At 46.7% G+C, this 72,089-nt stretch overlaps 2 protein-coding genes and 1 pseudogene across 2 annotated transcripts; all 3 read right to left on the bottom strand.

The window, feature by feature from the left end:
* Positions 1-33,973: 33,973 nt before the first annotated feature.
* Positions 33,974-35,841, bottom strand: LOC136503859 (cytochrome P450 CYP94D108-like). The gene has a single exon (XM_066498805.1). It carries the CDS (start codon positions 35,720-35,722, stop codon positions 34,166-34,168), a length of 1,557 nt encoding a protein of 518 aa, XP_066354902.1. The 5' UTR covers positions 35,723-35,841; the 3' UTR covers positions 33,974-34,165.
* A 4,017-nt stretch (positions 35,842-39,858) lies between these two features.
* LOC136549787 (glutamine synthetase root isozyme 5) lies at positions 39,859-43,376 on the bottom strand. Its single transcript, XM_066541197.1, has 11 exons — positions 42,883-43,376; positions 42,676-42,715; positions 42,434-42,537; positions 42,280-42,328; positions 41,835-41,941; positions 41,406-41,493; positions 41,015-41,143; positions 40,862-40,936; positions 40,692-40,745; positions 40,401-40,598; positions 39,859-40,299 (listed from the first exon to the last, which is right to left on the bottom strand). Exons 1-11 carry the CDS (start codon positions 42,954-42,956, stop codon positions 40,144-40,146), a joined length of 1,074 nt encoding a protein of 357 aa, XP_066397294.1. The 5' UTR covers positions 42,957-43,376; the 3' UTR covers positions 39,859-40,143.
* A 3,168-nt stretch (positions 43,377-46,544) lies between these two features.
* Positions 46,545-54,764, bottom strand: LOC136549776 (protein VAC14 homolog; annotated as a pseudogene).
* Between the last annotated feature and the right edge of the window lie 17,325 nt (positions 54,765-72,089).

The following is a 72,089-nucleotide window of genomic DNA, read 5'->3' as shown; positions in this document are numbered from 1 at the left end:
GAACGACTGATAGTTACCTCAAATTTGCTATAAGAATGTTTACGTACAATGAAGGCACTCGCACATATCTACAGCTGCAGTAAGTAGTGCTGGATCAAGGGGCGGAAGACCATAGTTGACAACACGTACAGGCTCAAGGAAGCCGGCACGCCGTATGTACGGCGCGTAACGCTCGTCCCACTGGTGCGCACTGGTGTGCGTGCGGGGCCTCAAAGGAGGTAAGGGCACCTCTGCGTCGGTGTCAGTCAAGAAGTGTGCTCGATGCGGGTCATCGTACTCCACCTTAAGAAGGGGGTACAACGGGTGTTGTGTGGGAGGGGTCATCCTGTTATAAATTGATAAACAAAGGGTTAGAGTATTCAAATTAACAAAATTCAAATTAACATTATGTAGCATTGCAAATTTTGAACTACTTGTTATGCAGTACGAACACAATATGAAAGCACATGCATATATTCAAAGTAACATTAACAGACATATTAAATAACTTTACTACGAAAATAAACAACTTCTATGTATAGCTGTTCAGACACAAGACAACTAGAAGATGCCATAACAGCATTTGTTATATAGTTTTTCTTTCTTTTTTATTGCACTGTTGATTTACAATATATAATTTACACAATCTATAATTGGGGAGATGCCATAACTGCATTTGCTATATACCTTTCCTTTCTTTCCTCTCATGATAGCCCGTTTCCATCCACCCGAAGCGACGGCCTTTCCCCACTCGCTCCCCATATTTAACCATTTACGCCCAACTTGAAAAGACAAATTAAAGCCACGACTTCGCACTAGCGAGTATGCTAAAAGCTTCTTTGCCAACTTTAGAATGAAAATGAATACGGATAATACGGGAAGCTATTCACGGCACCGCGCTAATGAGTATGCTAGAGGTTTCGTTACTAACTGCTATACGAAAATGAATGAATATATCTATGGGCGGGTGAACGTATCTATGGACAATTTAGGAAAACAAAACCATAGTTTCGTGCCGCTGAGTATGTTAAAAACTTCTTTGCTAATTTTAAAATAAAAATAGATACATATAATACAGAAAGATAACCATAGCTCCACGATAATAATATATATACTAGAAGCTTCTTTGTCAACTCTAAACAAAAGGTGATGAATATATTTTACAAAATAAATTTAACAAAACATACACGTAGAATTCATTGCACTACCTATATGAATTTTACAAAAGCTAGCTGAATTTTACAAATACCTATGTGCGTGGCTGGAGACGCAGCTGGCGGGCGCTGCCGGCGGGCGGGCGTGCGGCCATGGTCGGGGGCAGGCGTGGCAGGCGCATGCGGGCGGGCAGGCGCGGCGACGGGCAGGCAGACAGAGGGAGGGCGGCTCGTTGACGATATTTATTTGGAACTGCCGCACCAAGATCGGTGACGCGGCAGGACCTGCTACGTCACTGGTCAGCGCCCCGGTCATCGCTACATCATCCCATCGCCGCGCCACCATACATGACGCGACACAGGCGTTTCACCGCGCCAGGAAAATAGACACGGCCAAAAGTATTAGCTTTGAAAAAAAAATAAAACAATATTAGATTTAAAATTAGTTTAAAAAAATGTTAAAAAAAATTTCTCGGCTGGCCGGTGTCGCGGCATGACCCAGGCTTACAGCCTGAAAGCTCTGCGTTTTGGCCGTAGCCCACCACCAACTGGATGCTCATGCTCATGACTCGTCAGATCCCCGTGTCCTGGAACTGGAATTAGAGTAGTTAATTGGAATATCAACTTGTGGTTGTCCCATTGCTGCTATTCGCTTCTCAACGTGTTAAGTGTAACCAAGTCTCCTCCATGATTATAGTGCTAATATATTACATGCAGCATTTTGTGTGGAGGATCCACCTAGAGAATAGTAGTAGTGGCACTGCTTACTCTTTCTGATTTTTTTCTGCTCTACTAGTATTTACAAAGAGCTACTGTATTTTCGTTCTTCAGCACTATTTCAGCGGTATTTTTCAGTGAACGAACACTGTTTTCCTCTCAAAATAAATCAATATAAGCATCAACATAAACCAAATTTTAGCAAAATGAACAGGGCCTTTTGTATTTGAAGGAGTACCGTCTTCATTTCTGTGTCGTTTGCAAGAAGGTCATAACTGTCTGCTCTGAGATTGGAGTGCACATTGGACCTGTGCTTGCTGGCTGTCCGGAACTGCTCACCTAATGTTGACCTTCACCTCTGATAATGGCATTGGGTGAGGGAAAAGGTCCCATTATTTGCTTTCCTTGCTGCTGCTGTGTACCAACACGCCGAATTCCTCTAGCTCCCTTCATTCCATGGCAGTCGGCTGCTTGGCTCTGTTACTTGCTGCTAGACTATCACTAGGCAGGAGTACAAGGGATGTGACCTGGACATGATCTTTGTGCACCAGGTTCGAGTGAGCTGTGAAACTCTTGTTCGCTTCCAATGATGGGCCGGGCGTAGTAGAGTATGCGATCGGTTAGCTAGGATTTCGATTAGATATATTGCTACAGGTCAAGGAGTAGGGTGGAAGTGATCTGGCTACCATTAAGTATTTTATTCTTCACTTAATAATGCTTGCAAATTGCAGGTAGTCGTTGGATTGGCTTCTATTTTTATTTAGCATGGATGCATGTTTGGAACAGGAGGAGCGTGATTTCGGACGCATCATACTTTATGATGGGGAATTGGTATCGAAGAAAAACCTGGAAAATATGCATGCGAAGACGAGTTGACTGTTGACATCAAACAGTTGCATGCCTGCTTGCGGTGGGCTATCCTATCCAGCTTGTGGAACATGGAGGTTCTTAATTCTTCATCACTGTCTAGTGTTAGCAACGTTACATTACATGACTCGTGAAAATTGACACTTGCTTGAGAGAGGTTCAGACTGCAATTCGGACATTAAAAAAAAAAATCTCTAGTGCAAACTGACCCCTCCCAAGTCCCGAGTCCCAAATAGGCTCTGTAAACGACTCCATTAAATAGTGAACGTTCACCAGATTCAAATCTGGTGAACGATCAGACAGCCCCCATGACTTTCTATTTTTGGTAAAAAATAATTTTCGCAACTTTCCTTTTTTTTTTTGGAAAGTTTTCTATTTTTGGCAAAAATAAATTCTGCACCTTTCCTTTTCTGAAAAGTTACAAAGTTATACATATAACTTTTACATTTAACTTGTGGAACAAACTTCGTATATCTTATACACAAGACTTCGACGTGACAAAGTTTTGCACATAACTTATACATATAACTTACTACGTGATATTTTGCGAAACAAACTTATCAACATAATTTCTTAGAAAACTACAAAAATTATGCACAAAACTTTTAGGTATAGCTTAGATATTAACTTGAAGAATGACTTAGATGTAAAGTTGGACGTATAAGTTATATTCAAGAACTTAGACCTACAAATTAATATCATAACATATTACTAGAAATATGAAAACTATGTATAAAAATAACTATGTAGTATAACTTGTTTGCCTATTAAAAATTACGTAAAAACTGTATCAAAAAAATGCAGAATAAAAATTATGGTGATAAGTTTTGTTGTGCAAAATGTTATATTGTCAAAGTTATCAGTATAAATTGTAGAAATAAGTTATGTCCTATAACTTAGTTACTTTCTAAAAACAGAAAGTTACGAATATTACTTTTTTCCAAATAAGGAAAGTCACGGGAGCAGCTGATCGTTCACTGGAATTGGGCTCTGTAAATGATGATAAAAACAGGGCCCTGTCTATGTCTTACTTTAGATAGATGAACTGTAAATCTTCAAAAAAAAATGCAAGAACGTCTGTAAGTAAATAACAAGTCCCGTATATTCTGTTACTCTAACTCAATTGTTGGTCTTCTCCTTAGCAAAAAGAGGGAAAATAAAGTACCATCAGTACTTCATGTGGCCAAATGTCGCAACTCTTCACAGTTGACTATTATGGTGATGGGTGTCAGCCCAGTACTAGATCTCTGTACCACTAACTGAAGTGTGCTTGTCAGGCCGATAAGCGTCGTGAAGTACAGGCATCTGCCTGCATTACTTGATCGATCAGTGAAGGAAAGGAGAGCATCGCCTAATAACGAAAGCGAAGCATGTCCAAACTCCAAACACTAGTGATCCGTGTAGTAATTTGAACTCGAGGTTACCACTCACAACAACAACCAATTGGTCCCGTATCTTTTTTTGGTTGCCCCTAGCTTCCATGATCAGCAGAGACATTATTCCATGACTCAGCTCTGACAGATACCACGTTCGCTATAATCCTGAAAGATAACATAACAATTAACAAAGCAGTGGGCCAGGAGAAATAACTAATATAGACTTTTGAGACAGAATGGTGATTACTATAACTAATTTTTTAAAACCGAAATCTGCGCGGTAGTTAGGCCTGGTTTAGTTCCCAAAAATTTTCACCCCAAACTATCACATCGAATCTTACGGTATATGCATGGAGTATTAAATATAGACGAAAAAAAACTAATTGCACAGTTTGGTTGAAAATCGCGAGACGAATGTTTTAAGACTAATTAGTCCATGATTAGCCATAAGTGCTACAGTAACTACATGCGCTAATGATGGATTAATTAGGCTTAATAAATTTGTCTCGCAGTTTCTAGGCGAGCTATGTAATTAGTTTTTTTTATTAGTATCCAAAAACTCCTTCCGACATCCCCGAAACATCCCATATAATATCCAAAAATTTTCATTTCTCGAACTAAACACAACTTTTTTCTAGTGCCCGTGATAAACTTCCTGTCAGACCTGTGTCTGTCTGTCATCCGTGTGTTGCTGCATAGTGTCACTGCAGCACCAGTGCGCGCGCGCGTGTGCGTGAGAGCTGAGAAGTATAGTGGAAACGCAAAGCAGTAGCAAGGTGCAGTAATTAGGTCGTTATCTTCTTCTGTCTTCTCCAGCAGATCAACATCGCTCACGGTTTACCTGCGTTTCGACAGAGGCCTACAGCTTTGTCTCCTTGTCCTTGGACGAGACCAAAAATCGACCGGAGGCTTGCAGACAACGCAAAGCGAGCTGGGTGCTGCGGTTCGTTTCGATTGGCACGGGTCGAGGTCGAGCAAAGCGAGCGGGCACTGCGCGTTTTTTTCCTTTGTGTGGAAAGAAGAGAAAGCTAGACGCAGGGGCATGAGTAGGCCAGAAAGACACCGGTAGCTAAGACTTACTAATCATATGGTAATCACGGTTTACTTCAGTCAAGCGCACACGAAACAGTAGGCAATTGGAGGCCGTTCGTTCGTCAGATAGAAGAGCCCTGCTGTCAATGTACTAGCTAGTATGTGAGGGGTTTGTGATTTGATTTCAGAGGTCAGAGGCTATGCGCTAGGCCAGATTCTGCTCCTAGAGTAGTTAAGATTTGACATCTGTTATGAGCGAGCGGGGTCAGGCTCCATGTTTTTCTCTTGAAATTCAGGTTGAAGAACTGGTATCCCACATGCTCCCTTGCTTAGAAGCAAGTTAGCGTAGATTTATCTATGCTTCTCCATTCACCTCCTCTCTAAGAAAAAGAAAAAAAACTACTCAAGCAAAGCAAAATGATCGCTCCTGGTGTTTCTCTTCAGTTGATAGTGACCGTCAAGGTTGTTCAGTTGGCGGTCGGACTGCATCTTCCTTCAGAAGTCCTACCACGCACGGTACTAATGGAACGCTGCAGTGAAGCGGAGCTTCAAGTGTGCGGGTCTGTGGCTCTGTGCCAGCACAAGAACATGATGATGCTAGTGAGCCTGTGCCCATGATGATCGATGTGATGTCAGGACATGACGACGCTGATGGCAATCATCAGAAACAAAATGTTGCCATTGCGTGCGAGCGCAAGGTCACAAGAGCAGGCATAACACGGCCATTGCAGGCCCAATATCTGGCCCACGTATTTGTGGCTTCAAGTTATTCGGCCTGTTCTTGTTCTTTTGGTCCACGGTCCACACAAGCGTGAAGCATCGTTTCGCACGGCCCATCATCTCTCTCTTTCATTTTCTTTTCTTTCTTTTTTTTGTTTCACTTGCGTTTGATTCAGAACTTGCCGCAGAATCTGTGTCGAGGCGTCGATTTGGAAGAATCGAAATGACATTCGCTTTGGAGGACTGCAGTACGAATACGTTGTTCAGTCATGTCAACTTTTCCCGAGTTTGAGACTGCAGCGAACACCCGCAGAGTTGCCTGACGTCTGACGGCAGAAGCAGTTGGAACTTCGAGTTCGAGGGAAGGTTTTCAGAATCTTCAGTTCGGATCCAGCGTTGTTCGGGTTCTGAAGGTGCCTCATATGGTTTTCAGTTCATTTTGGTCATCTATTTCATGTTCTAGATTGAATGGACTAGCTCTACATTAAAAAAACTACCAATATGGGCCCTCGCTCGCGCAAGTAGCAATGATGCTTATATTTGTTGTAGCCATAAGCCATTGCTACCTTAAGCAGACACGGGTCAGCTCCATCATGGTGCGACCATCCACCTACACTACAAGCCTTCTAAACAAAACTGTGAAACGATCGATCACCGATGCCAGTGAACTACTGATTTTATGCATGCTACCAATATCATTCTGCTGCACACTGACAGCAATGTTTTGACCATGTTTGTTTCCACTTATGATCAACTTCGCACAAAGAATAGCATAAAGATGTCCTTTGCTTCTGCCCACACGAGCTTGCCACACATGCGCATCAAGGAATCAATGGACTAACTGCATATGAGATATCAAAAGTTGATATGTTTTTTCATGTTCTCACCATAATCCTGGCCATCTTTGGTCATTTCATTCGCGTAGAACTTGGAACAGCCGTATTTTCCAGCGATACTTTCACCAATCGGTCCACAAGCACAACTGAACCTGAACGTGGACGAGGCAAGGTTCTAGAACCTGTCACGTACTCCTCTTCCTAAACGAAAAACTTTTATTCTCCTTTAGGTTATTTATGCAGCTACTCATCGACCTCGTTCTCTGGGATATTCTCTAGCTGTTGGATATGCGACCTCGTCCTCTGGGATATTCTCTAGCTGTTGGATATGCTGTGTATAGTTGTAGTGGTCTCGCAACAGTTGGAGTTGGTGGCGAAGGTCTTTTTTTCCCTGTCGTTTGAGTGGCAGTCTAATCTACGGATGGACTGTCATTAGTTTTGCTTTTTCGTTTTCCTTTATGTTGTGTCTCTAAGCCAGGCAGAGGCAGAGAGTGTTCCAAAGTCTACGTATCAACTGGATGTACTGCTCTTTGGTTCAAAAAAAAAACTTCCATTTCAAAAAAACTGTACTCTTCCACCGGTCATGGTTCGCTTGATTTTTTTCGCTAATGCTCACGCTTGGGCGCTTGCCCGTCCGAACCAAAAAAAAAAAATCAAATCTTCCCACGCTGCGTCGGACCTGAAAAAAAAAATCAAAACTCACCACGCCGCACTTGTCTCCCAACTCCGTGCTCGTTCGTCGTGTGGCCGTCCGCCCGACCTACTCCACTGTGCTGCCGCCATCCCCCGTGGCGCGTCAATCCCGCAGCACAACCCACTCTGGCAAGCTGCCGACGCCATCACTATGGCGCCCCCATCCCTCGTAGCGCCTCCATCCCCCGTTGCGCCAATGTCTTGCTCCGTCCTTCCGCCATGCCTAGACCGGGCGGCCAGGAGAGGGGGTGTCGCTGGCCAGGCCCAGGCTAGGTGCAAGCGCAGCCGGCCGCTGCCAGGCCACTCCACCATCCTCGACCGCCGGCTAGCTGGAACTAGCCGTCCCTCGCTCTCCGCTGCGTCCATTAGTAGAGAATAGATCTTCGGTTTAGCACGTTAGTCTCAGCTAGAATTGAGCCCGGGACTAATGTGAGTATTAGTCCCGGGTTCAAGTTTTTTTTGGCATCGGAGGACCTTTAGTTCCGGTTGGTAACACAAACCCAGACTAATGGGTCTATTTTAGTTCCGGTTGGTGTTACGAACACGAACTAAAGAGGCTTGACCCTTTAGTCCCGGTTAATAATATCAACCCAGACTAATGTAGACCTTTTAGTCCTGGTTGGTGTTGCCAACCCAGGCTAAAGGTCCTCCGATGGGTTAGTTTAAAAGAAAAGCATCTCATCCAGAGTGACATGTGTTGTGTAGATAGGATGGAAAGATACGTGAGAAGCAATACATTAGGTCTTGGATTTGAATCCCACGAGGCACAAAAGGTGGGAGGTATTATTTTTTAGTCTCGGATGACCTTTAATCCGAGTTTAAAGTAACCAGTATTAAAGAGCCCAGATTCCTAGTCCCGGTTGGACAACCGGAAATAATGGCCCTTGCCAACCGGGAGTGAAGCCACCTTTTCTACTAGTGGTCGGAAGAAGGGTAAAAAATGCATATCACAAGGCTTATGTTTCAAGTGTTTTAAATATTTCATAGGTATATTGCAAGTGTTTCATATGGATATTGTAAAAGTAGATCGGGATGTTGCATATGTTGCAATGATTGTACACGTATGTTGCAAGTTTCTGTTCCCAATGTTTTATCTATTTTTCTAGACGTATGTTGCAAGTGTTTTTATCTGGATGTTGCATATGTTTTGCAATGGCTTCTCAAGTGTTTTAGATGTTTTTTGTAAGTGTTTCAGATGCATGTTTCCAAGTATTTCATCTATCCGCAGATACATGTTAAAAATATTTTATCTGGATGTTTCAAAAGTAGATCGAGTGTTGTACTACCACAACAGCCTGATGCAGCTGCTGGGGCGCCGTGCATGCATGTGGGAGGCGGATGGAGCATTGCGCGGCTGCGGGCGCAGAAAGCGGAGGGGAGGCGCGGGTAGTCCCCGCCTCACACGGGCGTGCAGCAGCCATGGACGTCCCTAGTACTGCCCCCCCACCCACCCACCCACCCCCCCTTTTTGCTTTTGTAGTTGTTCTCCTTTGTCGTACGTGCAACATGTTGTACATGGTCATTCTATTCAAACTTATCTTCCTCGGTAATGGAAAGCATACACATCACCATCTCTAGAAAAAATTTCAGTCACCAAAAACCTATTCCTAGATCATTGTTGGAATAGATACGCTTGGTTTTAATGTTTCCTCTATCAATATCAATGGTGATGCCAAAACTTTTTGACTAGGACTAGCCGAAAGAACAACCCGTCGAGATTAGGGATATGGTGAGAGGAGAGGTTGATATGGCAAGGCGTAGAGTACCCAAGAGGAGTGCTCTGGGGACAATCGAAAGTGGATCAATCATTTTTCATGGGTGTGCTGGGACATCGGTGTTCAATTTGGATAGCTCTTATGCATGCGTGTAGTTCCTTCTATTCATGTTTCTTATGGGTTTCTATTTTTATTATTATGACAAAATTCAGTTCGACACTCCATACTTGTTCTAACTAAATTGTATTTTTTCCTATTTCTTTTGTTAGAGACCATCACATCTTGATTTAATGATTTCTATGATAAATGTGGTAGTGTCGGTATTTCGAGTAAACACCAACGAGTAAATTTGTGTTATTGCGCATCTGGCCCGGATGGTATGCTAAAAAGACACAAGGTTTATATTGGTTTGGATAGAATATCCCTACATCTAGTTTATGACTGCTGCTCGTGTTATTAGCACTGAAAAGTTCATAGCAGGGGTTACAAACGGGCGAGAGAGGGACGGGTCCCAAGTCTCTGATGGAAAGGTCGAATGGGTGCTGAGAGCTTGGTTGCTGCTCAGCTATGTGGCGTGATGTGTGTTGTGATCAATCGATCCCCTTAGTGGGGTGCCCTACCTTCCCTTTTATAGGCCAAGGGAGAGCAGGGATTATAGATGGGAGAAAAAAGAAGAAAACCCAGAGGCAAAGAAGGTCCTTCAAAGATGTCGGGTCTTGCTTTTCCTCTGTGCGGGCCCCGCTGACATGGTAGGCGGTGCTAGGGATAGCTCCACGCTAGGTGCATGTCCGTTGATACTGATTGGGTCGTGCTGGGCGTCTGTCCACTGATGATGCCATGTCCTGGCATTATCAGCAAGTTGTCACGTCGCATCCCGCCCCGGTGGGCGACGCGGTGGACCAGGGTGCTGATCCGTGGCCATACAGGGAGCAGACGATGCAGTGATTGCATGTCCATTATTGTAGGTGATGCGAGTTTCCTCCTGGACCATGGTGGTTGTCGTGAGCTTCTGTCAAGATCCGTGCCCGAGGGCAAATGGCGGTGCCCACAACAAATGTCGACGCCTATAACACTGTTTGGGCTTTGACATGTCTAGAAGGTCTCAAAGTGCCCTTTTTGTCATATCATGACGGTACTTTCCTATAGGCATGCAGGGTATGGTCCTCGGTATTGCGGTTGACTTGAGTGCCCTGCCTTATCTACGCGCGTCATTAGGAAGGAGTGGCGCGTAGATGTCGGGCGAGGCGGAGCCAGCCCTCATACATCGGACAAGGCAGAGCCAACCCTCAGGGGTCAGGTGAAGCGAAGCCAGTCCTTAGACGTCGAGCGAGGTGAAGCCATCCCTCGGTGGTCGAGCGAAGCGGAGCCAGTCCTCAGACGTCGAGCGAGGTGGAGCCATCCCTTGGGGGTCGGGCGAAGCAGAGCCAGTCCACAAACATCAGGTGAGGCAGAGCCATCCTTCAGAGGTCGAGCGAGGTGGAGCCAACCCTCAGGGGTCAGGCGAAGTGGAGCCAGTCCTTAGACGTCGGGCGAGACAGAGCCATCCTTCAGACATCGAGCGAGGTGGAGCCAACCCTCGGGGGTCAGGCAAGGTGGAGCCAACTCTCAAACGTCGAGCGAGGCAGAGCCATCCCTCGGGAGTCAGCCTGAGGCATTCCCAACCCTTGGGGGTCGGACGATTGGACAAAACAGAGCCTACGGCCTTGGTGGTTTGGATGAGGCGGGGCCCACTGGAAAATGTAGTCACGTCCTTGATCGCTCTGATGAATTAGCGTTGATGGGTATTAACTCCTCTTGTTCGGGTACCCTAGTATTGGTCCCCGACAGTAGCCCCCGAGCCCTGAGTGATTCGAGTAGAATTGTCTGGGGAATCTTTCAACTTGCTAGCGGGTGCACGCGAGCGCACCCAGTGGGTGTTGTCTCCGAGCCTGCGGAGGAGTAGAATACTCCTTCGGAGGTTTTTTGAAAGGGAGGACTCTGTGGGCCTTGGCTTTCTCTTGTCACCCATGGCGTGCCCTGGGGATGGCGATTCCCTTTTTGCCGAGGTCGAACCCTTCGTGGGTGTGGTCGTGAGTTTTGATAGTTTGTTAGCTGGATAGTTGATTGGGGTCCCGGTATCCCTTTCGTGGGGATCCTGCAACACCCTAAAATTTCATCTGCAAATTAGTAATTAAAATTGAGCATTTATTTAATTTTCTATGCATTTTAACCTAGGCCAAATAATAAATTTTGGGTTAACTAAAATTAATTATAAGGTTTAAAAACATGTTTGTTGCATTCATACCGAAGTATACTGTTTTGGGTTGAGTGTAGGGTTAGGTTGTTTGAAGTTGAATTCAAATTTCATTTGAATTTGGCTTGGATTTGAAAACTAGAAATGGAAAAGGATTTATTTTTGAAAAAACTTATTTTCTCTCTTTCCAGCCCAACTCCCGAACCGGCCGAGCCCTTTCTTCCTTTCCCTTCCCGCGCTTGGCCTGCTGGCGGCCTAGCTCGTGCTTCCCCTCCTTCCCTTCTTTGGCCTGCTAGGCGGCCCGCTCAGCACTGTCACTCCGCGCCATTCCTCCATGCGCACGCCTGTAGCCTGCCCGCAGCCTAGCTCGGCGCTCGGCCCAGCTCCCCTCGCCCACGCCCGAGCAGCACTCTCTTCCCCTCACTACATGTGGGTCTCACCTATTGGACGTGCCTCCTTCCTTTCCTGCCCCCTCGTTGATGATGGTGTGCTTGCCATCGGAGGCAGCGGCACCCATCGGGTCACCAGGCTAGGATTGGAAGGCGTCCAAATCCACCCTCGTCACGCTCCCTTCCATCTATCGTAGTGCCCCACTCACCTACAAAACCCTAAGTCGAACCCCTGTCTCTCTCCTTTTTCTGTCCACATTTGAGCTCTCACCGTCGCCCGCAATCCACCGTTCTAGTGCCCCAATCGACGTCGTCGACGCGCCTCAGAGATCCACCATGACCCACCAGAGCCATAGGTACCTTCAATTCTTCATTTTGGTAACACGTCGCTCGGATTCACCCTCACCTACGCCCTTTGTCTCTCGCCAGTTTGCCGCCGCCGTCGACCCAGCCCTTTGGAGCTCTCCCAGACACCGCGACCACCTCCATTAGACTCATGGTGAGCTTCTCCACCTTCATGTGCCCCTATTTACTAGAATGACGCCCTAGAGCGCCGTATCGGCAAGCTTTAGTCACGCCAGCCATGGCGCCACCATGGGGGCCATCGTCTTGACGTGCTCCCCGTCATAGATTCGTATCCCATTGAGTTCACATGAGCCGGTGCTTCATTTTTGTGGGTTTGGTTTTGATCGGGATGGTCCAGAGCACCGTACTGATGTTAGTTGTGGTGCTCAGCTCGCTGCCGGCCATGGCGGGCTTGCCGGAGACGCTATGCAACCGATGGGAGCTATCCCATTCATTCCTTGCCATCCGTTCCTTGATCGGCGGCCTGGATCACATACCGGTACACGATGTGTAACCGGTTCACCGTGGGCTGTGGACTCGGCCCACAGTGCCACGTCAGCGCGCGCCCACGCACATGTGGTGCACCGCACCACTCATGTGCAGCCACATGGCCGCCCAGTCAGTAGCCACGCAATTAACCCGTAGTCAGCTAGGTTCTTTTACATTTTAACCCCTCAGTATTCGGTGAATCAACCCGCGGTCCAGTTCAATTCAAAAGAGTTACTTTCCAGTCCTGTTTTTATTCGTTTTAGACCCTACAGTTTTAGGAAATAGTGCACGTCATCCATAATACGGTTAAATTCATATTTTAATTGTTTTAATTCAAAAATGAGTTTGGGTTATTTACAGAAATGCCATTGGAACCTTATTTCATGCATAACTTTCGCGTTTTAAGTCCGATTTGAGTGATTCTTTCGCTCATGTATTCGTAGCAGTACGTAGAATAGTTTTATAAGCTTTTTAAGTCTATGTTTCTACTGTTTGGTGTACTATTCTAATAGGAGTCTATTTGTATGCATGTAATGATTGGAATAGATGCTTGATTGGTGAATTGGAACACGTTTAGAGGGTGATCAATTCGAGGTGACTGAGGATCAGCAGAAAGATTAGCATTACTAGGAAGAGAACTTTGAGGAAGGCAAGTGTAGCAAAGGCCCCTTGTACCTATGAACTCTACAATTCATTTACATGCATGTGTCTAAATTTGAATTACCTTTAAGGACTTTACCTAGATTACTACTTGTACCACATATCCTTGTTACCTATGGTTTGGGATGCATTTTGGATAGATGTTGCAGCGCTTAACATAAATAATTGTTAAACATGATTAAAGGTATTGTGCAATGTGTTAAAATGGAGCTTTTTAGTAACAATTAGGGGGCTAGAGTACGGGGTTGAGTGCTCTAGTGCCTCTCCATAAGGACTTAATCCTGAAGCGGCCACCAAGGAGATTTCGTACAACCCTGAGTGTCATATGGCTCTAACTTTAATCTGTTAACTAGATTGTACTAGCTCATCTGTAGCTTTCTATGAGGGCAAGAGGGAGGGCACTAGTTGGTATGTTTCCTTTCCTGCTAGGGTGTGTACCATGCCACGACCACATGTGCCACTCCTAGAGGTGGGCCATATATGGCTAGATGGCTGAAACCTTAGCAGCTACGACTTGTTAGTGTGACTAGTGAAGGGTTACGTAGTGAAACCCTACCACACTTCCTGGGTAGAGGTGTTGTGGGCTTTGCAAACCCCAGCATTGGGAATCATGGCTCGGTGGGTAAAGTTGTACAATTTCTACAGAAATATTTGACCTGTTATAACAGTCGTGCTCACGGATACGAGCGATCTGGATCCTTCATGATTAGTGGTTACTATGGATGGTTGGAAATTGATATAATCTTGATTATTCACTACTACCAATTGGGTTGGGATTATTCACTAAAGTAGTGATTCAGGATGCTAAAACTTGAACAACTAAAATTGCGAACCGTAGTCAAACCGTGTCTAGCCTTTGAGCCTCATAGATCCATTTGATATACTTGCTAAGCATGGTGAGCTTACACTTACTTTACATTCAATGAAAATCCCAGATGGATAACAGATAACGTGTATGAAGAGTTTTTGGAGGATGTCTAGGACTACTAGGATGATGTTCACCAGTTGGAGTCCCGGTGGCAGTTTGGGCTAGTTATTCTGCTTGTGTAATAATATTGCCAGTGAGCAAGACTATGTGTTAACATTATGATGAGATATGTGATGTAATAAAGTACTTTACTTTGATATTATTATAATTTGATGGTATATGTGTGTTTGGATATTTTGGGTGCACATATATGAGTACTTGATTTTGCTATGCAAAATTGGGTGCGATAGATCCGATCAGGATAAGCCTCACTGAGACTTAATCGTGGGCCGAGATGCCCGTGGCGCTTGTGCGCCTAGGCGCTGGCCGCTTGCGGGGCCTAGCTCTTTCCACCCTTTGTCATAGGGGTGTTTGGAGTGGCTGTTGGACCCGTTGATGGGCCAACCATCAGACTCCTAGGCCCAGATGGGCCGTACATGCGCTTTTGATCCATATTCCTCTTATTCGTAATGAGTCTCGGTCTGCCCGGGGTGGCGAAACATCTAGTGGGTCTTTCGAAGGAAAGGATAGGGATTGCGTGCGCATATCCCACGACGTGATATTGTGGCAGATCGTGGCAGGCATGAAGATCTAGGCGGACGGTTGGTTTCCTCGCATCTGTCGCCCTTATGAAACCAAAGGGTTCACCCCTAGGGTTTCATACTTTGCCTCCTTGCCTTCACATCTGCAACCTCCATCGCTAATCGCCTAAGCTCTCTGCATCCGTGTCTTAGCCACCATCGAGTTTGCATCCACCCACCCCCTCTTCCAATGGAGTCGTGGTGCCGCTCTAATGTCACCCTCCAACACATGGAGGGCCTTGTCCACCGTGGTCTTCTCTGCGTGTGGACCATCACTAAGGAGTGGCGGCTGCCCGGTGAGGAGGACGTGCCATCGCCACCCGACGGCTATGTCGTCTCATTCGTGCGCTTTCGTGAGCGGGGGCATGCGACCCCTGCTCACAAATTTTTTTGGGGGATGCTGCACTACTACCAAATCTAGTTGTAGCACCTCAATCCCAATGGAATCCAGCACATGGTGGTGTTCATCGCCCTATGTGAGGGATTCCTAGGGATCAGTCCCCACTTTGATCTGTGGTGGTACTTCTTCGCCATCACCCTCTAGAAGAAGCAGGAGCTAAGCACGCTGATGGGATGCATCGACATCTAACTCTAGAACAACCAGGTCGGTGAATACCCATCAATGTGTCTGTCAACCTCCAACAAGGGGTGGCATTTGCATCCGTTCTATCTCAAGAATGATCCAGCCACCTCCCTACCAGAGTTTATCGAGCATCTAGTCGAAGAGGTCCCAGACTCATGGAGGAAGTGGGGAGTCTCGGAGAAGGATAAGAAGAAAATCCAAGACCACCTCATCACCATATGAATCCTAAAGGAGAGGGGCCCAAAGGGGTTGGGCATCATCGGCGCCTACCACACGAGGAAGGTGGTGCCACTGATGAGGCACGCGCTTCCCCTATATGCGATGGAGCCCAGGGCATCATTTGATGGGACGATGCTCGCTGAGGGAGCGCTCTCCCCCTCTGAAGTAGCGCAGTGCATCAAGGAGGTGATGGAGCCTTTATAGGATGGTGTCGGCTCCCCCTTGAGTTCGTGTATCTGGTGCCGGGGCATCCCCTGATGCGGCCGAAACTGGCTACATCATCCGCGTAAGACTCCTTTCCTCATGCCTTCTCTTCAATTAAACTCCCGACCCCTTAAGGCTGACATTAAGATGGTGGGGCCAGCCAAGGGACCTCATCCTAAGGGATCACCCAACTTCGCTACAAGGGACCCGTCCTTGAGGGTGGTGAACCATGCCAAGGCCAAGCAGCAGAGGAAGGTGAATGAGGATGAGAGGAAGAAGAAGAAGCAGAAACTGATGGTGTGGGAGCGAGGAGAGGAAACAGATTGTGATGACAATGACGATGAGGAAGATGATGATGAGGTAGTTGGTGACACCAAGCATGATGACCTAGAGAGTGAGGACATGCTGATAGGTACCCGCTCATTCTTGCAGGGGTCGGGACCTTTCCTATTTCATGGAGGGGAAAGCGCGTCCATGAGGTCAGCGAAGACAGGCCAGACTGTTGGCCCACCCTTAGAACTAGCAGGGGCGGGTGGATCTGCTATCGCGCTCAAGGTGCCAGTGGAGGGGGGGTGGCCCTGCTACTGTGCCTCAAGAGCCAGCAGGGGTGGGCGGATCTACCACCGCGCCCAAGGTACTGGTGGAGGGGGGTGGCTACGCTGCTGCGCCCCAAGAGCCAATAGGGGTGAGCAGACCTACCACCATGCCCAAGGTGCTGATGGAGGGGGGTGGCTCCACCGCCACACCCTAATAGCCAACATGGGTGAGTGGGCCTACCACCAAATCCAAGGTGCCAGCGGAGGAGGGTGGCTCCGCTGTTGTACCCCAAGATGCAAGGGAGGTGAGCCCCTCTGCCTAGGAACAGGGGGTGGGCTCAAAATGGCCCCGCCCTGATAGGGTGGAGCAGGGGCCTAGAGTTCATGCCCCAAACGTATCTACCGCCCAACAATGTCAATATAAGTCACCAACTCCTCTGTTTTCTCTATTTTCAGTGTAACTTGTGCCTTTTATTTCTTACAGCGTCTTGAGGCGGCGCAACCTTTTGGTGCTAGCGTCCAAGAAGAGTGTCACCCTTTAGGCGAGACGGTAGCCATCGGTCGATGTCATACCCATTTTGGGCAGGAGCGGCGCCGGTGTTACCGGCTCGTCGGTCGGTCAAGCACCGCCTACAGTGGCTCATGTGCCCTCGGTGGGACAAGCGGGTGTCGGGGCTGAAGGAACACCCTCAGAGGTTACTGAATAGCTGGCGATAGAGGCAATTCCACTGCCGATGTCAGGGTGGATGGAGCTACCTCTCGCACTTTTGGCGCCGACCGCTGTGGGCATGACGCCGCCAGTCGAGGCCCCGCCGACACAGGTAGAGGTGGCAGCGGCTATGATGGGCGAGATACAGTCGAATGCCACTATGGCGATGCTCGAGGCAGCGACGCGATCCGCACCACTGGTGGTACAAATGATGGCGCATGACGTGGGCCGGATGAAGGGGAACACGACCGAGGGGTCCCCAGACGTTGCGGCGGTGGCAGAGTGGAGCGTCGGGGAATCGTCCCTGGCCTTGACATCAGGGGGTAGCCATTCACCCACGTGGGGTGAGCCCCTACTCTAGTGGATGAACCCACAAGACCCGATGTCAACACTCTTCGCCCTTGACGATGCTACTAAGAGCATGGAGCGGGAGAGTCTTGATGAGGGGATTACGGCCATGCTAAAAGCCTTGGACCATGCTAGGGGCGCCCTACATGAAGTCATCATTCCCACTGGCCGGGTATTCACTCGACCTTGCCTCTCGCCCTTCTTTTTTCATGTATTTTTGTGTTTTGACCATCATCTTTGTTCAGTCCTTTATCGCTCGCAGCCGGGAGAAATCCCGGTTCCTTCGTGAGCAGAAGGAGAACTGGGACCGCCTCATCGAAGAGGCTTGGCTACATAGGGATGTGGCCACCTAGCTTGCTATCGCTTAATAGAGGGTGGCTGGGCTAACTCCCCTAGCCAAGGGGGCAGACAGTCTTCGACTATAGGAGGTCGAGGCCCGTCGGCACGAGGAGGAGACCGAGAGGGTGTTCGAGGCCCTATCGGTGAGGGTACGGCAAGATGAGGAGGAGGCCGCCAGAGTCAGAAGGGAGCAGGACCAACTACTTCAGAGGGACGCTAAGACCCACCAGCGGATCCTCGACCTCTTAGCCGAGGCCAAGAAGGAGCGGGAGCTAAAGCTAGTGGCCGAGGAGAAGCTCATAGCCCTAGAGTGGAGGGTGAGTCAGGATGCCGGCTATGCAAGGAGTGAGATGAGCTACTCCAAACCACGAGGAGGCTCTGCTTGGAGCATGGTGTGGCATGCGAGGAGCGTGACCAGGCTGTCTAAGACTGTGATGAGACGCAGTAGAGGGCGTCTTTGCTGGGCTAGCCATGGAGCTTGCCAAGGTTAGGAGGAACCTTCAGGCAGAGAGCGATGAGCTTGGTATCCTAAGTGCCACCCTCGAAGTGGTCTACGATGACCTAGAGGTGGTACGGTTGGAGGCGACCAGTTCGCTCATGGCCCATGCCATCAATATCACAGTGCGGGTGCACTAGCTTGAGAAGGATGCTCTTCGCACTATGGTCACCCAAGCCTTTGTGATTGCTCATTCGCATTACGCAGAGATAGCATCGACTTAGAGACAACAAGCCTCGGTTTTGCACCTAGCTACGAAGCCTCTGAGCTGGATGAGATAGACACGGCGATGGCTCCTCTTGCGCAAGACCAAGTGAATAGAGTTGAGGATATAGTTCTCCCCTAGAGGGGGTAGTTAGTCATATAGGTTGGATGAACATTATTGTAATCTATGGACAAGTGCCAACCCTTATTTCTCGTAAAAACAAATTTGTAACTTCATTTTGTTTGATCGAACTTGTTTTCTTCCCTTTTTGTATGCGAAAAAGTGGCTCATGTATTCCGACCCTTCCATTCATTAAGACCATAGGGCCCGAGGTGTAAGAGAACTTCGATCACGCTGGTGAGCGAAGACACCGTAGCCATTGAGGCATAGGTTTTTTGTAGTCTAACCAGACATGATCAATTATTTGTTTCCACAAACCTTGCCACTAAACTTAATGTGAGGAAGAGGTCTGGCACAGCGACTGTTTCAAAAAAGGGGTGTATTTATACCCTTATCAACCCTCAAGTGAGATCCGACCCTTTGTCATTGCTGGGGTCGAATGTCGTAGAAGGTCGAGGAGAGGATAGCGAAACTTAGTAGGAGAAAGCATCTCTTGTATTCGCACGTACCCCATCCCTAGGATCTTAGGTATCGTTCTACGACCATGTGTTTGGTCTCCTTGCAAGTCCAACCTTCCCTGAGCCCTCGTGCGTAGCGAAAATTCAGTCGAGGGTCGGCTTGTTTTTATGGCTGTCGCCCCGTCCGTGGTTTCCGCAACTAGAGGGGTTGAGTTAATGTTACTTGCCTCGATGGCTCGAGTGACGCGCTCGGTGAGCTCACTAACGGGCATGTTTGAATGAAATCTAGCTCCGTCGCTTGTGACGGGGTCAGTAAAGCCCTCGTGTGGCATTCCGTTGCTCCTTAACCCACCTTCCAATAGATTCTCCCTCAATGGGGATTCTATGGGCTTGGCTAGAAGTTAGGATTGAATGAGAAGGTTGAGATGACCTTGTCCGCTTCTAGGCAGATGGGCAAAGGCCGCTGGGGCTCATTTGCATTTTCCCCCTGGTTTTTGTTCGACGCGAGGCGGCCTCGGGCCCTTCATGAGCCAGCATTCGAACCTCGATCTCTCGATCTAGGATCGAGCGGCTCGAGCCCTCGAGCCCTATGGGGTTCAATACGGGTCGGTCGTGTTTCATGCGTCACCCTATCCTCGGTTTCTGCAACCGGAGGGGCTAAGCTAACAACACTTGCCTCGATGGCTCAAGTGTTACGCTCGGTGAGCTCGCTAACGGGCATGTTCGAGTGGAATCTAGGTCCATCATCCAGATATGTCCATGTAGGGTCTGGATCCAATGTTCATGATGGGGCTGGTGTAACTTGCACGAGCATCCCAGTCTTCTGTATATGTCTCTCGGTAGTGGCCTAAGCCATTTGATCGACTTAGGTGACCTGATAACCTCTCCTCGATGGAGATTCTATGGGTAGGCCCCTCCCAACCCTTCCCGAGAAGGTGGAGGTTAAGGTTTGGAGTGTAGAGACAAAGACTCTGATCACACTGGTGAGCAAAAACTCCATAGCCACTGGGGCGTAGGGTCCTAGCGGTCTGACCAGGTTTACTCAAAGTTTACGTCCGCACACCATGCCTCCAGTTTTTAAATGCAAGGAGGGGTCGGGCAAAGAGAATGTCTAGCAAATAGACACTCCCGCCAGCCCCCGAGCGATGTCCGTCCCCCTACCATTGCTGGGGTTGGAGGCTCGGTATCAAAATTAATACGTAAAGTAAGTAAGTAAGGGTGATTGTCTCTCGGCGGCGGTTTTGAGCCATTCGATCAACATGGGCACCGGTTTTACCTCGATGGTAAGAGTGATGGGTTCAGAAAACCTCCACCGGATATGAGCGTGATCCTATCTGCTCCTTACCCATTTCTCATTAGTGGCTAAGCCGTCTGATCGGCTCGTGTTACATGTTGAGACAAGATTTTCCTACGGAAATAGAGAATAAGAACATCCCATGCAAGAATTTAGTCAGGTAGGTAAGTCGAGCGATGAAATTGTGCAAAATGGACAAACTCTTAATCTTTGTTATAGCAAACAACTTTTTAGCTCTTCTCCCCCTTTTTGTAAAAAAGGTTTAATGCATTTCCAACCCTTTCCATAGTTGAGGTCATAAAAGCTCAGAGTGCGGGTGAGCCAGCTCTGATCATGCTAGTGAGCCAAGGCGCCATAGTCACTGGGGTGTAGGTTTCTCGTAGTCCGACTAGCTATACTCAAAGTTTGTTCCCGAAAACCTAGCTCCTAAGCATTAACATGAGAAAAAGGGGCAGGCACATAGAATGTTTGCGGGATAAATATACTCATATCAGCCCTCGAGTGAAGCCCAAGCCCTTGCTATTTGCTGGGGTTAGATATCACAAAGGATCGGAGGGTTTTGATAATGAAATTGATAAGAGAAAGTGTTCATTTATGAGAGGTAAAAGCAATATAGCTGCTCGATGTTCCAGGCATTGGTGAAGATTTCGTTGTTGATGGTCTTGAGCTTGTAGGCGCCTGGACGGAGTACCTCCGCAACTACGTATGGTCCCTCCCATGGTGGGGAGAGCTTGTGGCGGTCCTTGTTGCTCTGTACAAGGCGGAAGACTAGGTCTTCGATATTGAAGGCTCGACCCTGCACTCATCGGCTGTGGTACCATCGTAACACCTGTTGGTACTTGGCCTAGCGGAGGAGGGCAATGTCGTGCGCTTTGTCCAACTGGTCCATGGCATCCTTGTGGGACACCTTGGCTCCCTGTTCATCATATGCCCTAATCCTTGGCGCTCCATAGTCAAGGTTGGTTGGGAGGACAGCCTCAGAACCGTAGACCATGAAAAAGGGTGTGTAGCCGGTGGCTCGACTGGGGGCTGTCCTAAATCTCTAGAGTACTGAAGGCAGCTCAGCGACCCATCATGTGCCAAACTTGTTCAACCGGTTGAAGATCCTAGGCTTGAGGCTTTGTAGGACCATGTTGTTTGCGCGCTCGACCTACCCATTCGTTCAGAGGTGCGCGACGGTGGCCCAATCGACCCGAATGTGGTATTCATCACAGAATCGAAGGAACTTCTTTCCAGTGAACTGCGTGCCATTGTCTGTGATGATGGAGTTTGGGACTCCAAAGCGATGGACGATGTCGAAGAAGAATAGCATGGCTTGCTCAGACTTGATCGTGGAGATCGGTCGAGTTTTTATCTACTTTGTAAACTTGTCTATGGTGACAAGCAAGTGGGTGTAGCCTTTGGGCACCCTCTTGAGAGGTCTGACCAGGTCAAGCCCCTATACCACAAATGGCCACATGATAGGGATCATGTGGAGTGCTTGGGCTGGTAGATGAATCCGCTGAGCATAGTACTGACACCCTTCGCAGGTGCGTATGATCTGCTCGGCGTCGGCTACAGCGGTGGGCCAATAGAAGCCCCATCGGAACACATTTCTAACCAGGGTTCTAGGCACGGCATGGTGACCACAAACCCCACCATGGATATCACTCAACAAATGCTTCCCCTGTTTGATGGGGATGCAGTGCTGTAGGATCCCGGTGTGGCTTCGCTTATAGAGTTTGTCCTCCATGAGAGCAAAGGACTTGGCATGATGTGCGAGTCATCGAGCCTCCATCTTGTTCGTCGGTAGCATGTCACGGAGGAGGTAGTCGAGGTAGAGCGTCCTCCAGTCGACCAAAAGGTCAGCCTTTGTCGCTAGGTCCTCTTCAAGCTTCATGACTTTGGGGCCAAATGGAGCTGACAATTGGTCAACCCTCGGGCCTAGATTGGACGGACCATCACCACCTTGTTCCGACCCCTCATAGCGAACTGAGGGCTTATGCTAGTCGCTGGCGAAGATGCCCATTAGCACCAGCTCTCGGTCGAATGCTGCTTTCACAAGCACGTTGGCCACCTCATTGAGGCACCTTGGGATGTAATTAAGCTCGAGGCCATGAAACTTGTCCTCCAATCGGCAAACTTCTTAGCAGTATGTGGCTATCTTGGCATCATGGTAGCCTGACTCCTTCATGACTTGGTCGACGACTAGCTCAGAATCTCCTCGAACATTAAGGCATCGAATGCCCAACTCAACGGCAATGCGTAGGTCATTGATGAGTGCCTCATATTTGGCCACATTGTTGGAGGAGGGGAAATGGAGACGAACCATGTACCTCATGCGTACCCTGATGGGCGACACGAAGACTAGCCTCGCATCGACGCCCTTCTTCATCAGCGATCCATCGAAGTACATCGTCCAGTACTCTTGATCGATGACCACTCGTGGCATTTGAACCTCGGTCCATTCCACGCTGAAATCAGCCAACACCTGAGACTTGATGGCCATCCGAGAGGCATACATAATGCCCTGACCCATTAGCTTGAGTGCCCATTTCGCGGTTCTCCCTGTGGCATCCTGGTTTTGGATGACCTTGCCGAGGGGGAAGGACATCACGACCATCACCGGATGTGACTCAAAGTAGTGACATAGCTTCCTCGTGGTGATGAGGATGGTGTACAAAAGCTTCTAGATTTGGGGGTAGTGGGTCTTCGAGTTGGATAGGACCTCACTGATGAAGTACATAGGGCGCTGTACTTCGAGGGTGTGCCCCTCTTCTTCTCGCTTCACTACCAGGGCGGCGCTAACCACTTTTTGTGGTGGCCACAATGTAGAGCAGAAGGGGTTCTCCATCAGTAGGAGGAACCAGGATCGAAGCCTTCATCAGAAGCAACTTGACCATGTCAAGTGCCTCCTAGGCCTTGGATGTCCATTCAAAGTGGTCGGCCTTCTTTAGAAGTCGATAAAGGGGGAGACCTCGTTCGCCGAGGTGCGAGATGAAGTGGCTAAGCGCGGCGAGGCACCCTATAACTCGTTGTACTCCCTTCATGTTTTGAATCGGGCCCATCCTTGTGATGGCTAAAATCTTCTCTGGGTTGGCTTCGATGCCATGCTTGGAGATGATGAAACCAAGCAGCATGCCCCTCGGGGCCCCAAAAACGCATTTCTTGGGTTTGAGTTTGATGTCATTCGCTCAGAGTTTTGCAAAAGTCTACTCAAGATCGGCTACGAGGTGGTCAGCCCATTTGGACTTGACCATGATGTTGTCAACATAGGTATCAACGGTTCGCCCGATGAGGTCCCCGAAACACTTCATCATACAACACTGGTATGTAGCCCCAGCGTTCTTTAGACCGAATGGCATGATGATGTAGCAGAACGATCCAAAGGGGGTGATGAAAGATGTCGCGAGCTAGTCAGACTCTTCCATCACGATTTGATGGTATCCAGAGTACGCATCAAGGAAGCAGAGGTTTTCGCACACTGAGGTAGAGTCAACTATTTGGTCTATGCATGGCAAAGGAAACAGATCCTTTGGGCATGCCTTGTTGAGACCTATGTAGTCAACACACATCCTCCATTTCTCACTCTTCTTTCATACAAGAATGGGATTGGTGAACCATTCTAGGTGGTACACTTCCTTGATGAATCCGGCCGCCAAAAGCTTTGTGATCTCCTCGCCGATGGCCCTACGTTTCCCCTTGTCGAAGTGATGTAGGCATTGTTTCATCGGCTTGGAGCCTGGGCGGATCTTCAAGGCATGCTCAGTGACTTCTCTCGGAATGCTTAGCATATCCGAGGGTTTCCACACAAAGATGTCTCTATTGGCGTAGAGGAAGCCAATGAGCACGCTTTCCTATTTAGAGGAAAGTGTGGCACCAATGCGCACTATTTTGCCCTCGGTGCTCCCGGGGTCTACGAGGACCTCTTTGGAGCCCTCCACTGGCTCAAAGGACCTGGTTGGCCACCTAGGCTCAGGTGCTTCTTCGGCGCACTCCTTCCTAAGGGCTGCAAGCTCTACGGAGGCGACGGTTGCTATGGCATGATCGTAGCACTCGACTTTGCTCTTGTAGGTTTGCTGAAAGGAGGTGCCGATGGTGATGACCCTGTCTGGGCCTGGCATCTTTAGCTTGATGTAGGTGTAGTTGGAGACAGCCATGAACTTCGCGTAGCATGGTTGTCCTGGGATGGCATGGTAGGTTCCATGGAACCCAACCACTTTGAAGGTGAGGGTCTCCATCCTATAGTTGGATGGACCCCCAAAGGTGACAGGCAGATCGACTTGGCCAAGTGGCAAGGCCTGCTTTCTAGGCACGATGCCATGGAAAGGTGCCTCGGTCGACCGGACGCACGCTTGGTCGATGCCCATGGTGTTGAGCATCTTGGCATATATGATGTTGAGGCCGCTGCCCCCATCCATTAGTACCTTGGTGAGCCACTTTCATACCGATGATCGGGTCGACCATGAGTAGATATCTCCCTGGTTGTGGGACGCTCTCCAGGTGGTTAGTCCGATCGAATGTTATGGCAGACTCTAACCACCAGAGAAAGGCAGGCATGGCCGGTTTGGTAGTATAGACCTCGCGGCATGCGACCTTCTGGCGGCGCTTGGAGTCATAGGCCGCCGACCCTTCGAATATCATGAGGTAGCCATCCGGTGTCGAAAAGCCGCCGTATTTTGCCTCAGCGTCATCCGTGGTCAGGTCAGGGTCCTTCCTGTGCTCTCCTTTGTTTGAACCTCCAGATAAGAACTGCTTCATGAGGCCACAGTCCTTGTACAAATGCTTAATGGGAAAGGCATGGTTCGGGCATGGTCCCTCGAGCAATTTCTCAAAGTGCTTCGGAGTGCCCTCCATGGTCTTCTGACCACCACTGTGGTCTACGGCGGCCACGAGCGAGCCCTCGTGCCGTTGCTTTTTCTTTTTCTTGGCGGGACGATTGGAGGCACCTTCGTTGGCGTCCTCGTCCCACCCTGCCTTGCCTTTAAGGTGGTTGAAGATCACTCCGACCGCTTCTTCGCTTGAGGCATGGTTGGTGGCGATGTCAAGGAGTTCCTTGTGGTTCACGGTCCCTTGTGTCCTAGTTTGTGAACCAGGGACTCGCAGGTGGTCCTAGATAAAAAAGCTCCTATAACATCGGCGTCGGCGATGTTAGGTAGCTCGTTGCACTGCCGGGAGAAATGTCAGATGTACCCATTGAGGGTTTCACTGGCCTTCTGTCGGTAGTTCTTAAGGTATCATGGGTTCCTAGGGCGCTTGTATGTACCCTAGAAGTTCCCCATGAAGATCTCTTTCAGGTTCGCTCAACTCTGGATTCTGTTGAACGGCAGGTGTTCCAACCATGTTCGTGCCGAATCGGTCAAGAACAATGTAAGGTTGCGGATAATGAAATCGTCATTATTCGCACCACCGGCTTGGCAGGCAAGCCGATAATCCTCGAGCCATAGTCTGGGGTTCGTCTCCCAGAGTACTTTAGGATGTTGGTTGGTGGTTGGTACCTTTGAGGGAAGGCAGCGTTGAGGATGTGTCTACCAAAGGCCTGAGGCCCCAGCAGGCCGAGGCTCGGGCTTCAGTCCTCGCTGCTGTTATAGCGTCTGCCACGGCAAGGGTGATAGCAATGGCTAGCTCCCTCTCTAGGGTCGTCGTGGGTACGCCTGCGAGCATCGAGGGTATCGCGTGCGTCATGGTTGTGGCCGAGACGCTGATGCACCAGGACTACGGCATGTTGCCTACCGGCCAGTGGCGCCTGGTGGACTGACGCATCCCTACCAAGGTGCTTAGAGAGCGTGCATTGGCTAGCATCGAGCTCACATCACCGAGACAATGAGTTCTCGGCCTGCTACGCCACCACACGCTCGAGCAACTTGTGAATCTCGTGGTGGGCCCGATGATCCTTGGGCGTGGCGGCCTCTGGAAGACCATGGAGCAAGGCCGTCACGGCAGCGATGTTCTGGCTTGCCCAAATGAAGGGAGGGAGGGTTTCATCGTCCGCGATGATCCTTCAGTTCACATCTTGGGCCATGGCACATGTAATGGGAACGGGGATCCTAATCTTTCGTCAGGTGGTGGTAACTATCGTTGTGGCGGAGAATGACACACCGATCCGGCTTCAGATCGAAAGATCGAACCCTGCAATCTTAGCACCACAGCTCCTCTGGTTATTAACCAAGTCACGGACCAGGTTGACCTCACCAAAAAGGCTAATCCCTGCCTACGCAACAAAGAACACAAGCAAGAACAAGAAAGAACACAACCAAATTGTAGATGAATGTTTAATCTCACGAAGTTGGGGTCTCACAAACCGATGAACGGCGAAACTGTTCTTGACAGAATAATCTAAGCAAAACCCAAACCCTAATGGAGGGGCGGTGGCTGTTTATGAAGACTCTAGGGTCATGCAAGACCCCTGGACGCGCCCCTAATGGGCCCAAACTCGATACATGGTCCAACGGACCAAAAGACGGTGTCGTAGTACACTGGCAGATTCTGGACGCTAACTTGTTTTGATGATTCCTGTTGATTCCGAACAGATTTTGATGTTACACCACTTGTATTAGCTTCCTTATCAAATTAGCTTTCCATCCATATGTGGATCATAAAAAACGGAGTCCGGATACGTCCTGGGTGACCAGTTTAAGGCAGATTGGTCCTGGAGACCGAGACAGACTCGAAATCATGTTGGACCGGGCCTCCGGTTCCTGTTGGACGTCCTTGCTGGTCATCTTCGCCTCCACCACGTCCTCTAAGTCCTTCATGACCCTCTCCAATGTTTCTAAGCAAGATAACATCATTAGGTAGTAGTCTATTCTCAAAAGTATAAAAATAATCGCTTAAGAACGAGCTCATCTCTAAATTGAGTTGACGCATTCGAGCCTGGGTCATTGGACCTTGCATGACAGTTGGAGGATTAGCGGGTACATCCGAAGGAGTGATGTCCTCATCAGCATGCGTGCCCACCGTCTCCATGGCGCTCGATCTCCCGGTCGAGCTCCGCGCGCTCCTGCTCAAGCTGGAGTCATGTTTCCTCGAGCTCTTGGTGTTGGGCTTTTAGCTGCTCCACCCGCATGCATGGCGGGGCTGCTGTCTCCCTCTTGGCCTCGTCGTTGAGGTCGTTTGTTGGGGTAGCTTCCTCCTCATGGATGCTTTCGACGTGTCCCTCAGGGGTACCCATCATGAAGCATTCATGAGAGGGGTGATGACTCCCCCTGCTAGAGTCAGAGCCAGAGGGTGACTCTGGCTCCTCTACAAGGAGGTCGTGTAAAGATTCCACGACATGTTCGATCACCCCCATGAATTCGTCGTTCATGGAAGGTGGAATCATGTGTTGTGTCACAAGGTGGCTAACGGTTTCCACGGTATTGTAGAGACCAAACGGAAGCACTATCGAGGTGCTCCAGATGAGGTGTTCTGGAGAGAGGGGTTCCCCTCCGACGAGCCATGCCATGTCATTGGCGTAAAAGAAGGTGAGGTGGCGTAGGTCCTCTTGGGACGGCTGGGGTCCCAGGTAGACACCGAGCTAGCGCTCAAGCCTCCCGTAGTTGAGGAGTTGATTATTTTTAGGGGGGCGGGCCTCTAGTGCATGCAGCTGTAGCTCCTCAACCACCTCATCGACTGTGTCAAGGCCGATGGAGGGGAGAGGTTGGATGGTGGTGTGAGCCAATGCTAACTCTCCTCCTACCATGATGATAAAGTCTAGGTCCCCGAAGTGCACATGTGTGCCCAGGACCTAGCTGATGCCGTGACTAGCCATCCATGGCCTGATGTTAATGTCGGGACGTGCAAAGGCCCCTACCTGGCGCGCCAATTGTCGGTGTTTTGAGTAAACACCAACGAGTAAATTTGTGTTATTGCGCGTCTGGTTCGGATGGTATGCTAAAAAGACACAAGGTTTATACTGGTTCGGGCAGAATGTTCCTACGTCCAGTTCGTGGCCGCTACTCGTGTTATTAGCATTGAAAAGTTCATAGTAGGGGTTACAAACGGGCGAGAGAGGGACGGGTCCCAAGTCTCTGATAGAAAGGTCGAATGGGTGCTGAGAGCTTGGTTGCTGCTCAGCTATGTGGCGTGATGTGTGTTGTGATCAATCGATCCCCTTAGTGGGTGCCCTGCCTTCCTTTTATAGGGGAAGAGAGAGAAGGGATTACAGATGGGAGAAAAAAGAAGAAAAACCAGAGGCAAAGGAGGTCCTTCAAAGATGTCGGGTCTTCGTTTTCCTCTGTGCGGGCCCCACTGACACGGCAGGCGGTGCCAGGGATAGCTCCACGCTGGGTGCATGTCCATTGATCCTGATAGGGCCACACTAGGTGTCTGTCCGCTGATGATGTCATGTCCTGGCATTGTCAACAAGTTGTCATGTCCCATCCCGCCCCGGCGGGCGATGCGGCGGACCAGGGTGATGATCCGTGGCCATATAGGGAGTAGACGGCGCAGTGACCGCGCGTCCATTACTGTAGGTGATGCGAGTTTCCTCCTGGACCGTAGTTGTTGTCGTGAGCTTCCATCAGGATCCGTGACCGAGGGCAAATGGCAGCGCCCACAACACTGTAAGAACAAATGTCAGCGCCTACAACACTGTTTGGGCTCTAACATGCCTGGAAGGTCTCAAAGCACCCTTCTTGTTATATCCCGACGGTACTTTCCTACAGGTGTGCAGGTTATGGTCCTCGGTATTGCGGTTGACTTGAATGCCCTGCCTTATCTACGCGCGTCGTTAGGAAGGAGTAGCGCACAGACGTCGGGCGAGGCGGAGCCACCCCTCGGGGGTCGAACGAGGCAGAACTGGCCCTTAGACATCGGGCGAGACAGAGCCAACACTCGGGGGTCAGGCGAAGCAGAGCCAGTCCTCAGACATCGATGAGGTGGAGCCATACCTCGGTGGTCGGGCGAAGCGGAGCCAGTCCTCAGATGTCGGGCGAGGTGGAGCCATCCCTCGAGGGTCGGGCGAAGCGGAACCAGTCCTGAGACGTCGGGCGAGGCGGAGCCATCCTTTAGACGTCGGGCGAGGCGGAGCCAACCCTCGGGGGTCGGGCGAAGCGGAGCTAGTCCTCAGACGTCGGGCGAGGCGGAGCCAACCCTCGGGGGTCGGGCAAGGCGGAGCCAACCCTTGGGGGTCGGGCGAGGCGGAGCCAGCTCTCAGACATCGGGCGAGGCGGAGCTATCCCTCGGGAGTCAGCCTGAGGCGTTCCCAACCCTCGGGGTTCGGACGATCGGACGAAACAGAGCCTACGGCCTTGGTGGTTTGGACGAGGTGGAGCCCACTGGGAAATATAGTCGTGTCCTTGATCGCTCTGATGAATTAGCGTTGATGGGTATCAACTCCTCTTCTTTGGGTATCCTAGTATTGGTTCCCGACAGGTAGTTCTTACCTTCGAAAGTAAAAAGGATGTTTTTTAAAAGAGTCTATACAAATCTCGTTTGATCTATGCACTTTGATCACTCGAGTGATTTCAGTCAAAATCATACAAATAATAAAATCTAAGCAATTTAGCTGATTTGGCTCCTTTGCTCACTTGAGTGATTGTATATGCCAAATCATATAGATTTCAAAATAGCAAAAATGTCTAGGAACGTCAAAATGAAATAAAATAAAAGGAAAAATTAATTTATGGGCCTTGTGCAGTAAGGCAAATTTGACAACAAAACAAATTTACTTTGTTATTAAGATTAGGGATAAAATCCTCACGCCGACACTACAATTTTAGTTACTATACATCATTTTATATTGGACTTATATTGTACATGTAATTGAGTTATGGTGATTATTTTGTAGTTACTAAGTACAATTAGTGTAACTAAAGATTCTGTACATGGCAAATACACAAAAGATAGTCTCTTGCTTCGATGTTTTTTTGAGTAATAATGAAAATAGAAAAACTATTCTATGAATTGCAAATACACAAAGTTATAGGAATATAGGGCCTTGAATGAATAATCAAACATAATAAAATGGAAAAAATACAAAGAGTCATTCTATGCATTACAAATATACAAAGAGGGCCTTCTATGGAGCAAACATACCAAAATTTCAAAATGATATAATACAAAGATCAAAATTATTCTATGAATCGCAAATGTAAAAAATATAATATAGACATGTTACAAAATGCATATGTACCAAAGGAGGCAATATATAGTTGTGGCTTGGCACGTCGGGTCGACCTCATGATTGAGGAATCACAGGTGCGTCTGATGATGCACGCCACAGTTAATGACAGACACCAGCAGCCAAACCACGCCGATGTGTGCCTCTCCTACTTCTAGCCTAGGTGGCACCGGCACGACGTCGACCAAGTGAATGTAAGGTGCAGATCACGAGCAAAAACAGATCGTACATCCTGCAGATCGTGTGAGCAGAGCTATAGAATGACCCGGGTAAACGATAGTGTATAGTACAAAAAAAAAAGATCAAACAAACGTAAGGATCATAATAATCAGCTTGATCGGCTGCGCTTATTGCCACGCTGCCGCAGCAGCAGTTTGACATGCACAACTTCAACAGTATTTTTCAACAAACAAACAATATTTTTTTCTCATAATAAATTAACATAAGCATCAGCATAAGACAAATTTTAGCGAAACGAACAGGGCCAAAATCTATAACCACAACGGCAGCCATAGCATAAAAAAGACAGTCGAGCAGAGCTAGTAATACAAAGTGAGAGCCTGTTTGAGAGAGCTCCACTGGCTCTAGATCTATCCAGTTTTACAAGATTCACCTAGAACCACCGTGGAGCAGCTCTACTCTGGATCTAGGATCCTAGAAAATGTTTGGTATAACTCCACATCCCTCTCTCTCACCTGGGCTCCACGTGTTAGCTCTCCATCTCTTCCTTCTTCTCACCGTTCACAGCTCGCGACAAAGGAGGTGCACAACAGGGTGGCAGCGGCTGCGGGCGCGGCCCCTCGCCGGAGCTTGAGGCCACGTCTGGTGGGCACAACATCGCCGGAGCTCGCTGCCTAGGTGGGCTGGAGCGACCGGAGTGGAGCGGCCATGGCAGATATGTAGTCAGAGCTCGGTCTGTCCTCATCGCAAAAGAAGAATGAAACATTATTTTTGTGTAACCAATGACAGCGGTGGGTAATTTTCTTCAAGTGGAGCACCCCCAATTTGGTGGATTTAGGGTAGATTGATGGTTTTGGTGAAGCAGATCCATGTGTTTGGTGGAGCCGGTGGAGCTCTTCCAAATAGACCTTTATTCTACTAAAAGAAAATAAAACAAAGTAGAGTCTAATTAAACAATGCAAATACAAATAAAAAACTGATTACATTACACTAGCACTAGAACTACACCAACTTGTACCATATAAGTGAAATACATTTTTTTTGCGAGACCCAGTTTCAACATGCAAATCAGTGAGGAAATAGGAAATTAGTACCTAAACGGCAGAAGAAATTAGTAATGGCGTCTTTCTCGAAATCAAAGACGCTGACAGCTATGGTCATATGACATAAACAAACTGCAGTTATAACTTAAGAAAACTACATATGCCTACACATAGGTACGTTTGGAAGAAGCGCTGGCAAACATTGTCTGCCACACAAATGCATCCTGAACCCGGACGTCTAAAATTGAACGGGGTGATTGTCTCGCTCAGACAGCTTTGGCCGGCTCCCATCCAAAAGGCCCTGCCTCGATTTTTCCTTCGGACTTCCGGCACCGCATCCTCGCACTGTTGCTGTCACTGGCTGCGGCGAACCTCATCTTGTGGAACCATACGACGTACTCGTACCATTGGGGCCTTCCCTTTGTTCATGCACTTATGATTTTCTTTATAGGCTTCGTTCGGCTTACCCTATATTCAGTTTGTTTTTTTCAGCCGGAACAGTATTTTCTCTCATAACAATTCAGCCAGAACAGTGTTTTCAGCCAAGATTCAGCAAACCGAACAGGACCTAACGAGAGACATGTATTAGAAGGATGCAGATCAAAGATAAATATAGATCAAACGTCCCATAATTAGAGTGATCAAAGGTGCCAAATCACCCAAGTAAACCATAGATTTTGCTGTTTAAAAACTTTATTTGTAGAATATATATGAAATTCAAACTTTTTTTGTAACTTTCAATTTCAGAGTTTGCTAATTACTAATTACTACCTTTCTCCAGAAATATGCAATTCTTTATGTATTCTTGGTTAAAGTGTCCAAAGTTTGACTAAATACATAGATAAAAATATCAGTATATTATAAAAATATGAGACATAATAAATCTAATGATACTTATCTGATACCATAAATATTTGTACTTTTTTATATGTATAGATAGTTGAAATAATTTAAGTTGGTATTGTGCTAGAATTGTATTCTTTTTTTTTTTTGCCAGAGGGAGTACAACTTATATGAACAATTTATGTAGATATTTACTTTTCAGTATGTTTGGAGACCAAACGATTAATCTTTCATAGTTATTATTCAAATTTTGCTTTTGCCAATTATGTGTTCTACATGGAAGGTTCTATTTAGGTATTTCTCTTTTCTACTTGTATGGAAATCAAATTGTTTTCCCTTAATTTACTATTCCACATTTATTATCTATCAATTATATAGGGTCTTTGGTTTAATCTAAGATGTTAGATCATTATAAAATCAAATGATACTGCTTTCTTCTTGCTTTCGATTAATGGGGTATTTTCTAAGCCCTCTCCGCAAAAGTGATGTCTATTTTTAACATTGTTTGTAATAAAGATAGTAATATATAGCTTTCACAATTCAAATTATTACTGACCGTATGTTGTAAGATTTTATTGTACTCCCTCCGTTTCTTAATATAAGCCATATAGATTTCTAAAGAAAATTTTAAAATATAGGTATCTATCAGCTCTCACGCCGATTAGTTTGAAAATCTTCCTACCGTACATAGCACATGTCCCAACCAATCCCTTAGATTTAGGAAGCAATCTGATTGGGAGAGAGAAGATGACCTGATTTTCTTTTTTTTCCTCGGTCTTATATCCTTCCCAAGCCATGCGTTAATATTGGTGCTAAAAACTATATGTATTATATTAAGGAACGGAGGGAGTAGGATATTTTCTACAGCCTAGATTGTAGGATTTTGATAACCTTTGACTTCAGTGTCAGCTTCTTTCATATTTGACATGATAAGAGAACGACGTATCCGCTTGTTTCTATCAGCTTCGCCGGTGGATGGCCGCGGAGCTGTACGAACTCTATCTTCTTAACGAAGCATGTGTGGGGCACGTTCACGAAGAAAAAGAAGACGTATCCGCTTGTTTCTTATAGTCCCTACGTGCTACGTGTGTCACTTGGAATGCCAATTCTTTCTCCAGAGCGTACCTAGGCCACGTTTAGATTGTAAAAAATTTTAGTCTGATGAATAGTAGCACTTTCGTCTTATTTGGTAAATATTGTCCAATCGTGGACCAACTAAGCTCAAAAGATTCATCTCGTGATTTCGAACTAAACTGTGCAATTAGTTATTTTTTTTATCTACATTTAATGCTCTATGCAAGCAGCTAAAAATTGATGTGATAAAAAGAGAGTAAAAAAACTTGAAATTTAGAGATGATCTAAACAAGGCCCTATTGCTCAAAAGTTCCCACACAAGATGAGTACGAGAATAGGGGAGTTTTGACTTCCAAATTCTGCGGAAGGCTAGTCGTTCCTAATTCGACCTCAACAAAATATGCCAGCCCCCCTCTTCTTGAATGTTCGCATCTTATACGAATTAACTTTGAACTTTAAGCAGCTGAGAGGTGCGTTTCCGAGAGAAATAGACGAATTTAAGTGGATTTATTCACGTATACTGCACGGTACACCATTTCCAAATGTTCCGAGACAAGCGCAAGCGTATTTGGGCAAACAACGGTTTGTTCAGGCTCGTCAGTCAACAACAGCTTTGCCTGCCTTGTCCTGCTGCAGAGGCTGAATGGCTGATGGAGTTGTAAGTTTCTGACAGCAGCTCGTCAGTCTCGTCTCGGCTGCACGGTCACGGGGAGCCCGTCCGCCATCCGCAGCGTCAGCGACGCAACCTGCCGGGGCCTGTACGCGCCGTCCACCGCGACGTCGAGCTCCTCCAGCACGCACGCCACGATGGACTTCATTTGGATGTACGCCATCTCCTTGCCCAGACACAGCCTGGGCCCCGCGTGGAATGCCACGAACCGGAACGGGCTGTCCGGCCGGAACGTCCCGTCGCCGGGGTTCAGCCACCGCTCCGGCCGGTACTCCCGCGCGTCGTCGCCCCAGACCGACTTCATCCGCCCCATCGCATAGGAATTGTACGCCACGAACCACCCTGCCCGCACGGCTGTGCCGTCGGGCAGGACGTCGTCCGTCTCCGCCCGCAGCGTGTTCAACGGCACCGGCGGGTACAGCCGCATCGACTCCGTGATGGCCGCGTGCACGTAGTGCATCTCGCGGAGCTCGTCCAGGTCGAACCCGACGACGCTATCGACGTCGCTCTGTGCACGCCGGGCGCGCAAAGCAGCGACATCGTCGCGGATGCGGCGCTGCACGTCCGGCCGCGAGGACAGCAGCCAGAAGAACCAGGTTAGCGCCGACGACGTGGTCTCCCGCCCCGCGAGTAGGAAGCTGATCACCACGTCGCGGAGGGGCACCTCGGACTCGGAGTAGGTCTCGTCCTGGCTCGCCATGAACCGCGACAGGAGGTCGTGCTTCTCAAAACCGGCACTCAGCATCTCCTCCCGGCGCGACTGGATTATGCGATCGGCGAAGTCGTGCACCATCGCAATGGACTCCCGCAGCCGCTTCTCAGAACCCACGTTCAGCGCTTTCTTGATCTTCCAAAACCCGGGGAGCGCGTACCGGAACCGGCCCGCGCTGAGATTCGCGGCGTCACGGAACGCGTCGGCGAAGCTGCTGTCCGCCGTGTCGCCTCCATCGTCCGGGAGCTGGCGCGGGTCGTGGTCGAAGGCGACGCGGCAGATATTGTCGAACGCGAACCGCTCGAGCGCGTCCTGGAGGTCGAGGGGGGCGCCGGACTCCGCGGCGCGGCGCAGCAGCGGAAGAAGGCGACCGTGCAGCTCGGCGTGCACGCAGCGCGCCACGAAGGCGCGGAGCGAGCGCGTGTTGAACTCGTGGCTGGCGACCTTCCGCTGCGCGCGCCAGGCCTCACCGTCGGCGTTGAAGATGCCCCGGCCGAGGAAGTCGTGCAGCAGCGACGAGAACCGGGACCCCTTGGGGTAGTGGTCGAAGCTGGTGCGCAGGAAGTGCTCCACGTTCGCCGGATTCGCGGTGATCGCGCCCCGCACGCCGCCCGGCCGGCGCAGCACGAAGGTGCACGTGGTCTGGCGCTCGAGGAACTCGGTCATCCAGTCGAGCACGCGGTGCCGGTTAGCCAAGAACTGTGGCAGGTGCCCGATCAGCGGGTACGGCTCCAGCCCCGGCGGGTACGTCGGCCCTGCCTGCCGCGCCTTGCTGATGATACTTCGAGCTCTCCATGTACGAAGAACAAGGACTGCACTAACGGCGAACAGCAGCAGCAACCAGAAAGCAGCCATGGGGAATCTGATTCTCTGGCACGCATGTGATTCAGCGGAGGTTGTGTTCTCTCTACCTGGTTGGTACTGGGGAAAAGATAAGGGGTGGACGAAAGAGTGGTGACTAGTGAGTGGAGCGGTTTGCGCTGCCTGGAAAGCCCCTTGGGCACGCGCGAGGATTTTGTTTGCTGCCCGGCACTGCGGCCCGCGTCGTTCTTCGACGTGGCCCCTGCCCACGGAAGGGGAAAATTTTTCACAATTTTTTTCCCACGGAAGGTTAGTCATCGGACTGAGCAGACCTAGACTCTAGATTATTTGCAGCTGATGAATGGATTTCTTTTTTTTTTTTTTTGTTATCTCCCATTTTCTCGAAACGGAGCTCCTGATACAGCTTAAAAGTTTCAAACTGACAAAACAATATATATTATATTGACCTTTTTGGTGTAGGGTCTCATCTCCCTCCATCAAAAAATGTAAATCTCGTTTACCGAGAAGCTAAACAATATCTAAGTTTGACTAAATATATATAAAATATACTAAGATTTGTGATGCGCAATAAATATCATTAGACTAAGTATAGAATATAGTTTTTAATAAATATATTTTAAAATATAAATATTTATGCTTTCTTCTCTAACCTTGGTTAAATTTAAAACTCTTTAACTTCACGAAAAACGAGATTTATAACTTTTTGAGCCGGAGGGAGTAGAGTCGAGTTGAGCCCGCCCTTTGCCTTTATAGACCTGCAGTCGCTCTTCGGCTTTGTAGGCTTCCAGTCAGTGCATATAGATGGCCAAAAGGCCTCGGCCACTGGCCAGACCGGCGGCATGACCGCGTGAGGCACCGCTCAAAGTTTCAAACACGACACTTCTCGTAGACAGTCGTGTTCATTCTAGCACGGCCCGATGGCTGGTGTCATATTTAGGTCTGACCTTTTAGCACATGGTGCCGGCACGAGCACGGTACATTTATGGGCCAGCACGTTAACGGCCCGCAGTACGCGGCGAACTGGCACAGGGTCCTGGACTGGATGACCATCGCGCTCCGGCCCACGTGCACGTTTGCGCTGCACCGGCCGCGGTCGGGCGGCGTGCGGCTGCGCGCCAGCTTCAACAACTGCCTAAGTTTGCGTGCGTGCGTTCGTACGCTTTGAACGTCTGTATTGTACACCGTATAATTCCTCGGGCAGAGATCTTTTCAATTTCGACGGCGAGGCCTAGCGCGCTCGTCGCTTGCGGCGCTGAGAAGCAGCTGGACGAGGCGGCTGTGGACCTCTTCGATGCACGCAGCGCGCCACGGATTGACGACGTGAAGCGAGCGGATTGGGGCAGAATGAAGGAAGAGTGGAAGAACATACAGTAGCTAGGAGACGGCAGAGGACTGATTTATTACGGAAGAAGGTAACAGTGCAATACGGCACCAGCGCTAATATATGCCCTGTTCGTTTGGCTGATAAGCCATGGCTGAAAGTATTGTTGATTGATTTATTGTGAGAGAAAAATACTGTTCGTTGGCTGACAAAGTACAACTTATAAGCCAAACGAACATGACGATAGCTATTAGATGGGCCAGACCCTTCAGACGCATGCAAACGTGTTAATCCATTCAGGATGCTGTGAGTTAGAATCTGTTCAACATCTCTTTTTTTGATTGTGTAGTGGCTAAGCAACTTTGGTTTAATATTTCGCAGGTTATGGATAGAAATGTGGGTAATGATTTTTTGTCAATAGGACAGATGTGGCTCAGCAACAATCGTTTCTTAGTAGACAATATTTTCTGTGCTGCAGCCCTGTGGGGGCTCTGGAAACTGAGAAATCTATACTATAGTATAAAGAGCGTGCAAGCCGTCAAGTTCCGTCTCTCTCACAGATCACTGTTACCGGCACAGTCAACGCGCGGCGTTTTTTTTCAATAAACAGTAACGGATTTTCTGAGAACAGTAACGGATTTCTGTGAACAGTAACGGGTTTTATGAACAGTAACAGGTTACAATAAACAGTACTCACCCCATTAAGGAACACTACAGATTTTTTTTTTCACGCAAAACAATTTTTTTTCCCCCACTATTACCCGCGCAACGCGCGGGGTTACCTGCTTGTAATACTTGTTTTCAGGGAACAGTGTGGAAAAGTGTCCAGTCCCTCCTGCTTTCAATCATGGCCATGCTCCGAAATTGGATCCTGTTGTGTCCTCTCGAAAGAAGGATGGAGTTCAATACCAAGCTGGAGAGACTCAGGCTGTTGGCAACCAGCCCTCAAAAGTTGCCTGGCTGAACCAAGTGGAAGGAGATTGGAACAAAATGTTGTACAAGACTGCGCTGGATTGGAGCCAAAAAGAAGTTCCTGCTGATGTTGCTGAGCTCCCGGTGGATGTTTCAGCGCAATCCTTTGCCGACAAAGGAAAGTGGATCAGCTTCTTAAAGTTTGGTGATGAATGGAAGATGTAATATGCCCTGTTGCTATTAGAATTTAGCTGTTGCTTATTTGCCACTGTTGAGATTGTAATCTGGCTTCATGGCCGCCTGCTAGAAGTCTGAGGTTAGGGGGGGTGAAGGTTAGTGGGTTGTGTTGGTGAACTTTGAATGCTCTGAACTGTATTTTGTCCTCGTGCTTTTATAATGCAATGACCAGGGCTTTCCAGCCCTGAAACTCTAAAAAACGTGTTAATCCATTCAGGGCCCATCACATGTGTGTTGGGCGGAGCTGTGCCAGAGCTAGGACGAAGCCCAATAACAGGAGACTGGAGACGGAGACAGAGGCACAGAGCCGAGCAAACTCGTACCTGTCTGGTTGCTTCTCAGGAAAATAGCTGTCTGGTTGCTGCCCGGTGCCCAAAATATTGCCGCACGAACTGCTATTCCTTTTTTTGACGTTGAACAGGAGGGGCGCACCCCTACTGGTATTTATTAAAAATAAGAGTACAATACGGAAAATAATAAAACAGGGTACAATATGGGATACAGAAGAGCCTAACAAAATGGGCTCAAGAAACAAAAAAGGAAAAGAAGAAGATGAGCTCTAAAACACAGATTAAACAGGGTTGTTTAACCATGATTCCACTCCCGGAAAGTAACTTCGTTTTGCACGGAACAAAAGCAGCGCAAACTTCTGATTTGAATGCCCCTTTTGCCTGCTGCAATGAAGGGGGCCTGTTATTGAAAATGAGCCCATTTCTCATTTGCCAGATTGTCCAACACATTATTATAATGATCTCCATGAAGAAAGGGACCTGAAACTCTCCAAGCAATGCAGCATCTCCCCTTGATGAGTTATCTGTAAACCGAGCCAATTCCAACAAGCTGTTGCAAAAGGACATCCTATGAGCAGGTGAAAGACTGATTCCTCAGTTGTCTGATAACATAGCACACAATTGTAATCTGGCAGTTCCATGTTCTTTCTTCTAAGTAGCTCCCTGGTGCGCAGTCGGTCCTTTAGGATAAGCCAAGCAAATACCTTGTGTTTGTTTTGACAAGAACTCTTCCAGATCCATTTGAAACCAGGGTGAATTGTTCTGCGACCCTTTAGATGTCTATATGCTTTGGCAACCGTGAATTTCCCAGAATTCCATATGCATGTCCAAAAATCATTGTTGTCATTCAGAGTAATTTGCTGCAGGTCTTGCTGTAATTGGGTTAACTGTCCAAAAGCTTGCTGAGAAAGAGGCAGGTGAAAAAGATTCAGAAGATTGTCACTGGTTTTGGCTTCAGCTATGACGGCATTCTTTGATTTAATAAAAGAATATAATTCTGGATAAGCAATCATTGGGACCTTGTCATTCCACGTGTCAGACCATAAGAGGCAGGATTTTGCATCGTCGCCGTGGATAGTGCCTGGATTTGCTAGTCCCAGATGCGGAACAGGAAGGCCCTCTGTTTCCTTTCAACTTTTTCATGTAAAGGTAAAAGGCGCCACAGGGGTAGCAGGTAAGAAGAAGAAGAAGGGCTGAAGATTAAAGAGCCACACAACATCATATTCCTTGGGTGCCTCGGTGGTCACAACTCACAAGAGAAAAGACGGGATATCAGATTTGTTGGCCCCAGGATAAGATTGTGCAGCAATAGTAGTGTCGTGCTTCATCAAGCCCTCAGTGGTGCTGCGTCTGACAATGGAAAGGGTGGACAGCATGTAATGGAACCACCGTACTGTGAGTCTGTGATCGCGAACAAAACGACAATGATTTTTTTTTTCATATAAATCACGTAGTAGTATTGCATTATACATTATCCAATAAACGGGAAGAACAGCTAAATGGACGCCCCCTATGACGAAAGCAAAATCCATTGCAGCCGTTATTCAGACTTTCCGAGCAGTACACTGGAGACCGAAGTAAAAAAAAATAGGACACCCCATGACATCAGGGCGGATGCGTGCAGGTGTAGCGTTGTGCAGAAAAAGAAACAGTGTGGATGGCGTGGCTCCCTCGAATGCATCATGCATGCGTTATCAGTTTTCCTTCCACAGGATGGTGGTCTCGGCGATCATGCCGGTGACGACGTAGGGGTCCATGTTGGATGCCGGCCTGCGGTCCTCGAAGTATCCCTTGCCCTCCCTCTCGGTGTCGCGGCCGACGCGGATGGACGCGCCGCGGTTCGCCACGCCCTGCAGACACCACCAAATCGCATGCAGGGGAATGAGCAGCGAGTGGAACAGAAACCATTCGCATCGCATCGCATCAGAAACCATATATGTAATATACCCACCCATTTGAAGGTGTTGATGTCGGCGGTCTCGTGGCGGCCCGTGAGGCGGCGCTCGTTGCCCTCGCCGTACGCGGCGATGTGCTCCTTGTGCCTCTTCCCCAGCTTCTCGATCGCCTTCTTGATCACCTCGTAGCCCCCGGGCTCCCTCATCGACTTGGTGCTGTAGTTGGTGTGAGCACCGGCACCGTTCCAGTCACCCTGCGTGCACACAAACAACAAGCAGCAATGCCATTCAGTCATCGCTATGCTCATGTGATGATCATATCAGAATTAGAAGAAACTTCCATCTACCTGGATCGGCTTTGGATCGAGGGAGAGAACAATTCCGGCAATCTCAGTGATCCTCTGAAACCAATCAGTCAGCAAAAAAGACTGTTAGTCGCAGCACTCTACCAGTCTAGTTACAAGATCCAGAGGAACCAAGTTGGACCATTGCAAATCGACACTGCTAAAAAACGGACCTCGAGAATGTAGCGGGCAACCCAAATCTCGTCACCGGCAGAGATCCCAACGGACGGCCCAACTTGGAACTCCCACTGTTTGACACGGAACCCGGTTCAGAATCAGCAATTTCAACACGCGTCGATTACTAACTTGCAGCAGGGTTGTACTACCTGTCCAGGCATGACTTCGCCGTTGATGCCGCTGATGTTGATGCCGGCGTAGAGGCAGGCTTTGTAGTGGGCGTCAACCACGTCGCGCCCAAATGCCTTATCGGCACCGGCAGCGCAGTAGTATGGTCCCTGGAAAAAAAGAAAAATGCACCCAGTAGTTGAGACACTTGCAAGGCCTGCCTCTGCCCTCTTTTGTATTGAATTGGTCGTCAAAAGCTCAAGAATGCCTCTTTTGTATACTCGTAAAGTTTCGCTATGTCAACTGGTTCAAAGTTTTTTTTTTGTCTAAAAAAAGGTAATCTTTTTTTTCAAAGCTTACATCACTTAGCTTGTTTTTTTGTTAACTTGCATGCAATAGATAAAAGTTGAAGGATCATAGAAGTTTTCTTGCCTGGGGACCAGGGTATCCACCAACAGGCCAGCCAAGGGGCCAGTTCACATCCTTCTGAAGGAGAGTGTACTCCTGCTCAATACCGTACCTGTTTGAATTCAGACAGAGGTCCTGATGAGGAACCAGATTAAGATAGAAAGGTAGTAGTAGACAAAAAGTTGGAATTTTCCAAATATGGTGGTCCTTCAAAATATTTACGTTAAACATTTATTCACGTACTTTCTAAGTTGAATTGTGTTGTATTTATATCAACCATTTTTTCTGAACTGTTGTGCTACAATAACAAACAATTTACTTCATTGGCTGTAATAGCATCTTTTGTCGATTTTGATTAGTACTGTGACATTTTCGTGTGATACCAGTACAACAAAATGCTGATTTTTGTAGGCTGAAAAAAAGCACTGTCTGAAATTGGGCCAATATTCATACCATGGCACCTCAGCTGCAACGTCGGGGTGGCTGAAAACCTTGGCAGCATTGTACCTCTTGTTAGTAGGGATTGGCTCGCCTTGTGGCGTGTAGCAGTCACACATCACCTATACAGATAAGAGTAGTTTGAATAAGAAGCATAACAAACCAACCAACATAGCTTGCTTGCCAAAAGACAAAAAACTTTTACTCACATGGTTCAAATAATTTACTACTACCTTTACTCATATATTAATATCATCCTTCTTTTTTTAAAGAAATCCCAGAGTAAGTAGTAGAAAATCAAACAGAGAAAAAAAATCATATAATCCCAGAGTAAAGATGGCCTTTTGGTCCCTCTTTTGATCTTTTACTTCTTCATCTTCTTTATTTTTTTAAAAAACTTTTTGGCCGTTTTTATGACTTCTAAGAGAAATGTAAAACGAGAAAGTATGCAGAGGCTTACAAGGATGTTGTCGCCCTTCCTGAACGGGTCCTTGAAAATGGCTTGAGGGCTTCAGAGTGAAAAACAAAAGGCGCAACCAGATAAGCAACAATGAACAAGATTCCATGCAGGTTTTAAAAAGAAAATAATAGAAGAAAGGAGATGAGGATCATACTAGAGGATGACTTCGCTGTCCTCTCCGGGAGCCTGCCCGGTGCTGGAGCCGTCGTAGTTCCATTTTGGCAGCTGGCTCGGATCGGTGATGGGGCCTTTCACCGTCTGCTCCAACAACAGCATGGTCAGAAATAGAGTAGTATATCATGCTAGGAAATGGCTATTATTGTTCAATTACAGCCAACTACAAGTGCTGATACAGGTCATGGTTCAGAAAGAAACGGCATGAACAAGACTACACACCCTTGCTTTGCTCCTGAGGTCTATGCCGGATCCTCCAATCCTGCACAGAAGAGGCGACATCAGAAAGGGGCCAAACTTGCACAAAAGAGTTTTGAGCTGACGTAGCAGAATTCAGAACATACTGCGTTGGTAACTTGCAAGGATTGTGTTCTGAATGCAAAGGCGATTCTGAAAAGAAAATCAGAGCAAGAACAGAGGGATGCCAACCAGATGTACTCGGCGATGATCTTGTCGGTGCAGTCACTCAGGTCGAGGTTGACGAGATCGGTGAGGCTGGCCATCACTCACAGGCTCACAGCACAGGCAGAAGACAAGAACACAAGAGAGCTTAGTAGGCAAGAAAGAAGAACTGTCTGAATTATCACAATGGATGGTCAGAAGCCGGGAGGCGCAAAGGTTATTTATAGAGCGAAGCTGGCTGCGATGGGGAAGACAGAGGGAGACGGAAGCAGGGCAGGGCAGGGCAGGGCGGGGCGTGTATCATTTTCATTTAGAGATAAAATGTGATTTGTTTTCCAGTTCCCTTAATAATCTATACCGGCACCGGCAGTTTAAAAAGATAGTGTCCATCATTTATGTCTTGTGCAGTTGTGCAAGGCATCGCCTCAACTTGGGAGATAGTTTTTATTTCCTTTCAGGGATCACAAATACTAGTCAAGTTCTATGATCAAACGAGTCGCCGTGTATATTTGGAAGTCGTTCATCGAGAGCTGTGCCTACCTCTACCTGTGTGGCCTGTGAGGGTAGCGTCTTTCCAGAAGGAATGTCCTCCTGAAACTGAAAGAATACAATCAAGGCGCAGTTTGCCAATGGCCAGCCAAGACCTTGCTTGTTCTGTGCTGGAATATATAAGAAGCTAAAACAGCAGGCACGTATAGCCACTTTTCGTCTTATCCTAAACCTGAATGGACGCCAATGGTGAAGGATTGCTACTTCCTGCTTCGTGTGAACTGCTCCAATGAACGTGGAGTTGCTTTTCATTATTAACTTATCGGTTCTTATAAACCACTCAAACGAAAAGCACGCCCGGAAAAGGAACCATGCTTTTACTGCTGTTTCCTTGACGAGAAGAATCTACCCAAAAGGATGGACTAGAGAAAACGGGTCTTTGTCACTGTTTTGTCTGGCTGTAGCAATTGAGGACGCCTTAAAAAAAGAAAGAAAAAAAAAAGAGAGTAGTACTTAGTATACATCATCGGCAACGCAAAAAAAAAGAATGACGGTCGATTGTCGATTGATCATCTAGTTACTCAATGGATCATCACAGCTCTAGATGTACTTGCATTGTCGATAAGATTGCTTTGCTAAAAAGGACAAGAACCGTTGCATCCAAGAACAATGTGTGCGCTGTATTTTCGCCGTCCCGCCGCATTCCTGAAACTCCAATGATGATTTGTGCCGACAAGTTAGAGAGGTCTTCGCTTCAAATCCTCAATCCAAAAACGAGTATACGACGCTGGTTTGTCGTTTGGTGACACAATGAAAGCTAGTTTTAGTGTAAACAAGTAGAGCTCTTGCTTAGATATTCTTCAGCGCAGGACCAAAGCGTTATTGTGTTCGCCTCCACCAATGTTCTTTTGTTCCCCAACAGTCTGTCCAACTTATTCAGCAATCTGGACGGACTCGCTGATTCAATATGATGCTATCTGCAACTGCCATGTTGAAACATTAAAAACAAGAAATCAAGGCCAATGACGGTATTGTTTGCACGTTGTAGCATCTTAAACGTCTTCCATTCACCGCATTGGTTGACTTTGCTTCTACATTATTTATTCCCTCCTAGCGTCGTTTTCTTTTTCAGGCATTGACTTTGTGTATAATGCCGTCATATGATGGATGACCATTTTGACAAATTAGTGTTTGCTCACATTTCTCTCATTCTTTGACATGTCTCCAGTTATGGGATGTTGCGAATTGGTGGTTATAGTTTCCGGTCTTGATTTTTTTTTTAAAAAAAGGTCTAGATGTATATTCCTTGTATCTTTTGAAAGGCCTGTGTATATTGTGAAGCAACATATTGTGCCAGGATCCTAAATGACTTTGAATTTTGTAAAAAAAAATCTGCGAACAAGCCTCGTTTCTTTTTTGCTGTTCTGGATAACCCATTTGCAGACCACATAATCAGCACCAGCATCAGCATCTTTTAATTTTAAGAATTGTAGGCCGAGACATCAGCATGCTCTATCTGTAATTCTATCACTGGAAATCCTATATGATCTTTGGTGCATCAAGCAACAAAGCAACAATTTTACCGTCTGTTCAGATGATCCAACCCTTGAGAGGCTGAAGAGAATATGTCCCTTTGGGCTCACAGAAGTCATGAACTCATGCCAAGGTGTGTGACACTTTTCCCCAAGAGACCAAGTCAGCTAATTTATGTTTCTCTGTTTTCCGTCCAAGAATTCAAGTTGTAGTTCGCCACCAATTTTCTTTGAGGAATCTTGCATCTTCCTTGCATCACTGGGTTGTCCCATGGAATCTAAAGTCAACAATTCATTATGTCCGTTTACTGGGTGCAAAAGTTTTGTTTTGAAGAAGAAAGGTCAAGCCAAAACTCTTTTCTGCCAATCAATTTCCATCAGTGCAATGTAAAATAATAACGTACAACTTTCAGTGTTTTCAACTGCTCTATAATCCTAAATTATCTATTAATTCAACTACTTGATGCAATCATCTCTCTCTAAAAAAACTAATACTAACAGATGTAGGAAATGTTTTGCCGTCTTCCATCCAACCTGGCCTACTATCTAGAGATGTGGAATATCACAAGTGGAATTGCTGGATCTAGTATATAGCAAGGGCCGCAAGCAAAACCAACGACGCCTGCTGCTGCATCCTGTGGAACAATACCACTGCAATGGCAAACCATGATGAGGTCACGTGGACACTCTGCTACCAGCTGGTCAGTCCCTTGGCATTGGCAGCAAGTATCTTTGCGTCTTCTAACATACACCATCAGATTCGCTCGTTTGCAGAATTGAGGGGTGATTGTGGCGTCGAGACAGGAGTGGTAGTGTGTGGGTACTGGGTAACCAAAGAAATGTAGTCCTCGCTTTTACTTTCGTTGGACTTGGACGGCATCCAAGGAACCAAGTGGAGCAAGAATCATCAGATTTAGCCGTGCATGTTCGTTGGACACGATTGCGAGATAGAAATATGCCTTCTCGATGAATGAGCGTCAGTCATGGCAGATCATCTTGTTGAACTTATGGCTACGTTGTCCTCAGAATATATACTCTGGATGCCAGGATCTATTACATGAGAAGTGAGAATCGGCGGCACCAGTTGTCACCGCAGCAAGCTGCTCGGCCAGCCCAAGTTGTCGGCTGGCAAGAAACAAATGTATTTTAGGTGAATTCCCGTGCTCACGTACCAGACATGGCTCTGATTTGGCAAAGGAAATGCCCAAAAGATGCATCCAACGACACAAGAGAACCATTTCAGTTGGCTTTATTTTACTTCACGTGGATGACACTTTTTTTTTAATCAAGATCCAAACTGAAGTTCCAGTCGTTCTCAGTTTAGCATCCGGGCAACCCGAAATGTGAGGTGCGAGTGCTACGCTGGAATTAACCTAAAATACATGCCACTGTCTAAAAATCAAGTAAACCTGGCGGTCATCTCAGTATCGCATTCAGTTGTTTAGAGGAAAAAAAATACATGCTACTTTCTGTCTACAAAAAAATGGAAACAGTAGCCAATGAATAGACGCGACATGGCACACCAGACTACCATGACAGATGGTACAGTCCGATTTAAGAAAGCTGATAGCCTCCTAGTCCTAGGCTCCTACTAAGAAGAGACTCGAAACACAAATTTAAATGCACCAATTTCACATGATCCAAATGTGATATTATGATAATATAAAATGGGATAAAGATAAGGCATATATATAGAATATAATAAATATATCATAAGAGCCAACAACAGGAATTTACATTGCGACACTAATTTATTGGAGATCGATAAGCAGAACAGTAGTAGCATATCTCCAATTGCTACTTTGCTCATTTGGCCTTCAATTGAAAAATTACAGAAACCAGATGAGCAGTGAAACAGCTAAGAAAAGAATGACTAGAGGGCGGAAACGAGCTTTCTCCAACAAATAATTGCCATCTCTTGACAAAATCTAGGAACAAAACAAAAAAGATTACACTCTATGTACCCTATGCAACCTCCTTTGAAAAAATCAAGGAGACTAACCAAAGCCCCAACATATTTGTGATGATGCTTCCGGCAAATATATCATACATCGCAAGAATCAAATGCATCATAAAATGCCTTTGGATGTTCTTGACGGGGGCCTGTTAATCTCTGACAGAGAAGAGGAATGTGCTTCTTCGTATCTCTGTATCTCCTGTATGTTGAAAGTTAGTTATTAGTCTTCTGCTTAGGCGATAAGCATCTTAACATCAAGAAAACATTGTTTAACAAAGCTCCCGTCATATTGTTGAAGAAAACTAGCAGCGCTAGAGCAAGAGGTATGCTACCAAAGAATAAATGGACTTCTCTGGTGGTGACAGGTTACTTCTCTAGTGTTTTTCAGCCAGCAAAATCTATTTTCCAGCTGAAAGCAGCTTTAGCCAAAACTTCCAACAGTAAATCAGAGCTTCAGAGGCGAAACCTTAAAAGAACACACTATTATGCAAGAGTAACAATATTCATAGAGGTGGCAAATTCAGGCAGACCCCACCTTAGAGCAGAAATGAAACTACATAATATAGTCCAATTCATACTTGGCAGGTAAGATTAGGAAAACTAAATACTTTTGCACAAATGTGGAACAGGAGCACACAACTGACAATTTCAACAACTGTTTATTCTGTGGCAGCAACGACAACTCAAAACAGATATAGCATAATAATCAAATATGTGAGCAAAAGCAAAAAAAAAAACCTGAGATAATGTTAGAGCTGAAGCAGATTTGCGGGATTGCAGTTGATCCTTCAAATGGTTACGGTGCTGCAGCTGCATGTTCTCAAATTGCTGGAGAAGGAATGGGAAATTGATTGCACTATAGTTCTGCGAATCTTGGTTTCTATTGCCATCTTCTGTCACTTGCAGAATCTGAGAGTATGGATTTGCTGAAGATGTGCGCTTAAGATTTTCACTGAATGGCACAGTCTTCAGTCGAGTCCTCAAGATCTTGAAGGCCGCACTTTGCTGTGTAAACATATAAACCCCACGATGTAATCTCTCCCGACAGAATCTGGTTAGAAGTTTGACCTCATAGGAGGAACAATGAACTACAGTTCAACTCATTCTAACAAAAAAGAAGATATACTGAAAGACCACATTCCAGATACGAATGGAATACAGCAGCAGAAAAGCACAAAAAGATGGAGATGAAGAAGCAAGTGCAATATGAGGACCATGGAGATAACTTTTTACATCGCAAAGCTACTGCAACAGATAGTTTCAGTGTACAATTACAATAAGCCTCCTTATAGACCTCCTTATAGAGGAGGCTCCTGACAATTATGGATATAAACTAATCTAAGTAACAGCTTGCCTAATAACTAATAGATAAAGTATCAAACAGCCCTTATACTAGGAAACTAACCATTCTTTTGAGAAACAGATATTCCTAGTGGAAGTAGGGATGAAACAGCGAAGACTAGTTGATTATCCCAACCCAAAATGAAAATAATATCTTTGAAAGGCAAAATGAATTCATGAGATACATGTCTTAATTTAAGATTACAATATCTGATGCTTTGCTTATGAACTGGGTGAAAACTATTCTAGAAACTGTGCAAGAAGCTAAATTGTTATAGGTGTGGAGCATGCAGCATGAGCTTTTTGTCTAGTGCATGTTACCCAAACATTCATTAGACGTTAACCAAAGAAAAGCTGCAGAAACTGCAACAGATGAGACATACTTGAACATACCTGAGGCAACAGCATCAGGAGACCATAAAGAGTTTTCAGAAGCCACGTGTGTTTTCCCGGCTCGAGAAGCTGCAAGGTTTTTTTAAGAGCACGTTATGGAATTCCCAAGCCAAAATGATTAGTAAGATGTAACAACTAAATCTCCGTACAAGTCATCACAGTTTTCATAACATGTTGCACCACATAATCCCCAACATGTTGGTTTTACAGCATCCAAACTGAATGTGGAATCATTAGGGGATAGCATAAAAGTCTGAGAACATCGTATCGAAAGGACAGCGAGCATACAGTAAATGTACAGAACTACAGATGAACAGCTGAACAGCATGAAACAAAGATTGGTTCAGACCTATCATGCCATGGATCATGTGGAACTAGAAATCAAATTAAAATAGCCAAGTAGAAACCCCCAAGTTTCAGAATTCAAATGTGCCTGAGAAACAGAAAGATAAATTTGCAGGAACGGATTATCAGAACAAGTTACCTGTAAACGCAAGTAAGCAAATACTGGAGTCTCTAAGAGACGGATCAATTTATCTAATTGAACCAAAAATTTCACATTTATGTCTTCTTCCCCCAGTGACTGAATAACACAGCTTGCGTGACTGTATGCCTAAACACATACAGAAAGAACATCCAAAGATCAGCCAATAGAAATACTAGTAGGCAGCACACATTCAAAATGAATCATTACCTGAGCAAGTAAACACAAACTTATCGTAGCCATCGGAGAGTGGCGCCACTGAAGCATATAAAGACTGAAACAAATCCTTGCCACAGGAATCCACTAACGACTTCTTAAGAAGAGAGCGGAGCTCACCAAGTTCAGTTGATGTCAGCAAAATCAAATTCAAAGCCTAGGTAGTTAAAAAATAATGCACAAATTTCACAATCACATTTTGGCAGTAGAAGAATGTTGTAGAATTAGGACATACCTGAACCATGACAGATGCGAAATCAAGGATCAACTTCACTCTCAAGAATAGTGGAGAACTCTCGATATACTTTTTCAGCACCCAGAAGAACGCAGAGCCGGCGGACTATCAAAGCACCACGCCTGTAGAAGCACCTCAAACCATTATTTTCTAATATGCTCACCAAATACTGAATCATATATCCTATAAAACCAAGAGATATATAATTAAAAAGCAGAGTCAACTGTAGATATTGAAATTTTACATACTTCTCCAGTAGAAAATGGTTGTTGTGGAAGGTGCGGATTAGGTAGGATACAAGATGATGGAAGTGGTGAGACTCTTCAGCTATACATGCATGAACTTCCAATACCAATAGGACAACCTGCACAAGTAAAAATGCTGTGACAAACAACCGCCATGCTCACAGTTCATTAACAAAATGTATCATTGGTGGCTAAACCTGTACAGCTAACAGCAGTAAGTAGTCTGTCGTGGTTACGCTACAGCTACCACATTCCAGGTAAAAACAAATATCATCCAGATTGAGGTTTGTCAAAGAACTCCAGATTTTAAACCTTGGACAACATAGGTGGACCTATCCTAGCTAACAGCACAACAATTGGAATAATATTCAAATCAGTGATTAAACAAATTTGGTTTGTGATATGGTTCAGATAACTGGCAGATGCATACTCTCCATTGAGGAGGATGAGTGGAGTGGGGACAAGCTACTCAGAGCCTGCCCTCCAGGACCGGTGGAGCCTGGTGGTGGAAATGCCCTCCAGGCTCCAAGAAAACCTGGAGCTCCAAACAGCTGGCCGAAGGGTTGTAGTTTTTTTTCTTGCCTGCCGCCCATGGGCTGATGGGGCTCTTTCTAAAGAAATTAACAAATCACCAAACAGATATTGTCTCACAGACCAAATCACATCTTAAGTTCTTAACTAACTTAACACTTGTATCTATGATTATATGAATCTAACTTATCATCTAAGATTATTACTCCAAGTCTCCAATGGTGCTGGGGTGTGGTGCTACAGTGCCATGCCCACATCATAGCAACTTGTGCCCTCCAAATAGATCCAAACCTTGATTGAATTATGAAATGATACTAAACTATAACTCTAAGTCACCGCATACAAATAGCACAATATAATATCATCTAATCACAGCCCAAAACATGATGTAGTTTCAAATTCTAGAAACAAGCAGAGCAGTTTGGAAGGCTTTTCAAAGAAAACTCACCGCGTCTGAAGGATCAGAAAGTGCATTTAGGAGTGGATCAAAAATATCGTTCAGGTACACCAAGAACTGTTCCAGAAAATATGTAAATAAACCATAGGTCCAAACAGGACTTGTGTTAATCAAAATGAATTGCAACTGTCACATGTCCAACTCTAAGTTGACAAAATAAAATCAGTAGCAATGTAAAAGCTTAAAAACATGCAGGTACTTATTGAGGGTAGTTGTTGAGATTTATCAAAATGCAGTCCAAAAAAGCACCAGTCTTTTAGTACCTCAGCACGATATCGATCCAGCAAAGTGAAGAACCAATGCAATGCTTCAATTCGAGTGGCCTCATGTTCACTGTTCAATTCTCTGAAAAGAAAGGACAAAAGGTCAATGCCTTGTCACAAATGTCATGTTGATATAATTATCACATTACCAGCACAGGCAGAAGCATAAACAACTCAAATTACCACACAGATAGATGCCTAACAGTTCTACATAATTTAATTTCCAAGGGACTTGATAGAGAACCTTTTTGCAATTGAAAGAATTGCTCCGATATCAAATCCCTCAGCTGGATCAGCTTTTATAGCACGGAGTTCCTCATTTGTTTCGCGTGCAACCTTGCAAACAAAGAAGTCAGTAACTAAAGTGAATGCTATTCCTGAACAAGCACACACCACACAGTTTACATTTGCAGTAATTGTATGAATCAAAAGCATAAGACGGGAAAGTACCACTCGGATTTTCTCCTCCTCGTCAGATATGCACGGTAAGATAGCGCCCAATATATCCGAATAGTAAGGAACAAGTTGTTCCCCACCAAGCTTCACAAACTCGTTGATCTGCACTTTAAAGGATATAAGCCATAGGCATTCTTACAAATACTAAAACAGCTTCTGCAATCTAGATTCTAGGTTTTAAGATCACAGAGAAAACACGAAAGACAAATTACCCATGTGATAGACGTCAACCGAGTGAATTCATCAGTAGAGCCTGCCCTCCGAACGAGTATTTCAGCCATACGACCGTAATCTACATTCTTTTCATTTAAGTTATGATAATCAGCATTGAAAGCATAAAAAAAATGAAGACAACCTTTAAGAGTTTATACAAAAAATAAAAGGATAACTGAAGGAATAGGCATCCCACAATGTCTTTTACGTCTAAGCTGTTAAAAGACTGGTAGCCATATAGAGCAGCCTTACTGGTGAGTTCTTTATCTCCTGCAGAAACTCAGAAAGTGCTGCATCAGCTTGCTGCCTTATCTCATGACTGGAATCACTCAGCATATTGAATAAACCTGCAGGGGTAGTGATAGAAAGGTTGTTGAGCAGTCAATAAAAGTATAAAAGTAATGCACTTGGAGAAAAGGGAGGGATTACCATCGAGAAAATCAGGAAGGAAACCAAGCATGTCAATATCAGGAACACTGTCTAAAACTGTTATCCACCCCACCAAAAATTGTCTTACATAAGGATTCAACACATTCATACGCTCTCTCAAGAGCGGTATGAATTCTTCTATGCTAAAGAGCAAAAGCAAGATATGGGGCCAATCAGAAATCAACACTGACATTAAAACAAGCAAGGCACTAATAAGGAAAAGGCAATCATACACAGCATACCTGAACTGATCACTCTCAGTTACGATATCCTGGTCGATAAACAATTATCTTATCAGGGATAATTAAGAAGAGAAACAAGGGACAAGTTGTAGATATATGAGTACAGTCCAGGCGATTATACCTTGACAAGCCTATCAAGAAGGTGAGCTGCACTTTGAACATTAGCATCGGAATCTGCAGAAAGCTTGCATAAAGCATCAAAAATTTTGTTGAAGTAGATGATGAAATCCCCTCTGACAACCTAAAGATAGAAATTCAATTAGTGTAAAGCAACCAGACAATTTATGTTCCATCACTGAACTAAATGCTTACCTTTGCTATGTTGTATAGCGCTTCACAAGCATAGTAACGCACTCTACTATCTTGGTCCAGGAAAGAATTAAGCACAGGAGGCACAATTTGCTGGAAGCACAAAGCGACAGAGTTTATTGTACAGTGATACAGTCAAACTGGCAAGACAGAATAATAGCACGGACGATATAATGTAGGCATTAAACATAATTCATGTTAACAGAGCTTCTCTGCTGGGTAGACATGTAAGTGGCACAATAACAGTTTATTTGTATGTAACAGAAGCTTTGTATTCAACTAATAACTATATGATTTGAACATGAGCGCACAATGCCATCTAATATATTATCTCCATTCCAAAGATCTAACCATATCAATGAAAAATATTCTGTAGAACCCTGCAATCTCCCTCATTGATCTTTCTTCCAGATCCCCAATATCTATTTCAACTGATGGCAACAATACAACTCCATAAAATCCTACGAGATTAATGTATGAATAACACTGTACAGAACTAATATTTTCCAATCATCAAATGCAATCTGTTAAAAGAATGCCAGAAAAGAAGTGTCTGAAAGTGGGAGGCCATATCTGCAACTCGTAGAAGTTAATCCCTCTGGTTGGCAAATAATTGGCATTTTTGACAAAGTTTTAAGTCAAACTTTTAAAACTTCGACTACAAGAACCTTTTAATGTGTTCAGTTTAGAAACTTGATTTGTCTTGAAAAGTACTTTCATAAAAGAATAAATATGTTAGGATTTTCATTTACATTCCAATAAAAAATAATGGTCAAAGCTATGTTTTGGAGACCATGTCATTCTCCAAAACTCACAAGTATTTGCAAACCGTGGGATAACTATTTTCATGGTGAATCAGTAAGCATAATGTCCTTCAGCACTGAGGGAAAGGACTATACACAATTCATCAAATCATACTTGAGCTCCAACTCAATAAATGCAAATGGAAATCTAAAGTACTTGAGACCACAAGAAATGAAGTCATTTGGAATCATTGACTAATAGATACGTTCAGCGTAGTACACCAATAGAGGAATGCATGATCCAATGGTGAAGCTCAAGAAGGCAAGTTGCCGTTGGCAGTTTCAGCCCCGTAGTTGCCAACTTGCCATTTAAAGATTATATATGCATGCAGGTTTTAAGGCAAATGGCCATATGATTTCCTTTAAGAGCCACAAGGATTCACCCCATTTGGGATGACACTGCATAAAGTTGAATATGAATACACCAAATAGACATTTCCAAAAAAAAAAAAAAAACACCAAATAGAAGTTAAGAGTTAAAGCTTGCACTAGCAAACCTCGAGATGCTGAGCTGCCTCACTGGTGAGTCCAACAGTAACTGCTGCAAGGCCAATCAACCCACCCTGCTAACATCAAAGTGCCACAGAACTCAACAAATCTGACCTCATAAGAACAGAGAAATGAACTACGGCGGTCTAAGCAAACCTTCCGATGGTTCGCTTGTGGCGAGTATGTAAAATCGTTGGTAAGCAGCGAGATAACCGCTGATATCTTTTCATGCTCCCCAGCCGTTGCAAGCTGCTTCACAATTCCCTCAATCTGTACAAAGGCCACAGCAACAAAGAAAAATCCATCTCAAATCCCTGGCGATTGCTCTAAGACCAAAGCCCGCGAGGAATCGAACCCCTCACCTCGAGCGCGGCGTTCTTCCGCTTCTCGTAGAGCTTGTCAGATAGGTTCCGAAGCACGGCGCCCGGGATGATGGTTAGTGCGTCTGCGGCCATCGCCGGAAAATCCACCCAGGAGATCCCCTGCCCCGCCGCCGCTACAGCCTCCCGATCGCCGGCGATCGCCACATCGGCCGCACCCCCCGACCCACGGCCCCCGCAGCCGCGACCCAACCCTAACCCGACAGGCCAAGGTCCAAGGCGATGGGCACCAGGAGCGGGGAGGCGAAACCCTATATACCTGAGCCCCAACCCGAGCTCGCTCCCAGCAACAGCTCGAGTCTGGGAATGGAGTTGCAGGCGGAGGCGACGGTGGTGTGATCTGGAGGAAGGAGAGGGGATCCGGGCACTACTGCTATTTTTCTTTCTCCTCCGCAAGGCTAACGTTTACCGTTGTGGCGGCCATTAACGGCGCCTGTTTCCCGTTTCCCGTTTCCCGTGGGTGATGGACTGATGGTCCAGGGCGGAGGCCAGCCTGGCAAGTGGGACCGTGCTTCATGACCTGGACTGCGGCGTAGCCGCATAGGCTCGGCTCCGCTGCCTGGAGGTGGACTGGTTGTCAGCCGAGCAGCGCGGTGCGTGGACCAGGTGTATCCATTCGAGGGGGCCTCCGGTCGCGTCCGCTGTCCACGGAAAAGGGAGCTGCTCATGTTAACGCGTGTTTGGCTTGAGGATCGCTGAAGACGCGACGCGCCGGTCCCTGTTTTCAGCGACCGAGAGTCTGTTTGGTTGCCCGACCTTTTTCAGTTTCAGTATGCATCTGTCTTCGACGGCACCTAAACTTAAAATATGTATTGGTCGGTACTGTTTTGGCCTTAACAGAATATCTATATATAAGATATATTTTAAATTACAGTAGAGTCATAATCAAATATAAGTATTCTCTCTCCTGGAGATTTATTTATAGAAGGGTTCTCTTTTAGGTCCTGTTGTTGGAGATGACCAAAAATGGGTATTGAACCATTTGCCTTTAGCTACCTAAACGTGGAATGAGTTTTGTATTTTGGGTGATGTTGTTGAAGATAGTATAACGATGTCGTACAAAACTACTGTATGAGTTTGTTTAGTTGTTTGTATAAGTTATTACAATTACAATATTTATACAACACAGGATCCAACAGTGGAAAAAAATTGATGCCGTGACCACGCTCCAATCGTAGCCGCTTTGTAAAGCTAAATAATATGGATAAATATAGACCGGCAGAATAGGTCCAAATTAAGAGGGCGATTGGTTGCTCACATCCTGTTTATCTATGTTTCACCGATGCAAGGTCCGCATGATTGGTTGGGTGGCGAGGGCTAAGGGTGTTGTTCGGCTGGTATTAAAGTCGACTGAAGCTGATTTATTGTGAGAGAAAAATACTGTAGATTCTAGTTGATAAGCTGGCTGATAAGTTCGAGTGAACATGACCTAGGCTCCCGTTGTGCAAAAGGCGTCCTTGGCCCTCTTCTCCTGATGTGCAAATTTTCTTCGTCCCAGAGGGCCTGGCGAGGCGAGGCGAGGGCACGAGCGGGGACGTACGCGAGGAGACTAAATTTGTCGTGGCAGCTGCTGGGGCCTAGGGGCAGGCAACCAAACACCGGAGCTATTGATATGGGGCCCTGCCTAAGGTTAAGGCACACATGCTAGATGCCCTTAGTTAAGTTTTTAGTGATCCAAACCCTCTCCTCGTCGGCCTTAGACTGCAAACCACTGCTTTTGGTGCTCTTGCTCCTGCGCGAGTGTTGCTTGCGAGCCCCCATGCTCACCACACTGTGATCCACCGCTTAGGGAAGGGAGAAAGGAAGGAGAAGAGAGGGAGAGAGGAGCCGGTAGTGTCGCTTGGTGTCGGAGGGAGTGTCTGCGCTCATGCAGCTTGTCGGCATTTGCGCTCGGCGGCTCGCGTGGTGCAAAATGTCGGGGATGAGAGAGGAATGGAGGAGAGGAGCCGACAAGCATGGGAATTGTCGGGGAGCCTATATGGAATATGGGTCAACTCCCCCTTAAAGATGCCCAATAGAATTTAGTGTAGTAGCTTGAGATCAGTCGAAGACCGTGGTGCAAAATCAGAGGTCGGGGCAAGACCAAGATCAGTCGAAGGCCGTTGCAAAATCAGAGGCCAGAGCACTATGAAGATTAGTCGAAGGCCGTGGTATAAAATCAGAAGGCGAGGATATGAAGATCAGTCGAAGGTTGTGGTGTACAAATCAGAGACCAGAGAATATGAAGGTCAGTCGAAGGCCATGGGGCGACGAATAATGGGCTAAAGGCCCATGCTCGACAACGGCCCATCAACAAAGGCAGTTACAAAAAAAAGACTCTAATGCCCTGGAGGCATAAGAACAGTGTATAGGAATATACCTGAATAATATGCCTTAGTTGCCCTAGGGATATTTCTATACTCGACAAATGATGTAACCGTACTTTATAAAAGGTGAAGTCAATCATCCCCTGGGGCAGATGGCGTGTAGTTCGAAACCCTAGGCATTGCCTCCGCAATTGTGTGAACTCTATTCTTGTTTATGTGACTCCGCTAGTCAAAGGCATTTGCCCCATAGCGTGGCCTTGGACCCCCGGGTGTCGAGCTGCAGCGAGCTCGCCTCCCCCCTCCACTCTCACTCTCTCTGTCGAGATCCCTATTTCCCAACAAGAATGATGTGTAGCGTTGGTGGCGCGGCAGGTCAAGATACCGAGGGAAATGAGAGTTTGGAGGAGCTAATGCAATTTACACACCACGCTGGCTATTGATTGTATGTGTTATGTCATGTCAAATCTAAATATCAAACAGACGAACATGAATATCAGGTGAACCACTTAAAAAGCTTAGGACCAAAATTTATATTTTCAAAGTTTATAATTGCATTCTTTCGTGGATGGAGAAAGTATCTAGACATAGTGTATCTAATTGCATATTATCTAAACAAGACAAAACTATATTATTATAATTTGCGAAATGGAGGGAGTAATAATATGCTCCCCTTTGTCCAGAAAAGAAAGCAACGGTTGTGTGCCAACAAAAGTGGTTCACATTTGAACAAATTTATAACAAATACTATTTACATTTATGGCTCCAAAATAATTTACTATGAAAAATACATTTTATAGTTAATATAATGATATTTATTTTATATCATAAATATTGATACTTTTTATCTATAATTGATCAAACTTAGGACACTAAACTATGACATTGTGCTAGTATTGCATTCATTCCTGGACGAAGAGAGTATCTTAGTAGTAACCGGGATTGTAAATTCGTTGTAAGCTGGTTCAAATCCAACTCATATCCAAAAATAAACAAGATTTGAATCTCGTGATTGAAACAATGTTTTAAATCTCCGGCTAAAGGTATTTAGCGGATGACCTCTAAAACAGCTACAACGTAGGCTAAATGGGGCTATAGCGGGCTATATCCGCTAAGTTCTATATAAACACAGATAGCTTAATCAGCCTCAAACAGCTATAGTCGGCATTTAAAACCTTAGGAGTAAATTGCACTTATCATACAACACAACTATCCAAATGGATGTATGTTTGCCCAACATCTTATAATTTGTCCAATTTAATGCAGTAACTATATAGTTGGGTGCATATTGATCCAACATCTTCTAGTCTATTTTATTTGATACAAGAACTTGGCTCATTGGTGCATATACGGTCTAAGTATTGTAACAATGTGTCTCTGTACGCTCTGAAGCTACACACCCTAGCACGCTCATCTCATCCATCACTCAGCTTGAATCATTTACTATACGATATCATTTCTGAATTTAGCCAAATATAAAAGCTGCCATTGATTTCTGAAATATAGAAAAATATCAAATCAGTAATTTTTCTTTGTATACTATAATACTATTTTCACCCCAGCCTATGGTCATTTATGGCTCGCTAAAATTGATACATGGGTTGTCCATCGCATAAGAATCACGGACCGAGAGGTTCTTTTTAAAAACAAGAATCGACAAAATTTGGTTTTGGTTTTTTTGTTTGATTCTGGTTATAACCAAACTAACCATGTTCTTGTACGGGGTTACCAAGCCAAGAAAAAAGGAAAAAACAATAAAAAAGATAAAAATAAAAATAAAAAACAGTTGATGTAACACCCCTGGTGTTACGAACTCGTTTAGCACCGTGATTTAGGCCTAAGAAAAATTTTCGAATCGAGTTTCTCGGGTTTTTAATTTAAAACGTACTTGAGGCGATAAGCGAATCTTGTGTGACTTAGTTTCGTGGACTCAAATAACGCTCAAGTTAAATTACGCAGTACGTAGAAATATTTAAGAATATCGAACGACAATTCTAGCGAACGGTTTGTTCTGTTAGATTAAGCACGAAAAGCAACTTTTATAAATAAAATAAAATCCATTCATAAATAGAACAATATATATATATATATACTCACGAGTTTATTTTGATAAACAACAACTGACGAGAGAGAGAGAGCGCAGCAGCTTCGTTTATTTTCCTAGCATTCAGCGTACTCGTTGCACGACAATTATTTACCGTCTCGTTCTCGTCGTGGCTCTGCATTTCTCTGCATTGTAAGGTTTCCCATCCAATCGCATACGAATTGGTCCACTGCGTTGGCCGTCTGAAAATGAGCACGTGGTTCGACCCCCTGCCCATGCTGCATCCTCTCATGTCCCTATACGCGCACTGGTGCGCCGCTGCCGGCCACGCTGCCCCATCCCTTCCTTCCTCCGTGTCGGTGCTCTGGCGTGTGTACGACGTATACCTCCCTCGTGCTACTTCCCGTTCTTTCCTTTTCTACTGCCGTGGAGGAGACGCCCTAGCTTCAGTCTGCCCATTCGGTCTGCTGATGTTTGCTCTGACCTTGCTTGCCTTACATGGCTCAGCTTGTCTCAGTCTGTCCTTGCTTGTATGGACTGCTTCTCTGCCAAGTTAAGCACCCGAGTGATAGCGTCCTAGTCGCCTTAGCCTACTCCCAGCGACCCTTCTTATCTCCTCTCCACGGTCTCTACTGAGCCACAGCAACCGAAGCGCCTCACGCCCGCCGAAAGCTTCTCAGTCTCACTAATCGCTACTACGCCCCACTGCCACGCTGTGCCTGCTGCTCCACTCGCCATCCCTCTCAAGCGCTGCTCCACCTCCGCGCCGGCCTTTCCCCGCGCGCATGCCCTGGCTTTGAGCAGACCTACGGCTCCTCGGCGTGCCTGAGCCATAGCGCCCCGCGCGCTGGCGTCTCGCCGTCATCCGCGCCGGTGAAGCGCCCTTGTCGTTTCCTTCCCGCGCGCGACTCCAACTGCTCCAGTCCGCCGCTGCCCTTCCCTTCCCCATTGCTCGGCCACCGTGCGCGAGTGCGTGAGCCCCGACGCGCTAGACCTGCAGCTCCTCCGTGCGGTCCCTTCTAGGTGCCTCCTCCACACGCACTGCTCCATGGTGCCTGCGCGCGTCTCCACTTCGCTACCCATGCCGTCGTGCGCCGGTGCCCTCCTCTTCTTCCTCGTGTCGTGCGTCCCCGTCGTGGCCATGCCTCATGCCGCCGCCGTCCGGCCCCCTTCATGGGTACGTGTGCGCATGCGAATCCCACACTATTTCCCCTCCGCAGCTACTCCTGTTCCTCCGCAGCAACCGCAGCGCTGCCCTCCTCTTCCACCCTGGCATTCGCGCTCGGTACCCGACGTCTGCGCTCTGCCCCCGGTGTCCGCGCCACCACCTCTATGCGCGTGAGCGGGCCAGGCTCGCCCGGAGCAGTCCTGCCTGTGCCACTCCTTGCGTGCCTCTCCATCGAGCACCAAGCACCACGCGCGAGTGTGCCGCACCACCCTGTGGCCATCCGGCCGTCGTCTACGTACCTCCTCGCGCCACCCCGCTTCACCTCCGTCGCTGACGAGCCGCCGAAGGGGGCCGACAGGTTGCTCCTCTGCTCCATGCGCTCTACTCATGGGAAAGAAAGGAAGGTGAGATGGATGAGAATCCAAGAAGAAATATTGTACATGGTTGTTTTTGTGAAATACGTGACTCTCGTGAATAGTGTTATTATGGACCGTGGATCGGGTTAGTGAAACTGTGGGGTCTTTTCTTCATAAGTCGTGCGCGCCTCTGGGCCTTGGTCGCATGGGCCGCAGTCGGCCTTGCATCGCTGGGCCCCGCGCGCAGCGCTGCTGGGCCGGTCGGCTACCGTCCACGTGGGCTGTGCGCCTGGTCGGTGGGCCGCGCCACGCTGCTGGACCACTGTCTGCGTCGCGCGCTGGGCCGGCCTACCGCTGACTGCAATGCCTGGGCCACACATGCCGCGCCCTGCCTGGGCTGCCCTGACTGTTGGGTCGATTTGATGACTGTTGGTTCCTTAGTTTCTAAAACATCTAGCAAAATTGATTTCAGAAATAAACTTGTAAAATCAATATAAAGTTGTGTAGGTGTCCAAAAATGGTAAAACCAATTTTGTTAAATTTCTAAAATTATGACCTACCTGTTAGTATATTTTATTCACATAGTTTGATAATATTTTTGGAAATTCTATAATTAAGTTAAGGTACTTAATATTTTAAAATATAAATTTGTAGAAATTTTCATGATAAATTGGTAATATTGTTGAATCTAAAATTTATACAGTAGGCTCCTAGCAATATTAGTTACTCGCTGTAATTTTTGTAGCTCTAGAATAATTAGGTTGCTAAATAGATAGTGATGCCCTATTCCGAATAAAGATTAAATGGATAAAATGGGATAAAGAAACAACTTGAATTTGTATAACTAAAATAATTGTTGGAAAGTAACACCTTATTCGACAATATGGATACGTAGACTAGCGTGTTAGAACTATCTCGTTAGCTTATGAGACGTAATTGGATTTCTAAGCATTTCGGCAATCGTCGATTATTTACATCTATGCATTTACATTAATGCATATCATATAGGTACGATGATGGATCAACGGATGCGCGAGTGTGCGAGCCTCACCGCGCTGGACCTACAGCTCCTCTGTGTGGTCCCTTCCAGGCGCCTCCTCCGCACGCCATAGCTCCATGGTGCCCGCGCGCGTCTCCACCTCGCAGCCCGTGCTGCTGTGCGACGGTGCCCTGGTCTTCTTCCTTGCGTCGCGCATCCCCGCCGTGGCCGTGCCTCATGCCGTCGTCGTCTGGCCCCCCCTCATGGGTACGCGTGTGCACGTGAATCTAGCACCATTTCCCCTGCCCGGCTACTCCCGTTCCTCCACAGCACCCACAACGCTGCCCTCCTCTTCCACCCCGATGTTCATGCTTGGTACCCGGCATTTGCGCTCTGCCCTTGATGTGCGCGCCACCACCTCTATGCGCGTGAGCGCACTAGGCTTGCCCGAAGCAGTCCTGCCTGTGTTGCTCCTCGCGTGCCTCTCCGTGGAGCACCAAGCACTGTGTGCAAGCGTGCCGCACCACCTCGTGGCCATTCGGCTGTCGATAGAATATCGTCGGTAGTCCTCTGAGGGGTATCCTACAAAAGTAGATTGATCGGCAGGGGAGCGCGAGATCAAGAACAAGAAGGCAACAGAGACACACGAGTTAGACAGGTTCAGGCCGTCAGTATGACGTAATACCTTACTCCTGTGGTCTGTTGGTTTCTATTAGCTATCGTATGATATGCTGTGATTTTAGAGGGGGTCCCTGACCGCCTTATATAGTCCGGGAGATAGGGTTACAAGTTGGTTAGATCTGAGAGATAACTGGAAAGTAATAACTGATTACAGGAATCTTAGGATCATACATAACTGATTACAGCGCTGCCCTCCTAACAGATCTCGTAGTATCTTCATGATATCTTTTCGATGTCTTGCGAAAGGCACCGAGCAGAGTCGTGCCCCGTAAGGCTTCTTTTTGTGGGCTGGGCCACCCCTAGGGGCGCAGCCCATGTGGTCGGCCGTGGATATCCGGGCTCATACACCCCATAGCTAGTCCCCGAGTGCCTTGTACCCGTTGTGCAACGTCGTCTTTTACTCGTCCGAGTAGGTGCAAACAACGCCGAGCAGTCAAGCTCATGGTCCAACCACCATGCTGAACTGCCAAGCTGTGTGAGTAGTCACCGAGCAGTGTGAACTATCACCGAGCAGAGTAACCTATCGCCGAGCAGCGTGAACCATCGCCGAGCAGAGTGACCAAAGTATGGCTTGCTATAAGGGTATAAGGAGCTCAAGTTTATAATAAAAAATTTCTCCATAGTGGACCAAGTGTGCCCACTTAGAGTCCAAACAAAATTGTAGGAGTCAATCTTCCTCTATAGTCATGTAGTCTTTGAGAATAACCCCGCACACTCACCACGAGGTGAAGTGTGCCCACTTAGTCCCCGAGCCTGACAGCAGATGATATAGTCATGTGATGCCAGGGTCAAAAACTTGAAGTATAGTAGAAAACCAACCGAGCAAGAAACAGTCCCCGAGCGTGTCCTAGAAAGAGACAAAGCACATTCACCATGAGGTGAAGTGTGCCCACTTAGTCCCCGAGCCTAGCAGTAGGTGGCATAGTCACGTGGTGCCAGGATCAGTAATAGAAAAACAATCAATCGACCAATGGAACAGATCACTAGTCCCCGAGCTACAAGCGTAGTTATCGGAGAAATCAAATCATGGAGGAAAAACTGGAGTAACAACTGTTCAGTATTAGTTACTTAGCCTCAATAAATGGCAGAGAAGTCAGCGATATTTTGGCGAGGAGCAACTAAAGGTAGCAACAAACAAGCGACGTGGGCTGAGGTTGCGCGGAAATCTTGGTAACGGCCTATTAAGCCGCATCGGAGAATTCAGAGCGGCGCAGATGAAAGGATCAAGATGCCCAAGAGGGGGGTGAATTGGACTAATTCTAAATTTTCTTGCAATAATCAAATCATACGGATAGCCCAATTAACTCCTTGTGCCTAGAAAAGTGTTTCTATCAAATCAACGCATAAAAGACTTGCAACCTATGTTCCAGACTTATTTTAGCATAGCAATTCTACGAATGTAAAGACAAGTATTGAATTGCTCAAAGTAAATATTCAAAGTAAATGCTCAAAGTAAATGGAGAGAGGAACGCGACGATGTTTTGCCGAGGTATCAGAGAGTCACCACTCTCCACTAGTCCTCGTTGGAGCACCCGTGCAAGGGTGTAGCTCCCCCTTGATCCGCATAAGGATCAAGTGCTCTCTACGGGTTGATTCTTCGACACTCCGTCGTGGTGAATCACCCAAAGCCGCTCACAACTTGAGTTGGGTCACCCACAAGCTCCGCCGGGTGATCACCAAGCTCCCAATCACCACCAAGCCGTCTAGGTGATGGCAATCACCAAGAGTAACAAGCACAAACTCTCACTTGACCACACGAAGCCTAATGAGAAGATGGATGCACACTTGTCTACTCTTGATTCACTAATGAGGTTTCACTCTTGAATTCTCAAATCACAAACACCTCACTAGGACCTTGCTCTTTTTGGTACTCACAAACGTGTTTCTCAGTTGTTGGAATGAGCAAAAGTAACTCTACACACGAGTGGAGCTTCTATTTATAAGGCAGCCTAAAAAACGAACCGTTATGAGCTTCTGCGGGATGACCGGACGCTCCGATTGTTTTGACCGGATGCTCTGGTCAGTTCAACCCACGTAACAGTTTTCAAGTGATGACCGGACGTGGTTAGGGTCTGGTCAGTACTGACCAGACGTGTCTGGTCACTCTTGGATGCTTACTGTAATCGACCGGACGCTGGATACTCAGGGTCTGGTCACTACTGACCAAACGCGTCTGGTCACACTTTCTCAAGTCTGGACCCTTACTGGAGTCGACCGAACGCTGGCCCTCAGCGTTCGGTCACATTGACCTTCAGCGTCCGATCACATCAGACTTGTTCTCCTCGGTCAAATGAACTGACCGGACCCTGCGACCAGCGTCCGGTCATACCGGAGCCAGCGTCCGGTCAGTATTTGACCCTCCATTCACTTATAACTCTTGATCATATGTGAATGAAGTTTGCTCTAAAGGATCTTAGGCATTCATAGGAGCTACCTAGAGCTAGTTTTAACAAGTGTGCACCACACCTAACTCACTAGACTCAACTAGGTCAAGCTACCCGTTCATACCCCCCTTAATAGTACGGCCAAAGGAAAAACAAAGTCCTAAACTATTCTAGGTGCCTCTCCAACTCCAATCGACACTTAGAACTAGTCATCCTTAACCTTGTCGTCAATCCTTTGAAAACCAAAATGATTTCCATCGTAGGGGCATGACAACCTCGATTGCCCAATCGATCTCCATTACCATGACCTAACTTAATTATCTCTGCAAAACACACATTAGTCATAGTAATCTTGTATTGACATTAATCACCGAAATCCAATTAGGGGCCTAGATGCTTTCAATCTCTCCCTTTTTGGTGATTGATGACAATACTACCTCGAGTATGTTAAAGAGTGAGGTTTTTGATGGGCTTGGTTCATATAAGCTTTTGTCGATAAGAATAAAAGTGTTAGTCAAGCTTATATGACCCAAGCCAACACAATGTACTCAAAGGATATTAATTAAGCATGAGTATAGATAACAAAGCTCATTTGCTTTGAAGTTTAAACATGGAAGCAAGGGCAAATGAGCATAACACAAGTGATATGATATTTAAATGATGCAAAGTAGAAATCACACATGTCATTATCATAAACACGTAGATAGCACTACCACATATATATTATAGTATGCATGAAGGTAAACACACGAATGCATAAGTAAGAGTATATCACACAAATAAAAACTCCAAAAGTATATAATAAGCTAATACTATATAACTAGCTCTCCCTAAATGACGCTCCCCCTGAGTCTACATACTCGAACCCTCTCCCCCTTTGGCGTCAAACACCAAAACCTAGGGGTCGGTCGGCGGGGCTGCAGCGGACGAGTCGAGTGCTGAAGAACGTGGGGCAAGCTGGAACTGGGCACCATCATCATCTGACCCTGAGCTCTGAACTGACTGACCCTCTGTGGCAGGAAGTGTCGCTGAAGCGGTCTAGGTCTAAGCTGGGGCTAGTGCTGCCTGTGAAGCTGCAAGTATGTCTGTCGTAGGATCTGACAAGGCGATAGATGAGGGGAGCCTCTGAGTAGTCACTGCTACTAGAGCTGCTGTAGACGGACAGGCGGTATGCATATGAGGTGGAGTAGGCATGCCGGTCAACTCGCTGAAAGATGCTCTAAGACTCTGGAGACAGACGTGTCAGGCATGAATAGCGAGGAAGACTGTTCTGGTGTGAAACCCGTCTGAAATGGAGTGAACTGCGGGGCTACCATGGGTGAGGCTATCCACTGGGACACCTATATAAGAGGTGAAGCAAACTGAGCTGGAGGCTATCCCTGACTCTAGAGCCCACTGGGCTGTACCGCTGGAGTCGTCAAAGTGGTGGCAGGCGGAGCAAGCTGGGGCGAAAGCTGTGGCTATGGGGCCCCAAGAGCTGTCACTACATGCTGCATGAAACCCATAAGCTGCTGCTGTAAGAGTATCTGCTACTGATGCATCTGCTGCTGCTGCATGGCCTGCTGCTGCCTCTAGAACTCATCCCGTCGAGTCTGAAACTGGGCAAAAGTAGCAGCTGTCTCCTGTGCCTATCTATCCTGTGTCTGCTGTATCCGCTCAAGAATAGCAATGAGAGCGGGGTCGGTCTGTAGAGCAGGTGGAGCAGAACTGGAGTTACCAGCCTCTGCATTGTGTCTGTGTGGAGGCATCTGAGGAATAGGCAGATAGTCATTGTCAGAGCTGTCACTATACTCGCTCACCTCCTGTTGTGCCTCTAGCTCCTCCTCCTTAGTGGCTACAATCTCTCTGATGATCTCATCCTACTAAGCTACGGACTCTGGCACATCGAGACGACGACTAGGCTGTCTAGGTGCCTGAGGAGTGGTGTGTCTAATCCTCTGTGACAGGTTGTAAGCTAGGAACTCTGTGGTGGCACCTGTATACTCATCCATCATACCAGGGGGCTTATCAAGCACTACTCTACGGATGAGGAATGTGATCCAGTGAGCATAGGGAAGCTGTCTGCGACCCTTGAATCCCTCAGCTATAGTATCCTCCATCTCTGAAAGAAGGAGGTCTCAGATATCAAATACTATCTGCTGTATCAGGGCATTAAGAAGCCAGAGCTGTAAGCGAGTCAGGCCCTCTCTATATCCCAACCTAGGAAGCAGTGTCCTCCTAATAATGGCCTCTAGCACTCTCGCTGTAGGAGTCAAGTCACTGGGGTTCTTGCTCGACCCCTCTCCAAAGGGCTCCTTGAAGCAATGTCGCACTAAATCTGTAGGAGGCACCAACCCTCCATGAGGACGCCTGGGAGGCTCCTACTGTCCATAACAAACCTCAAGCATCTTGACAGGCTGCTCCTGTAGCCTCAGTATCTCTTTGGCTCTACCACTCATCACTCTGTAGTCTTTGCCTCTGAAAGCAAAGTGAATAAATCTGTGATGTGGATCGATGAAGAGTGAAGCATAAAACTGCCGGACCCAAGATGGTACATATATCCCTGTCCATCCAATCAAATCTGCTAATCCTGGCAAATATGATAAGTAAGGCCGAATGTGCTCTCCGGCTACTGTCACAATAGACTCTATCCGATAGACTCTCTGAGATCGAAACACTGCCCCACTGTTGAGATAAGCATTGTAGAAATCCTCCTGCAGTGGCGTGTAGAAACCCTCAACTGCTCTCTCATCTCTCCTTGAAGGAAACCAAACCTCAAACTCAACAAAATGCAGCTGTTGAACCTGCCTGGCTGTAGCGGCCCTCAAGTCGAGGTGTACCACTAGAGGTGGACCCTGTGGTCTAGGTGGAGGACGTGATCCCCTCCGCTGTGTCGGTAGCCTTGGCGAGACTGGTACATGGGTCCATCCAGAGCAGTGAAGCTAGGGTGCCGACTCTGTCTCCTCAGCCTCCTGAGTCTGCTGTGCCTGCTCGCCCTCCTGAGACTGCTGAACTGGCTCCTGCTCTGTTGACGGGCCTTCCTCAATGGCAACCTGTCATCCTGCAAATGTGGCAGTCCTAGCTAGACTACCGTGACGATGCTCAACCTCCTCAATTGCAGCTCTGACTGCAGGTGGAACCGACTGATCTGCAATGACAATTCTGCTGCGGGCACCACCTCTCTCAGCACGCTCTGCGGCCTCTGCAACAGCTACTGCTCTTGCTATTTCTGCATCTGGGTACTTCTGCTTCTTGGATGTTACCTGCTTGGTTGACTTGCCCTTTGATTTGGCTGGCTGGCGAGGCAGGGGCCTCCGATCATCATTACTTGGGCCACCACCAACATTCTTGGTGCGAGCCATCTGAACTGACAAGATGATGAACTGTCGCTGATGAAGATCAACTGTCAAACTGCCGCTATCGAGGCTTGGCCTCGGTCCGTACTCATGAGCTTGGCTCCGAGTTGACTGCCAACTGCCACAAGAACCACAACAGAACCGACTCGCTGCACGATAGAATAGATGGATATACAAATAAATACGATATGTCTAATAGATGCGAAACTCTAATAGAGAAAGCAATGTAGATGCGAACTTGAATCGAATGGCTTTCTACCTGATGATCAGTGATCTGAGAAAAGATAAGATGCGAGACGCGGGGGAATCCTCAGAACCGGCAGGGGCTAGGGTTACAAGGAGTAGTGATGAACTGGTGACCCGAGAGGAGATGGGGCTAGGGCACACGGCGCTTCGCGGTGACGAGAGGGCCGGTCGAACACAGTGGCACGGTGGTGCATGGGGAAGCATGGTGGCGCGGCGAGCTATGGTGGCGCGCGGCTGGCGAGGGGGCCAGGCGAGCGCAAGCAAGGGAGGCGCGGGCTGTGCTGGCACAGTGGTGCTGGCGCGGGTGAGCAGTGGTGGTGCAGCGAGGCAGGAGCACGGCGGCGCGCGGCTGGCGAGCTTTGGAGGCGGCGGCTCGGGCTAGGGCAAAGGCGAGGTGAGGGGCGAACAAGGGTATGGCTGTGATTAAATAGTTCCCCACACGCGACGGAAAAGGAAACAGAGAAAGGAGTCCTGAAGCCACATGAGATCCACTAACCGGACGCTCAGGTGGTAGCGACCGGACGCTACCACCCAGCGTCCGGTCGATTCCAGAGAGGTCCAAATCCTCTGGAATCAGGACCAGACGCGTCCGGTGGTCCATGACCAGACGCAGGCAAGGTCCGGTCAGTACAACTTGTCCTTCCTTCGATCGATCGGACGCTAGATCCCCTCCTGACCGGATGCACAGATGCAGCGTCCGGTCACTCCATCGGCAGCAGTTCACCTCCTGTGAACTGACCGAACGCTAGACAACAGCGTCCGATGCATCTTTTCTAGCAAATCTTCAAACACCCTTCGCGCTGCCTGTTCCCAATCAAGTCCCAACTTGAATAAGATCCAAATAAACACTAATTGAGACTGATGTGAGTGACCTCTCTCAAACCCTCATATTTATCAAAATATTTTGCCTTAGGCTATAATTCTTTTTAAGAAAATAGGTAACAAGAGGGCAAATGGAACAAAACGACAAAACAACATTCATGTATATGCAATACTTATAAGTAAATCTAGTTGCTTGTCAAGTTTGATCCAAGGTTAAGCTTCTTCACATGCTTTTCGGCGGTTATCTTAACCATGTTAGACAAGCCCTATATGCATTGCCACAAATTAAGCATGTTGTATATTACAATGAATGCAATGGACAACACAAGCTCAATTTTTAGTGAAGTTACTAAAATCAAGTACATTGAGCTCATTCCGTAATCTACAAAATGTAGCCTCATCTAGCGGTTTCGTGAAGATATCCGCTAATTGATCTTCGGATCTTACACCTTCTAGTGATATATCATTTTTAGCCACATGATCTCTTAGAAAGTGATGGCGGATATCAATATGCTTGGTGTGAGAGTGTTGAACTGGATTATTTGCAATTTTTACCGTACTTTTATTATCGCACAAAAGAGGTACTTTCTCTAGAACTACTCCATAGTCTAGCAAAGTTTGTTTCATGTATAATATTTGTGCACAACAAGCACCCACGGCAATATATTCCACTTCGGCGGTGGACAAAGCCACACTATTTTATTTTTTGGAGGACCAAGACACAAGTGATCTACCAAGCAAATGGCACCCTCCGGATGTGCTCTTTCTATCAACTTTGCATCCGGCGTAATCCGAATCAGAATAGCCAATTAATTCAAATAAAGCTCATTTGGGATACCAAAGGCCAATGCTTGGTGTGTGCTTAAGATACCTAAGGATTCTTTTTACGGCAATTAAATGAGTTTCCTTAGGACTAGCTTGAAATCTAGCACACATACACACACTAAACATAATGTCGGGCCTAGATGCGGTTAAATATAACAAGCTACCAATCATAGAACGGTAGAGAGTTTGATCAACCGGGTTACCTCCCTCATCTAGGTCGAGATGTCCATTTGTAGGCATTGGTGTCTTGATTGGCTTACATTCATCCATCTTGAATCTCTTGAGAAGATCTTTTGTATATTTCTCTTGAGAGATAAAGATGCCTTCTTTCATTTGCTTGACTTGAAAACCAAGAAAGAATGTAAGCTCACCAATCATTGACATCTCGAACTCCTTTGACATCAATTCACCAAATTCTTTGCATGAGTCTTCATTTGATGATCCAAAGATGATATCATCAACATATACTTGACAAATGAAGATATGCCCATCAAGCTTCTTGGTGAATAGTGTGGTGTTGACCTTCCTAATGGTGAAGCCCTTCTCAATGAGGAAGTCCCGAAGGCGCTCATACCAAGCTCTTGGGGCTTGCTTAAGCCCATATAGTGCCTTGGACAACCTATAAACATGATTAGGATATCTAGGGTCTTCAAACCTAGGAGGTTGATCAACATAGACTAGTTCATTAATAAAGCCATTTAAAAAAGCACTTTTCACATCCATTTGATATAGTTTCATTTCATGATGTGATGCATATGCAAGAAGGATACGGATGGCTTCTAATCTTGCAACCGGTGCAAAGGTCTCTCCAAAATCCAAACCTTCAACTTGAGAGAACCCCTTTGCAACTAGTCTTGCCTTGTTCCTCACAACAACACCTTGATCATCTTGCTTGTTGTGAAACACCCTAAAGAAGGAGACGTTCGGCTTCTTCCCATTGAGCAACTCATACAGTGTCTTGACAAGGAACTTTTGAAGAAATAGGTGGTTGGATGTATAACATGCGGTGTTGATTGCTTCCGCCCATAAAGCTTTGGGGGTGTTGTACTCATCTAGCATTGTCTTTGCAAGAGTGATCAAAGTCCGGTTCTTCCTCTCAACTACACCATTTTGTTGAGGAGTATAGGTTGCGGAGACTTCATGTTTGATTCCAACTTCATCACAATAAGCTTCTATGTTTGTGTTGTCAAACTCTTTGCCATTATCACTTCTTATCTTCTTGAGCTTCACTTCAAATTCATTTTAAGCTCTCTTGGCAAACTTCTTGAAACAAGATGCAACTTTGGATTTGTCATGAAGGAAGAACACCCATGTATACCTTGAATAGTCATCCACAATCACAAGACAATAGAGATTTCTTCCCAAACTCTTGTATGTTGTTGGTCCAAATAAATCCATGTGTAGGAGTTCTAGCACTCTTGTGGTTGACATGAAGGCTTTGGTTGGATGAGTGTTTGTAACTTGCTTGCCGGCTTGACATGCACTACAAAGCTTGTCCTTTTCAAACTTCACATCCTTCAACCCTCTCACCAAATCATTCTTCATAAGCTTCTTGAGTGAGCTCATCCCAACATGAGCAAGTCTTCTATACCATAGCCACCCAAGTGTTGTTTTGGTGAATAGGCAAGTCTTCAAGTTTGCATCTTTGGAGGTGAAGTCAACTAGATATAAGTTGTTGTATCTAAATCCATTGAATATCACTTGATTGTCATCTACCTTGGATACAACATCCTCCTTCTCGATGAATAGGCATTAAAAGCTAAGATCACACAATTGCCCAACGGATAGCAAGTTGAAACTTAATAATGCAACATAGAGTACATTGGAGATGGAATGATCATTTGATATTGTCACTTTGCCCAATCCTTTAACCTTGCCCTTTGAATTATCTCCAAATGTTATTTTCTCTTGTTCATCTACCTCTTTGTCTAGTGAGGTGAACATACGAGGATCACCGGTCATATGTTGAGTGCAACCACTATCAATAACCCAATGACTTCCACCGGTCTTGTAGTTCACCTACACACAAGAGATTCAAGCTTTAGGGATCCAAACTTGTTGAGGACCCTTCACCTTCTCAACAAGTGACTTAGCCACCCAAATCTTCTTAGGCCTACTCTTGTTGGGGGTCCTAAGAATATGACTTTCATCTTTCCACTAGAATCTTTTCTAAGCATGTAGTGAGCATTGAAAGCAAAGGGTCTAGCATGCTTGGGCAAGGGTTGTGGTGGTGGAGTTTGACACTCATGAGCAAAATGGCCTTCTTGTCCACACTCAAAACATCTCTTTGGCTTTAGCTTTGGCTTTGATTATTGGTGTTGAGCTTGAGCCTTCTTCTTCTCTACACTTGCCATATATCCAATGCCACTTCTATCCATCTTCATGACGGTATTCATGAGTAGCTCACTTTGGAGATGCTTGCCTCTAGCAAACTTGCTCAATCCCACCTTGAGATGCTCTTTCTCCATCTTAAGCTTCTTGTTCTCTTCCTTGAGAATATCATTGTTCTTCTCTTCCTTGAGTTTCTTGTTTTCTTCTTTGAGCTTCTCATTCTCAAGGATCAACTCTTTGTCATGATCAAGAGTTTCTAGCACAATGGTGTTGTGACTTTTCATCTCTTCAAGATC

Source organism: Miscanthus floridulus, chromosome 1 (assembly GCF_019320115.1).
Source record: "Miscanthus floridulus cultivar M001 chromosome 1, ASM1932011v1, whole genome shotgun sequence".
In the NCBI taxonomy this organism is placed as follows: Eukaryota; Viridiplantae; Streptophyta; class Magnoliopsida; order Poales; family Poaceae; genus Miscanthus; species Miscanthus floridulus.
This window is presented reverse-complemented; position numbering and strand designations above follow the sequence as displayed.

Coding starts and splice junctions, on each gene's coding strand:
- LOC136503859 (XM_066498805.1), bottom strand. CDS start 35,722: ATGGCTGCTTTCTGGTTGCTGCTGCTGTTCGCCGTTAGTGCAGTCCTT.
- LOC136549787 (XM_066541197.1), bottom strand. CDS start 42,956: ATGGCCAGCCTCACCGATCTCGTCAACCTCGACCTGAGTGACTGCACC. Junction 42,538..42,675: donor ACCTCAGGAGCAAAGCAAGG/GTGTGTAGTCTT, acceptor TTGTTGGAGCAG/ACGGTGAAAGGCCCCATCAC. Junction 41,494..41,834: donor GTTGCAGCTGAGGTGCCATG/GTATGAATATTG, acceptor GAATTCAAACAG/GTACGGTATTGAGCAGGAGT.